At 30.8% G+C, this 66,668-nt stretch overlaps 4 protein-coding genes, 1 long non-coding RNA gene, 1 other non-coding gene and 1 pseudogene across 13 annotated transcripts; 2 read left to right on the top strand and 5 right to left on the bottom strand.

Annotated features, from left to right (window-relative positions):
• Positions 1 to 6,035: 6,035 nt before the first annotated feature.
• On the bottom strand, positions 6,036 to 6,109 carry TRNAN-GUU (transfer RNA asparagine (anticodon GUU)). Its single transcript has one exon. It is a non-coding gene; the product is annotated as a tRNA-Asn (tRNA).
• A 4,942-nt stretch (positions 6,110 to 11,051) lies between these two features.
• On the top strand, positions 11,052 to 13,098 carry LOC18587174 (sequence-specific DNA binding transcription factor). Its single transcript, XM_007010870.3, has 2 exons — positions 11,052 to 11,973; positions 12,511 to 13,098. Exons 1-2 carry the CDS (start codon positions 11,308 to 11,310, stop codon positions 12,901 to 12,903), a joined length of 1,059 nt encoding a protein of 352 aa, XP_007010932.1. The 5' UTR covers positions 11,052 to 11,307; the 3' UTR covers positions 12,904 to 13,098.
• Positions 13,099 to 17,834: 4,736 nt separating this feature from the next.
• Positions 17,835 to 18,350, bottom strand: LOC18587173 (uncharacterized). The gene has a single exon (XM_007010869.3). The coding sequence runs from the start codon at positions 18,348 to 18,350 to the stop codon at positions 17,835 to 17,837; it is 516 nt and encodes a 171-aa protein (XP_007010931.3).
• Positions 18,351 to 21,829: 3,479 nt separating this feature from the next.
• LOC18587172 (major allergen Pru ar 1-like) lies at positions 21,830 to 22,730 on the bottom strand (annotated as a pseudogene).
• A 427-nt stretch (positions 22,731 to 23,157) lies between these two features.
• LOC18587171 (Thioredoxin z) lies at positions 23,158 to 26,406 on the top strand. The gene is made up of 4 exons (XM_007010866.3): positions 23,158 to 23,430; positions 23,989 to 24,111; positions 25,861 to 25,941; positions 26,130 to 26,406. Exons 1-4 carry the CDS (start codon positions 23,230 to 23,232, stop codon positions 26,244 to 26,246), a joined length of 522 nt encoding a protein of 173 aa, XP_007010928.1. The 5' UTR covers positions 23,158 to 23,229; the 3' UTR covers positions 26,247 to 26,406.
• An 11,265-nt stretch (positions 26,407 to 37,671) lies between these two features.
• LOC18587165 (uncharacterized) lies at positions 37,672 to 38,437 on the bottom strand. The gene is made up of 2 exons (XR_016023181.1): positions 38,317 to 38,437; positions 37,672 to 38,089 (listed from the first exon to the last, which is right to left on the bottom strand). It is a non-coding gene; the product is annotated as an uncharacterized LOC18587165 (long non-coding RNA).
• Positions 38,438 to 47,602: 9,165 nt separating this feature from the next.
• LOC18587168 (cuscuta receptor 1-like) lies at positions 47,603 to 55,986 on the bottom strand. Of its 8 annotated transcripts, none has more exons than XM_088802614.1 (12): positions 55,529 to 55,981; positions 55,194 to 55,352; positions 54,704 to 54,865; positions 54,531 to 54,608; positions 54,280 to 54,435; positions 52,689 to 52,763; positions 52,429 to 52,584; positions 52,243 to 52,317; positions 50,546 to 50,707; positions 50,326 to 50,472; positions 49,626 to 50,132; positions 47,603 to 48,662 (listed from the first exon to the last, which is right to left on the bottom strand). In XM_088802614.1, the coding sequence occupies exons 1-12, from the start codon at positions 55,887 to 55,889 to the stop codon at positions 47,908 to 47,910; spliced, it is 2,793 nt and encodes a 930-aa protein (XP_088658740.1). In that variant the 5' UTR covers positions 55,890 to 55,981; the 3' UTR covers positions 47,603 to 47,907. The 8 variants fall into 8 exon arrangements, with proteins under 8 accessions (XP_088658740.1, XP_088658734.1, XP_088658735.1 ...); XM_088802613.1 differs by having other exon boundaries at positions 48,232 to 48,369; positions 48,531 to 50,132; positions 55,529 to 55,986; XM_088802608.1 differs by having other exon boundaries at positions 47,603 to 50,132; positions 55,529 to 55,983.
• Positions 55,987 to 66,668: the final 10,682 nt, after the last annotated feature.

Here is a 66,668-nt window from a genome sequence, read left to right as displayed (position 1 = left end):
GTGTGGTACATTTTATTGATGTGCAGTTGATTATTGGTTCACCAAAGGACAATTGTGGACCTAGTCTTGAAAAATTCCAATCAGTTGAATGGTATTTAGCAAACTTGAATGGCTGAGGGAAGTTCCTACCCCATTGCTTTATTGTACACATCAGTGTTGAAATCAGAAGCTGAGAACGTAATGCTTAGAGTTGCATGACATCTTCTAATAAGTCCTTGCAATTTTGCACAAAATACATCTGCAACTGTCTTTATCAAATCCCAGCATTGAACAAATCCTGAAATTGGAAATCCCTTGGCACAGTGTCTCCAACAGATGGAGGATCATTTATTAGATAGTTGCAAAGTGGGGATTTCTTTTTTGTTCTGTTTCTTTGGATATTTTGCAAGTGGTGATTCATTAATTGAGGGACGTGACACAAACCTATAATTTCATGGCATAGTCACCTGGGTTTCTATGTTGAATGCAAGTCCCTGATTAGCATTGGCAAAGATGAAAAATTCTGTTAGCAGATAACAACTCATTGGAAGCTATATAACAACTCGGTAAAAATTGGATCATTTCAATCCTGGCCATTCAATGGAATCTATAACTGGGTAAAATGTGGATCATTTCAATCCAGTCTATAGACATGGTCAAGAACCTTGAATAGAAATCCTACCAACTTTGTTGAATGAGAGCTTATGTAAAGCCAGTTGGATGTTTGCTTAAGATCCCGGACATCCTCGCTACATCAGCATTAATTTGTGAGTTGTTTTCAAAGTTTAATGACAAGAAAGTAATTGGACAACAAGAAACTGGAAATTATGGTGGGAGATGTTGTGACATGAATGCGTAGATGGGTCTCACTCAGACACTCTTGTAATAATGCCAACAATAAAGCATTCATGCTTTCTTGTGAATTGAAGAAAAGAATCCTGCTCGAAGAGAGAGAAAAGTGCAAACGAATGTCAATAACTTTCAAGCACTCAAATCGGTTCAGGTAATTCCTGCTAGGGAGTTCTGATACATCCAGGATTCGTGCCTGGACTGCTGCACTGAGGAGTTTCAACCCCTGTTAACTCCAAGCCAAAAGAAAGAAAAATAGGGTGAAAAGTAGACATGTTGACAAGCAACAACCCAACCCTGTTGATTTTGGAAAAACAGGCTTAGAAAATTATAAATCTGGACTAGCATGAGCAAATGGCAGCCACAATTTTGTAACATTGGAACATTCCAAACTGTCTGCCCATAAGTGGAGAAGGTAACATAATGAATGGGGAACAGACAGAAACACTAAAATTCTTTTGAAGCCGGCAAGAGATAGAAATGAATATTTATCTTGTATGATTACGAATTAGATGTAGGTTGAGAATGTTAGGCAGCTGGTGAAATGTCAACGATGGCTATGAGCTCCTAGTTAGGCTCGGACACTTGGCAGGAAGGCATGTAGTCCTCAACATTGATATGACATGATGGGATGTGTTAAAAGGACGGCATTTTCATTACATATGACTGCAGATGACACGAATGGTTTGCTTACACAGACAGGGAATGATTCCTTTCATAGAAAGGGGTGAACAGTTGATCAGTTTCGTCCGCTCATTTCATCGTAATTAAAAATTAAATGAATTAAATATTTTTAAAAACTTAATCAAAATCAACTAAATTTTTAAAAAATCAAATAAACCAAACATTGAATTAGTTCGATGGATGGATTCGGTTTTAGATAAAAAAAATTAAAATGTTGTCTCTTTTATCTTTTGTAAATTATAATATTAAAATTTATAAATTTTATTTATAATTATAAAATATATAAATAATCTAAATATATAAAAAAACATAACATTTATCTTTTTATTCACATAATTATATTATTTCACATAAACCATCAAATTCATATTCAAAAGTTTTATATATTTTATAAAAATTTAAAATATAATATAAATGTATATATATAAAATCTTAATTCAATTTTTTAGTCGATTTAATCTAGAAGTTTTAACATTGAGAACCAATCAAATAAATCAATTAAATCAAACTTTTTATATCAATAGACCCAATGGATCAATCGAACGAAACTGATTAACCTAAATTGTAATTAATTCGATCAAATCATTGGTCCCGTCTAATTTTGCTCACCTTTAACGCAGATGTAGATGTTTTTACAATTAATTCCATTCACTTGATGGAATTACCAAAGGGGTTTTGGCTCTAAAAAATGACAAATTTAAAATTTGTTTAAGAATGTGAAATCAATAAAGAGATCATTTCTTTATAAATTAGTATTATGGGACCATTACCTTCTCCTTAAAAATTAATAAAAAAAAATGTGTAACGTACACGTACGCGCTTATAAACTTTTCAAAATTTCACAACATATGAGATTAAAATATCCTATTTATTTCTTTATGAAATATTTGACGTGACACTAAGACCTAACCAAGGATTTTAATTTAATCACATTCCAAGCAATTAATTGAGAGAGACAAAAACATTTGGATAAGGCCTGTGGGGAGGAGAGTTAGAATCTGGACTTTTGACAAAAATTTTATGCACTTGGGCATGCAAAAGGCAAAAGAACAGAAGAAAATCCAAAAGGTATTCTTCTTTACAAAGATTGATCTTCCAGGTTAGCCTGGAATCAAATCTTACTGCAAATTGACAACTCATGTTATGGCAATGAAGTTGCTTACTTATCTGGCAAATAACTGGCTACTTGCTCATGAAATCGGAACAGCAAGACTGTATGCTTGTTCCATAGCGATTGCATACTCTCATTTAGGCCCCCATTCCCCAATCTGGTTTATTCTTTGCCGGTATCGCTTCCTCAGCTTACAGTTTGTCAACCATTTTCTTTGGTTGAAATTGGGAAAATTCCATCTCAGGAAGCAACTAGGCTCTGCCTAAAAGCAATTTAGATGCTTTCTTTCCACATCATTCAATGTCATTACATGCTTCATACATTGTTTCAGTCAATTTTTTCTCCAACCGAACAGTGCAAAGAAAAACATCCCAGAACAGGTGACTGAGCTGAACCTAACCATTAGCATCTTCAATTCCGTGGCAATACAATCTATTCTAATTTTGACTAGACACCATCCTGGTGGGGTTTGTTTGGCTGGAAAGCACAATTCAATGAAAGGGTATATGCTCACCCTGTTGTTCTTGGGGAATTTTTCTTCCCCACCGTCAATTCCTTACTTATTTTTGCATCTTTTTTTTTTCTCGACAGATTCAGAACTAGGTGAATGACTTGCCCATCTTATGAAATGGGAATGATAATAGCGATAATGAGCGTGATGGGTGATGGGTGATGGGTGATGGGTGATAACGATACATGTGAAAAAAAACCAATAATTCTCAAAACATTTGTCAGATTTTCCATCAAGAAATTGATCCTTTTAGGTAGGCAATCCACACCTGTTTTATTCCAAAGAGGTAGGTATCCCCATAAATTTATTAAAAAGGTATGGTAAACTAGAGAAGGAAAATATACAATGACCGAAGAAAATGCCTAATAGATAACAATTCTAGGAAGGTCACCTCCAATTTCCTTCTATATATCCCATTTCAACCCTTCCAAAATTACAATTTGTACAAGCTGGCAAATCCCACCATCTGTTTGCCTGGAAAATAAGCAAAAGTTATCCCCAGACAGCTTGGGTTCAGACTTCAAATTTTTCTAAGTTTTGTTCACTAAGGTCTTATCTTGTTGCCTCCAGCTTCACTTCACATGTAACAGTGAAGTCCATGATCATGAAGTGTTGACAAATTTCTTCGACTTCCAGTCTTAGCAAACAGATAATCAAGTAATTAAGATTATATCTTCTGATATAATGTTCCTGTTAAACAAGCAGAAATTGAAAGCCTGGAAGCTCTTAATTGTGCTTTGATTTTGTTACATCATGCTCCAATAAGATACTGCAAAATGATGTAATTATCATCATCATTAGTTGGTATAATTGTGAGGACCATCCTACTTTGGCTTTGGCTTATTTAAAAAACACTAATGGAGCAGCATGTTGGAAATCACCTCCCACCCTTAAGAAACAACCACTTTTCTTTTCTCAAACTGCTTTTCAACTACTTTTCAAATGCTGTATAAAATATTATTGTGACATATTAATATGTCATGATAATGATAATATTACGCTGTATAAAATAACAAGTGATATTTAATTATCGGCACTTAATCAATTATTAATTACAATGATTTATTTAATTTAAAATAAAAATATATAAATTTAATTAAACATAATAAAAAATAAATATTTATTTAAATATTTTTGAATAATTTAGAAATTTTTTTAAGTACTTTGCCATTTTCCTTTTAATGAAAATTTGTATTCTGACACTTGTAATTCATGATGAAACCAATACCCTAAATTATGATTAAATTGTTTTAAATTCTAATGTTTTTCTGCAAGAATATATTCTGTTTGGATAAGAATAATAATTCTTATATGATCTTCAACATGCTTGCTGTCGCCACAGTTTTTCAAATTTGATTCTTTACAAATACATTGCTTGAAAAGGGAAGGATTTAGAGGTGGGGGCAACAGGCGTAGATGCCTCCACTCACATCCTACCAAGCTTGTAGTATATTTATAAAGATATTCAATTTTTAAATAAAAATAATAGTTTTTCCTTGATTAAATTTGAAAAAAAAAATTTGGGTATAAATTAAAAATAATTAGATATAATTCAAGAAAATCCATAAAATACATATCTATAACCACTCAACCTAAAACTTTATAAAATCTAATTTATGTAAGCACATTAGGCTTGGCAAACTTGAGAAATTAATGATCTACTATATATTGGTTTCTCTCGGTTACTTTTTAGTACATTTGTCACCATCATTTTTTATTGATATAATATCTTTAAAAATTTTTGAATTATTTAAGATAATTTAAATAAATTTTTATTCATCTATTACGTTTAATTAAGTTCATTTACTTTTCTTTTGAATCAAATAGGCTTTTATAACTAGTAATTGACTAATTGTTATTTATTAAAATATCACTTACCATTTTATATCTATATGACATTAATATAAAAAAATGAAAAATGTCATGTAACTATGTTATTATATCATATTAACATATAACATCATTCTCCATTATAATAGATCAGCATGTCAAGTCAATGTCACATGTTATAGAATGACAAGTGATATTTTAATTAATAATACATAATCAATTATTAGTCAATAAGAACTTATTTAGTTTAAATTAAAATAAAACTATAAAAATTAAATTAAATAAAATAAAAAATAAAAACTTATTTGAATGGTCTTGAATAATTTAAGAAATTTCTTTAATATTATGCTATTGTTTATAACACGATCAAAGGATCTCTAAATTTTGTTTAGACCCATATCTTAAAACACACTCTCCATACCATAGACTAATTACTCTTTTAATAGGAGATTAATTACTTATTCAATGAATAGAGATAGCTAGGGTTTTAATTTTAGACCACTCTAACGATCAATAATTCCATGTCCAAAGCAGTTTAACTATAATATTTAAACGCCAAGTGGTGGGTTTACTTTATTATATAGGTAAAAAAGAAACAAAATAATGCTAAACTTAATTATATTAGACAAAAAACAATTATATTAAAAAAAACTTAATTATTTTACACTAAACCTAATTATATTAGAAAAAATTTAATTATTTTAGGAAGAAAAGAAAAAAAACTTATTATATTATATTAGTAACAAAATAAATTATATTAAAAAACTTAATCATTTTAGAAAAAAAAGAAAAAAACTTAATTATATTATATTAGAAAAAAACCTAATTATATTTGAAAAACTTAATTATTTTAGAAAAAAACTTAATTTTTAAGAAAAATATTAAAACCTTAATTATTTTAGAAAAAAAAAGAAAAAAACTTAATTATATTATATTAGAAAAAAACCTAATTATATTAAAAAAACTTAATTATTTTAGAAAAAAAGGAAAAGCTTAATTATATTAAAAAAACTTAATTTTTAGAAAAAAGGGAAAAACTTAATTATATTAAAAAAAACTTAATTTTTAAGACGCTAGAAGGAGGGCTTGAACCTCCGACCTTGTGGTTAACAGCCACACGCTCTAACCAACTGAGCTATTCCAGCGATCTAGCGGTTGAGGCATTTAAAAGCTAAATCAATTAGTTTTTATTTCGGTTAAAATAGATAAATATCATCATTCCTTTTATCTTTCACTGAATACAATCTTGAGAGATGATGATTCAAATTTGACTCTTCCATTAACAACTACAACTAGTCGACAATCGTCATGTTATTTGTAGCTTTTCTCTCCACCCATGCATAAGGGAAAGTAGGTGATGGCTTTTCCTTTTCCCTTACCTAGTCCTAAGCTTGGCATCGAATCAAGAATGAAAAACTTGAAATCTCAAAATTTTCTTGAAGAAGAAGATACACCAATGGGTCATTTTTTTTTTGTTTTTTGAAGATTAAAAGCATTTCCATTAAAGCAGGGTGAAATCTCCTATGTACACAAAAAGAAAGGGACTAGGAGAAACTTGGTCCAGGTGCCCTTCCTGAAGCTTGGCATACAAAAAAGCCAGCTGAAAACAAAATACTATACAACTACAAAATATTGATATTAGCAAGACTCAAAAGAAGTTACAGTCACTCTTAACAGCCAGAAAAGGCGAAGGGAGAGCAAGAATGACAAACATGGCCATTTTGGATGTTTCTCCCTCTTGCAAATCCATACACAAGCAAAACAACCCAAAAAGCTGTCGGCCTTATCATGCAAAAAGTGATCTGCACCAGCAACATAGCAATAAACACAGTCAAAAGCATGCCCAATCACTCGAGCAGTTATGGGAACACCAATGGGTCATTGCTATACCAATTAATAATGTATATGACATTACTTTACATAAATTTAGATATATTAAAACCAAAATTTTTACGAAAATGTTACAGCAAGCACTTTTATTCTCTGAATAGTAACCATCTAAATGAATAAATAACTTTGATAATTGCACCAAAAGTTTTTTGGATCAAACCCTTTTTGTCCCAGCTTTCCTCTAAAAAAGCCTAATTTACATGGTGGGGCTCTTATATTTTGTATATATGCTTAAGAGGAAAAAGAACAATGCAGGGTGATTTTGTAACCTTTTAAATTTTAAAAAAAGAAAACCCATAAGTGTGAAATGCAATTTTGGTCTAATTTTTTTTGTTAAATTTCGTTAATTTATATACTGATTGCTTGATTTGTATTTGGTTGATTCTTTTTCTTTCGGAAGTTGTAATTATTTTATATATATTGAAAATTATTTAATTGTAATTGTAATTTTTACTCGTATTTATGATTTTATAAATAATAAATATAATGCAAGATGTGATCCAGATATTTACTTATTAGCATGTTGGTGATTTTCAAAGACCAATGCTAAAGACAATTGCATTAAAGTTTGAATTTTATTTTTTTATAAAAAATAATTTAGGCATAATATCTTAAAAAATTCTTAAACTATTTAAAAAAAATTTTACTCTTTTATTATGTTCAAGTAAATCCTTATATTTTGCTTTTGAATTAAATAGGACTAACAATTAATTAATCGTTGTTAGTAGAATTATCACTTATCATTTTATATCATATAAAGTTAATATGGCATGATGATATAATTATGTGATATTTTCTCCATTCACGTAAATGTTACATTAAGCCTTGTGGGTATAAAATAATAAGTAGCGTTTTTAGTAATGATCTAAAATAAAAGTACATAAACTTACTTACACTCAAACATTTAACTTATTGGTTGATGCATGATTTCCTTCTTTAAAAAAATAGGATTCAAATCTCCTTTTCCCCAAATTTTTTTAAAAAAATACATGAACTTAGTTGAATACAATAAAAAGAATAAAGGTAAAATATCCTAGCCTCCAAAGTTTTAACTGTAATTTTATGCGGGTCTATTAGCATTTGAAATAGATAATCCTCCTCAAAAGAATATATTTCACTAGATACATAAGTCCAATCGGCTATTAGTATTTTGGTAAAATACCCTTATCTTCCTAAGTTTTAATCTAAATTTCAAGTGGGTCCATTTTTGAAATGGACACTCTGCTCCAAAAAAAATATCTTCCGCTAGACACATAGTTTCAACCGTTAGTCAACCGTTAGTGTTTCAATTAGTTTGATGACATGGCAATTTTGAAATGATAATTTTACCCTTTATTTTAAAAATTACTCTTATATAATTTTTATTAATTGTTTAAATTTTTTAAAAAAACATAATATTTTTTTAAAATTAATAAAGAAAAGAGAGCATTTTAATCTTTTCATAATCTCTGTTAACGGTGTTCACACTTTTGGGACAAAATGTCTATATCAAAAACTAATGGATCTACTTGAAATTTCGATTAAAATTTAGGGGTGTAGGGGTATTTTACTCTTAATATTTTCATTAGTTTGATAACGTGGTAATATTTCAGATAATTTTACTTTTCATTAATTTAAAAATGATCACATTATATAAACTATAATTTTTCGTGATAATATTTCTCAAACAATTTTACTCTTAATTAATTTTAAAAATTACCGCATTATATAAACTACAATTTTTCATTTTTAAAATTTTTTTCTCCTATTAAAAAAAAATCTCTTTATCTTACCTCTCGTTGAGCAACCACCTTGTGGCTGGATCTAGCCAAGGAGTGCTAAATCTGGCCAGATCACCTCCTCGAAGGGAGCGCAAGATTCATGCTCCCTAAGAGACTATGGATCTGGGGAGCATCACGCTCTCATTGGAAAGATCTAATTGGATCTGGCATTCCACGGTTAGATCTGCTCACAGGGTGGTTGGCCGATATAAGGGAGTGTTACTAGCAAGCTTGAGAGAAAGGAAAATATATAATGAAAAAAGTTGAGAAATAAGGGTATTTTAGATATTTTATGTATATTTGCCCATTAACGCTGTTTACAAGTTTAGAGTGGACTGTTCATTTCGAATACAAATAGACTTTTGTGAAATTATAACTAAAATTTAGAAAAGTCAAGATATTTTATCCAAAAAATAATTTATTTAAATTTTTTAAATAATTTAAAAAAAAATTTAAACATTATATCAGCAATTTATATTATTGTAAAGCAATTTTATCTCTTTTCTTTATCATTTATTCACAACATTAAATTCCATTTCAAATCACTTCTTTTCATTTTACTTCGATAATTTCCTTTGCTTTTTCACCTCTTCTCAATCCAAACACATTAATAACTTTCAATATTCAAAGGCCGAGCATTTTGCTTTACCTAATTTCTATGTATAAGAAACAGAGGAAACGAAAAATGAATGCAAAAAATTAAAGTTGTAACCCTAGGGATGCAGGCATTACCAACTCCCACGGCATGGATCAGACCCTTGACTGTGCTTTAGGCTCTTTTCCGAGTCATGTTATTGTCACTGGGCGTGCTTTTCCATTATAAGAGTGACCATATTTCTTCATTGTGTACTATCATGAATGGTCCCAAACATAACTGGTCAAGGACCTGGCTATCCGTCGAGTTCTTAAGTTCGGTCCGACTCGAGTCAGGTTTGGATATAAATTTTTAGTTCCGAACTTAACTTAGTTTGAATCGATTGCGTTATTTTTTAAAATAAATAATATATTTTTATTTATTTTTAATTTTAAATATATTCAAAAATATTCAATATTATATAAAATGATATTTTTTAATATTTTAATAATATAAATAATAAAACATTATTACATGAGTAGATCAAGTCGAGTTCGACGTTTAGAAATGTTCAACCCGATCCACGAATATCAAATTTATGTTCTTGTCTACCTGGGGACCATTGACTTGATTGAGTGCTTTATAAGATGTAGTCAAACCACATGAAAATAAGCAGAGTTTGTCATCGAGAATGTATGAAAAAGTTCGGCATGAAACCTTGCATAATTAAAGCTAGACTTTTGAATTCAATTTTTCTATGAGCTAGAAAAAAATGGGCAATCTAAGGGTTTTATAGACATAATTTTGGATTATATAATTATTTTTTTGGTTAACATTCAAATTCAATATCTCAAAAGATTTAAAAGTCCAAGTATTAACTGTTAGAGCGTCTCGTTTATAAATATATAAAGTTATCAAATTGAAATTTAAAATTCAAATCGTATTAAGAAAGTAAAAAAAAAATCTATTTGAGTAAATTGATCAAAATAATTACGATAAGTGTTACGAGTATATATTTTTAATTTAAAAAAATGCTTAATAGGTAAAAAAAACTTATATTTATATATTTAAGATTTATTCTATCTCTAACTAATGTGAGATCTACAACATTAAGTATGTCAAAAGGGAGAAAATAGGGATTAAAAGGGCTTTAAAGGGAGAGTTTTGTTAACAATTTGACCAAGAAGAAAGAATGCTAGGGGCAACTTGATGTGGCACACTCTAATTGGGCAACCAATAACCAGCAAGAATAAAAAATGCCCAATTGAAGAATATGTCCAGCACAAAGCAATTGCCTAACAAAAAGTCTTATATCCTACTCTAGTCTTATGGCATACTCTAATGGCAAATGAATCCACCGAAGGTAGCAAAAGGGACACACAAAAAGGCGAAAAGGCAAAAGCTCAAAAGAGGGCTGGAAAAGGGAGGGAGAGAGGGGGAAGGCCAAGTCTCTTAGTGACCCAAAGTACAATGGGTGGTGAACGGTAGAGAGAGAAATGGTAAAAAAATTTTTGGGGGGATGATGGGATATTGGGAGGGAGAGAGTGGGTGACAGACCCACGTGAGTGACCCACCACCACCACCACTACCACCACTCTAATAGGGCCAGTGGATTTCTTGGTTGGCTTCATATCAACGCTAACAGCCAAAATAACCCAACCACAGCAATAAAACCAACATACCCACAAATAAGATAACACCACCCTCTCTCTCTCTAAAACATAAAGACTAAAGTGAAAGATAGAAAGAAAGCAAATACAAAAGTTAAGAGGTTACTATCATTAACTCATTTGACAAAGCTACCACTTTTCTTGGTTGCCCACTAACCCCTATGCCCCTTCCCTTTCCTTTCCCTTCTCTAATGCTAGTGGCTCTCTTTCTCACTCTCACAATCTCACCTTCACTCTCGCCCTTTGGTTGCCCACTAGTTCTAGCCTAGCCCCTCCTTTCCCCCCCACCCCTACCTTTTTCTCTCTCTCTCTCTAATGCTAGTGGTTCTCTCATTACCCTCTCTTTCTACCCCACAAAGACTTTTGTGAGCTTAAACTTCTTTGATGGTGTGTATACATGTTAACAGCTAAACTAGAGATAAAGTTATTTGGGTTTAGCATGGGGAGAGATGGACAAAGAAACTAACCAAGAAAACCCATCTCTCCTCTCTAATAATAACGCCAATAGCATCACCAAAGAAGACTGTTCACCTAAAAAACATCCTGGAAGCACTGCGGTGATTGGTGGCGGTAGTGGTGGTGGAGGCGGCGGTAGCAACGACAGGCTTAAACGTGATGAATGGAGTGAAGGAGCCGTTTCGAGCTTACTTGAGGCTTACGAGAACAAATGGGTGCTTAGAAATAGAGCCAAGCTCAAGGGTCATGACTGGGAAGATGTTGCACGCTATGTTTCGGCTCGTGCTAATTGTACCAAGTCTCCAAAGACCCAAACTCAGTGCAAGAACAAGATCGAGTCCATGAAGAAGAGGTATCGATCAGAGTCTGCTACTGCTGATGGATCTTCTTGGCCTTTGTATCCACGGCTTGACCTTTTACTTCGTGGCAGTGCACCTCCTCCTCCACAACCACCACTACAGCTGCAGCCACCATCAGCAGTGCCTCAAGCACCTGCTCCACTTTCCACTAACCCTCCTTTAACGTTGTCAGAGCCCTCCATGGTGGTGGTGCTGCAGCATCAACAACCACCACCACTACCACCACCATCTATCCCTCCCCAGGTTCCTGGAACTGCACAAAATTCGCATGGGTCCAATGGTGTTGATAGGATACCCAAGGTCAGTAAGAATTATCTTTGCCTACTGTGTTTGTTATAGTAATATATGTTATCCCTGGATAAAATTTTTAACCCCCAAAACTCCTTGAATAAAGTTAAATTTATTTATATGGATCATTAGTATTACTTTTTGAATAACTTCATGAAGATAATCTTGTAAGAGCATGATGCATGATGAACAAAAAAATACAAAAGAAGATGATTTCAGTAGAATTTTAAGTTTTTATCTTGACTTGATATGATGTAATTACTAAGTTACAGTCCTATTTTCAGAAAAGTAAATGCTAGTCAAAAACAGAAAGGTGAATGTGTATATTAATAAAGGTGTGCAACCATTTTTGATATAGAACACCTATGCTTTTAACTACACTTTCGATGAGGGGTGGCAGCTTTAAAATGAAACAAAAATCATTGCAGACAACGTACAAATTTGTTCTTTTCAGAAAAACCATTTTAACATGTTTCCCATGGTTAACTCTTGTAGATTAAGCAATAAAACCGTTTTGGCTAAGAACATTGCTGGCCTCTTTCCTAACAGGAGGATGGAGCAGGAACGAAATTGTCAGACCATCTGTCGGACAAGGTTGCCATGGAGACAGATAGCAGCACACCAGCTCTTTACAGTGACAAGGAAAAGCTCAGGTCCAAGAAACTGAAGATGAAAATGGAGAAAAAGAAGAGGAGGAAAAAAGAGGAGTGGGAGATAGCTGAGAGCATTCGGTGGCTAGCAGAAGTAGTACTGAAGTCGGAACAAGCAAGGATGGAAACCATGAGAGAAATAGAGAAAATGAGAGTTGAAGCTGAGGCTAAGAGAGGTGAAATGGACCTCAAAAGAACTGAGATCCTTGCCAACACCCAATTGGAAATTGCTAGGCTCTTTGCAGGGTCAAGTAAAGGAGTTGATTCTTCATTGCGGATTGGAAGAAGTTGATGATGATTAGTGAAAGCTAATTATATATATGTATGTATAGAATTGTGTATTGACAATGAACAAGGGAGTGGCAGAAAGAGGGGAACTTTTGGAGTTAAGGGTTCATGAGGAAGATATTTAACTTGTAATACGCTAATTAATTAGATAAAGAAAATGGGGTAGGTAAATAGCAATTTCTACCTCAATTTCAGCTTCTCTTATAGAGAAATGTTTTAAGTATATTTATGCAAAGAAAATTGTACCTGCATCATATAGTAAATGGATGTATAGTACAAGAAGTTTTTAATTTATTAAGAAAAATCTAAGACTTGCTTTAGAAGTGAAGAATATGCAGCTTATTTAATTTTGCATATTCCACTTCAATTAAATTCGAAGCTCTATCAGTTTTCATGTTATGTATTGACTGGTTTTGTATCAATTCCATGTTTCAATGGCCTGTTAAAGACAAAGTATTTCTTGTCTTGTTTTCCACTATGTACATATGTTTGACTCAAGTGGAGGGGGATGGAGAGAAAAGAAACAATTATAATTAAAAAAAAAGAAAAAAAATTCAAACTCAATTACTTATATATATATACCAATTATTAAACCAAATATTCAAGTGTCATATTAGGTATTATCTGTTGTTTTGTTTAACAGAAAATACAAAAATAAATCAATTTAAGGATTAAAATAATTATCTATTGGAATATATTTAAGTCATAATATCTAAGAAAAAACTTATGAAATATTCAAAATATTCAAAAAGTCCTTATTTTTTTATTACATTCAATTAAGTCCTTATATTTTTATTTTAAATCAAATAAGTTCTTATAACCAATAATTGACTAACTGTTCTTAATTAAAATATCACTTGTCATTTTATACTATGTGACGTTGATGTGACATATTGACATATCATAGTGGATGATGACATGGCATGTTGATCTAACATAATAACATCGTCATATAGTATTTTCATCTTGCATGTTAATGTCACGTAAATATAAAAATAGTAAATAATATTTTAACTAATGACAACCAATCAACTGTTAATCATTATTGACTAATGCTTTGGACTTAATGCTTGCAAAATCTTGAACATTGTTGATGTCTCTAGTTATAGGCTTTTGACATCTAGTTTGCATAATATTTTGGTGGGAGATACTACACTACAAATTCCAATCAAAGTCAATTATAACCGGTAGAAACTTATTTTCGAATTGTGAAAATGTAAGATTCAATGGTTTTGTTTTTGATTTAGGACTTGATGATTAATTTGTTTTGTTAGGTTAGGCAAAGGGCCAATTTAAAAACTTGCTCCAGCAAGTTGTTGAATGAAGCGATTTCATAATTTTTTATTTCAAAAAATCGTTAATTATAAAAGTCTATTTGACACAAAGTTAAAGTATAAAGACTTTAATAAATGCAATAAAAAAATAAAAATTTATTTAAAATTTTTAAAATAATTTAAAAAACTTCCATGTATTATGCCTATATTTAATATAAATATCGTAGGGTATCTGCATATGAAAATCACTATCAGTATCTTTTCCTTTTAGCCAATTTAAACCATTATCTACATTCCCCTTTTATGGTCCAAAGAAACTTTCACAACTTTTTATTTCCTTAGTGAGCATCCTTGACTTTTGCTAGTAATTAATTCTTTACGAATAATATCTTCTTCCATGTGTGGATACTTATAAAACAATATCTAAGCATTAAGAAATAAACAAAGCAAGTAATAGTATCTTACTCTATAATTTTTAATTTATCAAATGCTTCATTTCCTTCAGATTCTGTGATCACTTATGCATTTATACATATGACAAATGATATGCATAAGCAAAAGCTGCCTCATTATTATGGGTCCTCATTTTGTCATAGCTTTTGATTTACCTTTTTATTTAATGATTTACTTTCATTTATGTATATGTATATGTGTGGGTATATAAATAAATAAATATATATATATATATTAAACATTAATTAATTTGTTTAGCTGATGATAATATCAAATTGAATCAGTAATAAAGGAAACTCATTTTGGATTTAATAAAACCTATTTAATATCTATTTAATTCATTTTTTTACCCATATATTATTTTATTGCATTATATTTATACATATATATATATATATATATATATATATTTTTGTCGTATTTGATTGATTCACAATGGAAAAATATAGAAAAAGAGAAGTGGGCTGATCACTTGTTGAGAGCATCTATATTATGCATATTCTAAATGGAAAAACGCCCTTTGTTGACGCTAATCAACTTCGATTAAAACTGCTTTTGTTTGACGCCACTTGATTTCTAGGTCACAACTCCAGTGATAATGAAATGTGAATAAAAATCAATCCCTAGATTTGAGTCACGATTGCGTTTTCTTATATAAAAAAATGCCTATATTTATTTTTAATGAAAAAATTCTTTATCAATCGATTCTTATTGAAAATGATAATTGATATAAGTAAGGTCATTCAATTATATTACAAGTGTTTGATATCGGTGTGATAAAAGTTAAAAAGGGGTATCATGTGTTAATTTGATGACAAAAAAATACATAATATGTCTAAATATAAAATAACAAATTATTTTTGATAAAATTTTTTGTTGAAAATTCATCAAAAATACCTGATAGAACACAACAGAATAATTCATACAAAATTTTGTCGAAAATGTAATTTCAATCTCAAAAAGTTGCTTTTTCAAATGTAAAAACACGTTGGGAGGTACTTTGGAAAATACCAAATTGGAAGAGTGTTGGGAATTAAAGTTAAAGCACTTTCCAAGCTCGATGCCTAACTCACCCTAAGGCCTAAATTGTGGTTAACTTTCGCCTATATGCTTTGGTTATAGCCTTATATGCCCACACTACCTTTATTAAGTACTTCACCTCTCCTATTAGATAATTAGAATTAGAATTAGACGACCTTTCCTATCACTATTTCAAATCGGTAATTGTTATGTTCGGTATAATGGTACTTGTGATACTTAATTACAAAGATCATCTACAACAAAATATCATTATCTTTTTTTTTCTTTAAGGATTAAAGTAAAATTTATCATTATATTATGATTTAATATATTGAATTTAATTTATCACTATAATTTAATTTTATTAAATTTTTTTTTTGAAAGGCAATAGCTATGATTGTAAAAGAGGACCATAGGTGAACTAGTGGCCTCAAAGAGTTCGTACAAAGCATTCAGTTGATGCTAAAAGGGAAACAAAAGTTCCTCTCCAACTGCAAGGCAAAAAGGCAGTTGGGGAATCACAAATCCTAGCCACAAAAGGAGCAGAAAAAGTGAATTACATGAGATGGAACTAGCCAATAACCACGAAGAAATCCGCTTGACGGAGGACACCAGATTTTTCCAGGTTGTCGGCCATGTCATTAGCATTCCTTGGGATGTGGGTGATACTCCAATTAATGAGATTGTGTTTAAGCGACTCGATCTGAAATAGGGTAGGCCTCATTCTCCATGGTAATGAATGAGGGGAGTTAATTCATTTAACAACGTTTGAAAAGTCACTCTCAATGATCAAAGGATGGGAAGAGGACTATTGAGAAGCCCAGAATGTAAGGAAGCCTTCCTTGGCAACAAGGAGTTCGGCTGAGTTTGAGTCTGTGACTCCAACAAATTTAGAGAAGAGCATTTTGATTGAACCATTGCTGTCTCTGAGAACCCCACCAATCCCGGCATTGCCTAGACATCCACAGGAAGCTCCATCGATGTTGTATTAAAAAGGTTAGAGGGAGGGCAGGCCCACCAAGCAGTGACCGAAGGTGGTTTCGGTTTACCAACAACAATGGCTAGGTTAGGAGAGTGGAAAATGTCAAAGTGGGAGGAGTTGAGGATGGCCATTTTGCTTTGGCCCACAAGGCAATTCTCGTACGAGCTATGTCGAAAACTTGATTATCGTCCCATTGTTTGCCATTGAAAACAATGTCATTTCAAAAAAGCCAAATAGACCAAAAAAATGGCGAAGAAACTAAGCCTCCATAATGGCATTTTGCTTGGGGGTATGAGAGAGTCATTCCAAGCTTGGAAGCAAATTGAGGGGTCTTGATGTCTAAACCAGTTGATGCACCACAAACTTGCACTACTTGGTCCCAATTAACCAAGATTCGTGGCAAGTGAAAACAAAAAGGTTGACAGCTTCGGGGATACGAATGACAGAGGATACAGCTGGTGGAGGTGGGAGAGATCATGCCTCTTTTAACAAGTTTAGCCTTCACTGCAAGTTTGCCTTTAAGAACCAGCCAGCAAAAAGCCTCCACTTTATGGGGAGCGAGGCTAGTCCAAACCTACTTCCAAATTCTAGAAAAGGAACCCTGAGAGCTAATGGTAATATTATAGGAGTTAGCAAAATAGAACCTGTTAGTGGAGCTTTCCCAGATAAGTTCGTCATCAAAGTTTTCCCCAAATGATTTGCGGTTGATGACAAAAAGGAAGTCTTGCCATTGATCAACCTCCCAACCCAAGAGAGGCTGACGGAGTTGGATATCCCATCTCCAGATATGGTTAGGCCAATTTCCAAACTCTTGAACCACTCTATTTTTTGTTATTGGAAAAGGCATAGATCTTTGGGAAAAAGTATTTGAGAGTCAGATTACTTATCCACCTATCATTCTAGAAGTCAACACGTTTACCGTTGCCAATACATATGCTAAAACCAGAGTTGGGGACAGTGTGAAAGCTATTGGAAGAATTCAGTGGGCTAACTATGTTTTTTCATAATTTAGAGCACTTGTTAGAAAACTCATTGGGAGGGAAGCCTACGGTGGTTACCGCCGGTTTTAGCATCAATGAGAGATCTCCAAAGGTAGTCCAGTTCATTTTCGCAGCGCCAGACCCATTTATTAAGTAAAGCTCGGTTTTGGAGTTGTAAATTAATAACACCGAGGCCACCGAGAGGTTTAGGGAGGCATACTGATTCTCAGTTGGTAAGGTGGATCTTTCTCGAGGGCGACGATCCGCTCCAAAGGAACCTCCGTTGCAGCCTTTCAAGCTTATCTCTAACTCTTGCAGGAATGTGAAATAGAGACGTAAAATAGATTGGCAAGCTAGAAAGGACCGAGTTAAGAATGGTGATTCGACCTCCCATGGAGAGCTTTCTAGCTTTCCAGCATGAGAGGCGAGCTTCAAGTTTATCAATCACCGGTTGCCAGGCATGAAGGGAACTCTGGCTGGCACCAAGAGGGATGCCAAGGTACGAAGAAGGTAGAGAGTCAGTTTTGCAGTTGATGATTGTTGCCCAGTCAGCGAGAGTAGATTGGCCAATGCCAACCCCGTAGAGAAAGCCCTTATGAAAGTTGATGTGAAGACCAATGATGATATGGAAGCACCAAATGACTCTTCTAGTGTTGAGTAAGATGTCCAAATCTGCTTGGAGGGTAAAGGCTGTATCATCAGCGGATTGGAGGTGGCAGATTTCCAGATCACTATTGCTCATTTTGAAGGGCTTGATCAATTCCTTTTCGGAAGCTTTGTTAATTAAAATACTCAAGGCTTCTCCAACAAAGTTGAAAAGGAAAGGAAGAGATGGGGCAGCCCTTACGTAAGACTCATTTCATCTTAAATTGGCAAGTAGGAGCAACGTTAACAAGAATCGAGATGTTAGCGGACGAGATGCAGGCTTGGATCCATGCCCTCCATTTACTATCAAAGCCCATTTCATCATGACAAGGTCAAGAAAGGACCAATCAACACAATAAAAGGACTTTTCAAAGTTGATCTTGAAAAAAATGCCACCCTTCCTATCTTTTTTCATGGAGCAATGACTTCATTAACAATTAAGGCACAGTCGAGGATTTACCATCCCTTGTTACTATAAGATTTCATTGATTTTGGAGAACAAGTAATGGAATTAGAATGTTTTATTAATGCAAGTGGCAATTTTGTTAATTTATTTATTTTTATTCAAAAATCAATAAAACTAAAAATACAACGACAAAATTCAATGCAATTAAAGTACAATGGTAAAATTTAAAATTGACCCAAAAAATAGTGATAAATTTGGTCTTAACCTTTTTTTTTTAATACAGTTGTATTTGGTATAACTATATGCTAAAACCTCAAAGATCAATAGTATAAAATATCTTAAATAACCTAATTAGAAGTTAAACTCATCAAGACTTAAATCTTCTCTCCCTAATTTAAGAGAGAAAGAGAGAGAGAAGATCTTTTTGTGAGAACTTAAAAAGAAAATACTTTGTTTATACCAAATAAATTATTTTGGTATACTCTTCTTATAATAGAGAAGAAATTTTGGAGTGATCACTCCTAATTAAAAACTAGTTGAAACAACAAAATAAGATGATATATAACCCTGCCTATTGATTTTTTTTTAAAAAAAAATTGGGAAGGTCTTAACCAATGAGATAGAACTAAAGAGGACCACCAAGCACTTGTCATTGATACAACTTCTTTTACCTTTTGAAATACATTGGATTTTAATAAATTAAGATGCACCTACTATTAAACTAAATATTCAAATTCATATAAATCTACTTTTATAAGTAATTAATTAGTTTAGTTTTGCACTTTAAATGTTTAATTGAATGTCAAATTTTCAATATTTTGCTAAAGTTTTAAATTGATTCTTCCAATTTAGTTGATTTCTCATGGGATATGCTTTCCTTTTGTCATCAAACAAGTAGGAAGTAATATATATGCATGACATGCTTAACTTTAATTTTAGTCTCTGGACTTTCCTTCAACTTTATAACCAAGTTCCACTTTATAAAAATCCAATTGTCCATATATATATGGAGCAAGAAGCCCATCAATACTGAAGAACGATGACAACTAAAAAATATAAAGTAAAATTTCAATTCAAAGGAGATTTATATATGAACTTTGTACAATATATACCACTCTAATAAAAAAATATATCTAATTATATGCTTTCTAAAATAATAACAGTCTATATAAATCCAAATTAGACATATGACTTTTTTTTTTTAATTTGTATAGGTTTGTTAATTTGTTAATACTAACTTTCACAGTCACCTCGGCGTCGGACGTATAAAATTAAAACTTAATGTATATGAATATTAATTTAATTATAAGTGAATATATTTCATGTTAAAAAATTTTAAAAAAATTAATTCACGTACAGCTACACTGTGATCTAGGGCGATGCCCTGATGAACAAACTTTAATTTATTTATGCCTGTAATGTTATATGGAAATTGATGTGTGTTTGTCTTAATTTCCTTTTGAAAGAGATTTGTATTTGTAACTTCTTTTGCCTAGTCGCCTTTGGCTGGGCTAATAAAACCCTTCCAGCTACTTACTTGAAGAGAAATTGTCTTGTTTTTCAATACAAATATATAAACAAAAAAAAAAAAGCATTCACGATCATTCAATTTATTATCTAATTTAATTAAATATGAATGAAAATAAAAGAAATAAAGATATATAATACTACTTATTAAGAGAGATTGGAATAGATAGTTAAACAAAATTCAACTTTAATTTTATTATTATTGGAATTATTATTAAATTATTGAAACATTTGACGTTTTGTTTTAACTTTTGAAATTTACATAATTTGGTAAACGCTGTCAAACATCGATCACGGAAAGATGATAAGGAAGAATTATTGTAGAAAAAAACAGTAACAACTTAAGTCTTTGGGGTCCCAACTTGGATGAAAACAAAGCACTAGGTTGGAGGTCAAAGAAATCAACTGATGGAAATGCTAAATATGAATCCCCATGAATAAATTCTTTATTCTGTCTATATTTAAAATTAATAACATATTTTCATTCCTAAACTTGGGACGAAAACTTGAAAATCATGTAAAATAGTAGAAAAATAAAATCAGAACAAAATCAAAACCAACTACATTATTTTTTATGAAAATTTTGAGTACATGTAAAAATGTAATTCAAATAAAAAAAAAAAGAGATTTCACTCCATCCCGTTAAGTTGTTCTTCTTCTTTTATTGTGATAAGATAAGAGAGTTTGTCAAGCTTGATGAACAATCTTGAAAGTATCCTCAGCTGCGATCGAATTATTATTGTCAGCATGGACTAAGAGCGTCACTTTCTTATAATGTTTTTTTTATCATAGCAACATCAACTATGAAAGAATAATCTTCGATAAAGAGAATCGAATACAAAACTTTGGTGTCGTCCATCTACATCTTTTTACAAAGGTTTAGCATCGAAGCAAACTTATGAACGAGGTAGGCAGCAATGTACTTCTGCACTATTCGTAATTCGAGATTCAAATCAAGTGCTGCAAACTCTTGTTGAATAGTCTTGTCAATATTTCCCAACTTGAAGTATTCTTTTGCAGCTACTTTGACGTTTTTATCTGTGATTTGTGTGAATTGAAATTGATAAAAATTTTGAAGACGAAAATCAGTGATGATAACCCAATTTCTTCAAAAAAAGTGAAAAATTAAGATTTAAGAATGATTAAAATTTTTGTACATTATAGAAAAGGGTATTTATATTAATGAGAACTTGGCTTCAAAAGCAAGCTAATTTTTGGGAGTTATAGGATGAATCAACCGACTCAGCCTCAAAATCAAGCTAACTTTTGTTTTGTTTGAAAAAAAGGGATAGAATCAGGATTTGAGTTTGGGAGATTTGATCGGAAAAAATGAGGGAAAGGTAATTTACCAAGTCTTTGCCAACTTGTGCGAAGTGATCATTCTGTCATAGAAAGTGGAGGATTTAGTCTCATTGCCCGTATCAAGTTATATGAAAATTTTAGAAAACTAAATCAATCTTTGTCAGACTTTTAAGTTAATGTATTGGAAAGAGGTGGGGTTTGGATTCCATCACTCCTAATTCAACTCAAAAGATTTATGAAGAAAAACAAATTTTGCAAATTGCGGATTAACGCAAACTTTCTGCAAGTAACCTTTGATTATCATTTAATATATCAAAGATAATACAATTCAAACTCTTCAATTATAATGAATGCAGATGATCACTCTTATTTAGCCAATCAAAGAAATATCAAATCACAACATTAAAAACTGATGACATGAAGAGCAGCAAGCAGGAGCTGAAAGGCAACCTAGTTGTAGGCATCAGGATTTGCCAAGAGGTAAGCTTCAACAGCCTTGTACATTCCGAAGGCCCTTTCTTTGCCAGTCTTAATTTGCTCTTCCTTGATCTCATTGTCACCAATGGTATAATACTTGCTGGTGCTCTTGCAAACTGATCCTCCATCTGGGCCTGCAACAAACCTGGTGTCGTAAACTCGTAATTGATCTTCTCAAGTGTATTCATCAAAGCATCACCTTCCATCACACTATAACTGTATGAAAAACCTCTTTGTCTATTCCTTCAACCTTGTGCTTCACACACTTGAGTTGGCTGCCAACATTTGTTGCCAAGAAAATCAATAGAGCATTTATTACTTTGAAGTAGTGGCAAGAAATGAAAACTGCAGTAGTTACGATGCAAACTAACCTTCACCAAAAGTAATCTTCTTGATACTTCCAGGCCCTCCATCTCCTTCAAGGAGCTCAGAGCTCTTGATTGCCTGTGGCACAACCTTGGGGATAAGGTTGTCAGCATCAAGAACAAAGGCCTTGAACATCTTGGCTGGGGGGAATTGAGGTAGCAACCTCCATTTCATAAGTGACAACAGCCATGATGCTAAACTAGGAGTTCGGAAAATGTTCAAATCAAGGAAGACAAACGGAGAGAGAAAAGAGGAGGATTAACCGAGAGTCTGAGGTGTGGGAAGAAGTGAGAACTAAGATAATATATATGGACTGAGCTTTGAAGCTTAACAATTCAATTTCTTGAATTTATTGTGACAAGGAAACAGCTACTGCTTTTCAAAGAATTTGCACTAGTCAAAGAAATTAAGAATCCTGCATGAGAAGAATAATTATCATAGTAAATCTCCAATTGATCATTTCAAATGTGGTACCGACCCCTTCTACATATATATTTGCTTGATACTTGTTGATCCATTGATTCTAGTTCCAGCCAGATATATCTTTACAAGTTTGCCCAAGGCTAGTTATACACAATGTTATACATACAATCTGAGTAGGATAAACAGAAGAAATTCGTTTATTTTTCTTTTGTCAAAAATTAATTTTCAGTGTAATGATTTATTCAGAATTTTATACTATATTCGTAGTATAAATAATATATAATCCACACTACATGTAACTCGATCTAGATTTCTCTATTCCATCACAGAGAAATCCTAATTCCGAAGCAATGAATATGAATATTCAAGCAGCCAAACACACCCACTATAATATCCACAAAGAATTTTCATTTCATTACTTCCCTCTCTACTAAACCTCCAACTGCAAGACCTTAAGCCTCTCCTCCTACCAGAGATGGCTCTCTTCCAAACCCACACTCTTTCTCACACAATTCCTTCACTTCCACCTCTCTCTTACTTTTCATCGAAAACCCATTTGCAAAACTCACTCTTTTTCTCTACCACAAACGTTAGACCTTTCTCACTTTCAACACAACCAAGAAAGCTGCTTTGCAAACCCACACTTGGCAAATATGTCAGAGAAGATTATCTTGTGGTAAAACGTTTCTTCATTCTTTCTCTCTCTGTTTTTTTGGCTTTCTGGGTTTGTTTTCTTTTGCCATTTGCTCTATTGGGTTGCTGCGAAATTTGGAAAAAGGAAAGAGAAATCTTGTGAATTTTTAATCTTTTTTAGATTATTCATAATTGGAAAGATTAAGGAAGTGAAATTGAAGGTTGTTGACTTGGAATTCAAGATAGTTTTAGTTTTTGTATCATTCAGTTTTCTTTTGTGTTTTTGTTCCCGTTAATTTTCTTCCTCATTCAAACAGGGGAAAATGTACATTTATATTAAATTTGTGACTATTTGGGCTTTTTAGGGTGGTTTGTTTAGCTAATTGCTCTATTTGGTTGCTGAGAAGATTGAGAAAAGAAGGGAATTTGAAGAGTTTTACTAAAGTTATACTGATTCTTTAGATTTGTTTATTAGTGGGGTAATAATGAGCTGTTTTTACTTGGAATGGGATGCTTTTCTTTCTTTTTTCTGGTTCATATGTGATGGTGCTTTCTGGATATTTGAAATTTGATGAGTTCATTTGTTATTTTGGGTGGGCAGAAGAAGATGTCTGCTCAGGAAGTAGAGGAGCTAGTAAGGGGGGAGAGAAGTGTACCCATAATTATTGATTTCTATGCAACATGGTGTGGGCCCTGCATTTTGATGGCTCAAGAACTTGAAATGGTAAGCTTATTTAGTCAGTTTCCTCTTTGATTATTTGCATTTGGTAACTGTGGATTATTATGAATATGATAGGATGGCTACTAGTTAAAACTTCTGTCCCAGTTGTTTGAGGCGAGAATCTTTTCAGTTTCAAGTTATTTTGCAGTCTGTAACAATGCAGAACAAAAAGTAAAAGTTGTATGTTTGAGTTTAAATTTGTTTTCATTTCTCCTCAAGCTTAGGATATGTAATGGAGGTAGCCTTTCATCACCAATCATGAATACACAGTTAAATCCTAGGCCTCTGGAATCATTCGAAGAGAATATTCTCACTAGGCTTGAACTTATGTTAAGTTTGCCTTTAGCTCAAATAGATAGAATCAGTGGATAAGAGTGGTTTTTTCTGTTCTGAAGAATAAAGTACCGTTGTGGTTTGTGTCTTATCTTATCTTCAATTGTACCAATGCTTATGGTTAAATAGACTGAATTCTTGATCCTGATTTTACAATGTTTGCAATAAAAAGCACGAAAAGAACCCAACTGCAATTGTGCTAATGCTTATAGTTACAAAGATTGAACTTCTTGATCTTAGTAGGAACTAGCATTGGATGTAGGATCGTAAGAATAAGAGTGAAAATAAGAGTTAAATCCGACTTCAACAAGCTAGTAGGAGATGAACCCATGATTTCAAGATTTTAGCTGAGATTGTATCAGCCAAGATCTGGTCTGGCTGCAGAACTTGCAGAAATAGATTAAATTCTTAGTCTAAGTTGTTGATAAGGAATATTTCGGACTGCTTTGTAGTTTTCAGTTTGGTGGACCTTAAAAGGACTAGAAACATGCCAATGCACTAGACTATAGCTGAAAACTAAAGAGGAAAAATGATGGGCAGTGGGAAACAACTCCATATCTAAAGAGATTTAAATATACATGTGCGCCCGTTGTAATTGGAGAAATTTTGTGATATAAGATGAGTATGGTACAGGACACCCATTTCTCTCCAGAGTTCCATTAAGGTATGGGACACTGATTTCTCTCCCAGAGAGTAGCCTTCTATAGTAGAATTAAAGGAGAAGAGAGCTTCTGACATTTTGTACTGCAGAATTTTCTGCAAAAAACATGATGTTATCGTGAGTTGTCCCCAACCATTTTCAGAATCTATCATTTCTGAACATAGTATTAACTTAGTTTTTGGGGAAAGTAGATCCTGGAAATGTCATTGATGCTGACATTTTGCATTTGATGCACAAGTAAAATGCTTGCTCAAAATTCTCAGTTTCATCTCCATCATGAAAGATAGATTCTATATATTCTAAATTTGCATTTAATGCACAAGTAAAATGTTTGCTGATAGTTCTCATGTACATTATAGTTATGAAAAATAGGTCTATATATTCTAAATACTTTGTGATGCCTCATTCCGAGAAGTGACAAAAACACTGTCCTTAAATATGTTATGATCACCATGCAAAGCAATGCAAAGCTTAAGTAGCTCTTTGATCCGTATCCTCTCAAATTAGATGCAGGCATTTGGTTGTATCAGACTGGGGTTTGCTTTTTATATTTGGTGGCTTTAGTTATAAAAAGTTTGGGGTCACCTAGATTCTGTATTGCATTAATGCATTTAATTCACTGAAATGCATACTCATTAACTAATGGTGAAATGGTTTGGACTAGTTGGTTATGGTGAACATGTAGCACCAGCTTGATTTGTTTGATCCAGTTTGGAGTTGAAGGATAACCTCTCAATGTATAACTATTTTTTTTACAGCTAGCAGTTGAGTATGAGAAAAATGCAATTATTGTCAAAGTTGATACTGATGATGAGTATGAATTTGCACATGATATGCAGGTAATTTGCAAGTAATAGTTATTTTTTAAGTTATCCTTTTCCCTTCCTTGTCTACCTATTCTGATATGGCAGCAACCATTCGCCCAACTAAAGGGGCTGATTACCATTTTAGGTCAAATTGACTGGAAATCTTCCTGTCAGTTTAGTATAGTATGAACTGACTAGAACTTGACATTCTTGTGTACCAGGTTAGAGGGCTGCCTACTCTGTTCTTCATCAGCCCTGATCCAAACAAAGAGGCAATCCGAACTGAGGGCCTCATTCCTATACAAATGATGCGGGATATCCTAGATAATGAGATGTGAAGAAGAACAAGAGTGATTATTTACTGCTAAGGTACTGGATTTTGCTTCCAAGTGTTAATACATATCTTCTCGGTGCCGATTTGATGCATAATGTAGTTCCAAAGTTGTATTATGTTGTACCAAACCTTTTGAATGGAGTAAAACCATTTTTTGGTGTATAGATGGCAGGGCAAAGACTTATTCTTTTTCCAAAGATTTCATAAGCTTTTGGACAATAGCTCTAATGGAATTGATTATACTATAGTAGTACTAGTACTAATAGTAGGTCACTCTTGTTTTGATTCTTGGAAATCTTGGCTCAATGACATATGCTTTGTCTCCTCAGATATGTGCTATCTGATCCAAAGACATTCAAATCTTTTCAAGTAGTTCCAAATTCCCAGTTGCTTACAGCCTTAAAACTCTTTTGTCACCCTGGACTGTGTCTGGTTGAAGAATATTGCTAGTGTCATAATTTACACTGTTTTTATGCTACCAAATCAATGTTACAATGGAATTTCCTGCCCCTACAGAATTTTCAAGGCAAGTTGTTCCTTATATTAAGATCAGCCATGATTTTAAAAAGAAGATGAATCCATAATTTCAAGATATCAGCAGAGATTGCATCAGCCAAGATCTGGTGTGGCAGCACAACTTGCAGAAATAGATCTAAATTGATAGCACACAAGTTGTTGGTAGGGGAATATTCGAGATTGAAGTTTTCATTTGGTTGGATCCTAAAACGATTTATGGAGTTAAAGAGACAAATGCTTAAAAACAAGCAAATCCATTGGAGTTTTCTGAAAGGTTAAAATCTTAAAAATTTGTTGACATAATATTTAAAAGAATTTTAAATTATTTAAAAATTTTAAATAAATATTTATTTTTAATTGTCCTTAATCAAACTTTTTTTTAATTTAAACAGAGTTTTAAGATTAATGATTAATTAATTATTGTTAATTCAAATATTACATATCACTTTATATCACGTAATATTGAAATAGTTGATGGTAATGTGGCATATTGGTATGACATAACATTATGGTAATATGATATTTCACTTTTCATATCAACGTCACGTGAATATAAAAAATAATAAATAATATTTTGATTAATGATAATTAATCAATCATTAGTTAATATTATTTGATCCAAAATAAAAATTTAAGAGATTGATAAACAAAATAAAAAAATAATTTATTTGAATTTTTTAAACTAGTTTAGGGGATTTTTTAAAATTATGTGAATTATTTTATATTATATATAATATATTGACCGTGGAATTTTTGAATTTTACAAGCAAGGTTAGAAGATTATCCCATATTCATTGGATCATAATTAAAGGAATTGTTAAATTAACATGATTATCTTATATTCATTAGGGTTTTTTTTTTTAATTGGAGAAAGGAGATTCAAACCGTACTTTTCAAATAAAAGATTATGTACTAACCAATGAACTAAATACTCGAATACATGTGAAGATTATAATCAAAGAATTTGTTAAATTAATATAATTATTAAATAGACATGTAAGAACCTTAAACTCGTAGAGATAACAAACTCAATTACTGACGTATAGGTTTATTCATCTTAAAAATATCATAAACAAGTAAAACTTTGATTGAATAGGTTTATTTAAAACTCAATTTTAGCACATGATTAAACTACACATCAACAAACATGTTTAATTTTTTCTACGTGACAACAATCACCAAAACGAACAATAAATTTCAATTTTCGTTACCAATTTTTTTTATCAAATCTAGTATAATTAAAAATGCATACTAAATTAATCAAAATTGAGTTCAAAGTTGTGAAAATTCCTTTTTCTCTCTTTTCTAATAATCATTCCATTAGAGATGATGTCAAATAATTCATGTTGAACCTTCCAAGTCGTCATCAGGCTGCTAAAACAACCCATTGCCACTTCAAAGTAGGTCCAAACATTATCATTCGATGAACATAGGACTGTTTATTTTTTGAGTCAAACTCATACATAAATTTCTTTTGACTTATAATTAGCTCATTTATTTTCTATGTTTTTTTTTCCTTTTTCAATTTCATTAATATTCAAAATTTTTACAATAAATATATGGATCATGACGTGAATATGAACTCAAATAATTTTTTAGTACAAAATACATGCATGTGACTCAAAACTTTCATTTGATAGTTATATTTAGATTGCGAGTTCATGCATTACATGAAGGGAAAAAATCCAGACGTAAGTTTATAATTAATTTTTTTAACTATTTAATTGAATAATATAAATATTATAGGACACAGTTAGGACAAAAAAGAATTGAATGTTATATCTTAATCCTCTATTAGCTTATCAAATAGAGACATCATTATAAATAGTGACAGTTCAATCCTAGAATAAGCCACCTGGAAGTAAAATCCAATTGAAAATCTTCCAAGTCCATGAATATGTAACCGACCCATACAATGAATTTAATGAGGGTGCTGGAGAAATAGGGTCCCATTTCGATTTTCATTCTTTTTGTGATGCAGTCATATTCCCATGAGGACAAATTGCCTTTTCAAAATTATTATGGGATAACCTTTTGAAGAAGGATGAACCATTTTGAACACCAATTACAAGCCAAACCCCTTACTTTGACTCTTTGCTTCCAAAAAATTCTATATTTGGCGGCTTTCTAGCTTTTCTTGGGTCTTTCGTTTTTTCTTTTTAAAGTATGATATCTTATTACCTAATTAAATGGGAGTTTATATTTGATGTAATATTAGTGAATAATATATATGTATGTATATATGCATAATCATCTAATTATAAAGCATCGTTTAGTAAATACTATGAAATTGAACACCTTTATCCAGTAAAGGGTAAAAAAAATCCCCTGTAATTGAAAATGCACAATATTTAGTCAAAAATACTATAGCAATAAAGGTCAGTTCGTTAATAAATCTTTGATGGAGTATTTTGTCAATAGATTCAATCGGTTAATCATCTAATCTATCGATATTTTGATTGGTTGGTATGGGGTGAGGTCTGTTGGTAAGTTTTACAGACATTTTATTTACGGAATCATAGGGGATTCAGTACCTTTAAAGGCTTAAAGCATTTAAATGTTTAAATGAAGTTTTTTTTATTGAAATTAAAAAAATTACTGTTAATTGGAGATCATTAAAAATATATTACGTTCATTGAAAATAGAAAAAATAATTCAAAATTATTAGTATTATGAGAATTAAGAAATGATAAAAAATAAAAATTTATTAGACACATAATTGAAAAAGTGAGAGAATATGTAATTTTATTAATTATTTTAATTTTTACATAAGTGAAGAAGTGAGATAAATAGTTAAAAATTAATAAGAAGTAAAAAAATAAATCTTTAATAGATACTAAATTTAAAAAATATTTTATTAATTATTTTAATTTTTATATATATTTAATATCATTAATCATATTATATAAAATTATAGGCCTACAAAATTGTGAAGCCCAAAACAGGGGCTTTGGTGGCTTTATGCTAAAGCCGGCCCTACGGAATTGTCAATGGAAATGAGTATTTCGACTGTAAGTTGGTTTTGCCGATGATGAGGTTGATTTTGTCAATAATTTGAACTCAAATTTCGTCAATAAACGGATAATTTCGTCGATAATTAGGTGAGATACCAAAATATAAAATTTTAAAAATACCTCAAAATATATTTTTAAATTATGAATATTTACTTTGAGGGATCTTTTAACTTTTAAATTTATTTATTAACAAAGTGATAACATTTGACTCACTAATAGTATATAGAATTAATAAACTAATTTTGTTTTAATACAAACCCTGAGCCATAACTAATAATGTTATTAGTTTATATTTGATACACTATTGATAAATTAAATATTACCCTTCTGTTAATAAATAAATTTAAAATTTAAAAATTTTAAAAAAAATGTTTATTTTAACAATAAAGGAGCAAGCAAAAATGAAAAGAGGAATAATTCACAATTAATTTGTACTTTGCTGTTCATAATTTCTATATTTCTCTTTCTCAAACAAATAATTAAAAAAAAGGGTGTATATGTTATACAAATATATATATATATATGGTCATCAAAAATCAACATCTAAGACTCAGCACAGCCGTCAGCCGCCGCACCCAACTGCCGACCATGTTCCTACGAAACCACATTTTTTACATTTTCCTCACACAGCATGAAGTACGACGTTCCCAATCGCCTCCGACGGGGAAAACGCCAAGAACATGAGAGCCGCCATGATCCCGACCGGAAAGAACAGTAGCATCAGCGGCGGAGGAGGTAGCGGCGGCAACATCAACGGAAGAAACACCATAGACGCCGCCAACGCCGCCAGCAGTAGCAATCCCCCTACCCCGAAAGCCCCGAAACACTTCACCATCGCACGACCGCTCTTCTCCTCCAACCTTGCTACCCTCAAAACTCTTATCATTTCCCGCCAAAAGGCGTTCTGAGAACCAAATATTCAAGCCCAAAAGAGAATAAGATCGAAACCGAAATGGGGTTTCGGAAGAATATCAATGGAAGGATGAAAGGGTTAGAGAGCTTGAGAGAAATCTCCGGAAGTTAAAATGGTGAGAGGTTTTAGGGGTAAAGAAAGGAGGGAGGTAATATATATATAAAGGTCAGATGGGTGAACTAATCTCAGCCGTTGATTCTCGGAGCCGGAAATCTGGAATCGGGTCGTGCTCCGTATCAGACAGAATCAAGGAGACAGATCCCAATATATATTCAGCTGATCTCTTTTTGGCTCACATTTTTTTTAATTTATAAAATTAATTTTTTTATATAAATTAACTGTTCTCAGCAGTTTTAATGGGTTTTATTAAAATTAAAAAAAAGAAAAATTTGCAAGTTGGTTTGTGCCTTCGTCTTTGTTTTTTTGTCCTCTTTGGTTGTTATTTGTGTGGGGGATGAAAAAGAAATTTGGAAAAGGTTTTAAATAATATAATAGGAAATGTTTATTTTATTATTATTATATAATAATAATATAAGATTTTATGATGAGTGCAATTTAATTTATTCTTTTTGTCTTAAAGTGAGATGATTGGCTGTAAAGTCTTTGGTTATCTGTTTTCATGAACCCGTTGGAGTTTTTTTTTTAAAAACGAGAAAATATTCAAAAGTATAAATAAAAAATTAAGACACAAACAAATAAATAAATAGCATAATGTTTTAACAAGTTTCTAAACTACTTAAAAAAACTCGATTGGCTTCAATCAAGTCTCTTTATCTTTTATTTTGAATTAAATAAACTCTCATAACTAATAATTGATTAACTGTCATTTATTAAAATGTTACTTATAATTTTATATACACGTAGGGTTGAGGTGAAAAATGAAATGTTGTGATCATGTCAACATGTTATATCAGCATATCAAGTTATAATCTATTATGACATATTAGCATATCATGTCAATTCAAATAACATAAAATAATGTGTAATATTTTTACTAATAATTGTTAATTAACCATTAATAATAAGAGTTTATTTTACTTAAAATAAAATATAAGAGTTTAATTGAATACAATATATATTTATAAATATTAAATTCGACCCCTCACCGTAATAAAGGGAACAAGATCGACACAATTCTTTTAATAAATTTTAAGAAAATATTAGAAAATTAATAAAATAACAAAAACATTCATTTCAATTTTTTAACTATACATGAAAACCATTGATTTGAAATGAAAACTTTCTTTTCAAAAACAGTTCCTATATTGATAAAATCTTCAATCTGAATTCAAATCAAGGTTGGAAAGTATATTCCCACATAGGCTTTTTCTTTAGGCACATGATGCCTGGTAGTAAAATTGGAGAAAAATTTTACTTGATATAGGAAAAACTGAGTGGGAGTAGGAAGTAGAGGTGATTCCACAAATACACACAATTTTCATTTCCCACGTTTATGACAATTAGAAATTGGTGTTCCGTCCATTGTTTACTTTGCAAAGGCAAGGACGAAAGTTCTTGACAATTGATTTCCGTCCATTATTTTACTTTTGCAAAGCCAAGGACGAAACTTCATGAGAATTGCCAACGAGGCAAATAACACAATGAAGATGTGGAAATTCCCATTTTTCTTCAAAACATTGCATATGGGGCAAAATTGGGATTGGCCAACTTGATTCAATTCACTTTTAAATAGGTAAAATCAATATTCAAAGAATTTAATCCAACAATTTGGATTTGTTGAGTTGTTTGCCAATTCCAAGTAATAGCTGCCATGCATATATCCTAGTCAATAAAACAGTCTAACACGACTTTAACCCTACAGCCACCATAATCATGTGTAAAAAATGTTTCAAATATTTCATTAATTCCATACTTTAGTCTCTCTCTTTATCTTTTCCCCCTCCCCCCTCACTTTAGGAAATGAATTTGAAAACTCATTTGCCACACAATTGATTAAAACCTATTTAAAATAAGTAATCACCCCATTTTTTAGAAAGAGAAGGAGACAGAGAGAGAATCGTCATATTCTCAAAACAATTTGTTTGGTTTATTATTATTTTAGAAAGAAATAACCCATGTATGTTAAAATAATGTATGAGAATAAAATTATCATAATATCGTTTAATAAAATTGAAAAACTATCTTTAAGAGGATTTGTGAAAAATGATGTACCAATAAGATATTAAAAAGTCATACTCAAAAGAAATTTATCAAATGATTGGATTTGTTATACACTTGTAAGATACTAACTTGACATACTTTAAAAGATCTTTTAAAATTGTCAAAGTCAAATCTGAACGGGGGATAATTCACCATAAACCATAGTTGATTATAAAGATTGCAAATTAGATTTAAACAGCTAACAACACATCAATATATTCGTTGCATCATTCTTGAATGTTACGTGATCAAATTCAATATCACATCAATATAATCAAATATCATATCAATATAAATAACGAAAAAATTTTAACAACGTTAATGATTTGATAAATATTGTTAATTTTAAATATATATAGATTTATTTTTTTTAAAATTATTATATATGAATTAAATCCATTACTTTGACAAAGAATATGAAGTAATTACACATTAAACTTAATAAAATAAAAAAACACTATGACTTATATTTTGAATAATTAATTCAATCCCAAAAGCCACAAGCAGCAATATTTTACTTGCTCAAACAAAACCATCTTATCTATCCAAAAAAATAATAAAACCATCTCATTCTCACCCACATGCACCCAAGAAAAGAAGGAGATACGATAAGATATTAAAAAAAAAGAATTAAAATAAAAAAAATAAAGAAAGAATATGAAAGATGCTCCCAAAATCCAAGAATGCTGGGGGAAGGGGGCAAAGGCTTGTCTTGGAGACGACAGCATAGTCGTATGAAAGCGTCTTAGTTCAATGGATGGCGTGTGAAGCCTTTCAATGCAGGCGCGTCTGACAGACGTAGACAATGATAGGTGACTTCCACTTGACATCATTTCATTTCATTTGATTTCGTTGATACGTATTTTTACAAGTTGGGTGCCATGCCAATGACTACTTGCTTCGTATCCTTGAAGATGCATCGAATGTGAACCAATCTCGTTATATACTTCATTCATCTTAGTACTATTTCCGTCCAAATTTTTAATGATATTCGGTGCGTATCTAAAATTTATAATAAACACCCACCATTGGACTCGAACTCACGACCACAAGATTAAGAGCCTTGCGTTTTACTGACTGAGTTAAACGGGCTACACGTCTTATATTTTATTAAAACACTCACAATAAAAATAAAAAATAAATAAATTATTTTATCGACTAATAAGATGTATGGGTTTTTTTTTTTTCAATAAAATTTGAGATTAATAGATTACTTGAACTTTTAAATCAAGGTGAGATGTGTTTTATCTTATCTGGATATTATATAAAGTTATGTTTTGTATACTAAATATGATGTTGAGAATTCAATAATTATTAATTTTTTATTTTAAATAATGGATTCTTTTCAATATATATCACAAAATAAATGATTGTTTAATGTTTGATGGAAATGGATTATGAAAACAAATAAATACTAAAAAAAATCATTGTGAACTTTTTTTTAAGGCTTATACATTAAATGCCAACAATAAATATTCAATGTAATGTATTGTGAACCTTATAAAAAAATATAATTTTGAACTATTGATAATGAATTTTGAAATGTGGTTGTTAAGTCTTTGTCAGTAGCTCATTAATTTCTTTTTGTATTCATAAAAAAAAAGTTATAAAATGTTATTCTATTGATTTCTTCAATATTTTTTATATTCCATTGGTTAATGATCTTGAATATTCTTTACTCAAATTGTTTTAATTGATTTGCTTTGGTTTAGAGGTTCGAAGAGGATACCCTTCCACATGAAACTCCTCACAATCAAAGATTTTATTGGTTTGGTCATTTGGGTCCAACTTCCCATGTGTTTTATATCAAACATTGGAACATGGACTTTTATTTGACTAAAGTTGGAACTTGGGAGAGTCCAAGACATTGGTGAGATTTGCTTGTCTAGTCTTATTTGGTTTGTGTAAGATACATGTGTATCCATGTTTCAAGTCTATTGCATGTTGAATGTGACACTTGAAACCAAACCTACTCCTTGAAATTGGTAGTAGCTCATGCATATTGGTTTTAGAATTCATACTTAATACATTGTTAAGTCATAATTTGTCATCTCTTAAAAATGTTTTTTTTAAGTCATTATTATTTATAAGATGTCAAATTACAATTTATTATAAAAGCTATACGTTGAAATTGTATTAAATATAATTTTTTATTTTTAAAAATGATTTTATTAATGCTTTGTGAGCATGGCTCTATTGGGCAGTCCTGAGTTGGGATCGTGGACCACTCATGTTTTATAAGACCAATCTTAGGATCAACTGTATAGTTTAGTATGATCTTGACTCAACTTTATATTTTTGATACTTTTTTAAGAAATAATAATTAAAACACTACTATTCCATTATCATAAATGTAAATTATAATAGAAAAATGTACAAATTCATGAAAACTATAAGAAAATTCGAACATCTATGTTACAATTCTCATTATAATTCATTTATTGTTATGTTCTATTATTTTTAAAGTCTTAATGTTTTATTTAACATTATTGGTAGCTTGTTTTCTTTAATTTTATGTTGTTATGAGTATTTGATTTAAACATTTTAATTAACTCTTTAACTCAAAGGTTTAAAAATACATTCTTTTTTATGAGTTGAAGTCTTACAATTTACAAATATTTATTTTATTTCGTATATATTTGTAAATTGATCGTTATTCTAAAATCAATTCAAAACTTAATCCTACAATCCAATCCATCATTCCGAGATAAGTGAATGCTTAACGTCTAGAACCATAGACCATCATAAGATCCTAAAGAATTTGGACTATGGACCACCGGTCAAGTTTCAAAAGCACCATAAAATAGACCCAAGCCCATTGGTCTAGAGTGGTTCATAGCTGACCTAATTAGACCCTTGCTCATCCCTAATGAATGCACATATATTTTTAGACATTAACAGAGGATAATTAAATTATATAATTAAGAAAAGAAATTGATTAGTTGTCTTTAAATTACTAACAAAATTGGGAAATTAAAAAAAATAAAATGGAGAAATCTTACAAGCAAGAAAAAGTATAATTGTAATTTTAGGTCACTTTGACATAAATCCTATACCAAACTCCTCAACCTTTGGTCTTAGAAAAAGAATGACAACAGGAAAAGATTAATTCGGAAAACAAAATTAAAACCAAAAGCAGAGTCCAGCCCAAAGACATGCCCATGCAGCTACTAACAATAAGCCCATATCTATCTATTCTTTCCAGGGCTTCGCTGACCTCAAGACCTCTTGCAATTGGTGTAAGAAGTCATGGTTTCCATGAATTGTCTCTGTTTGGGCTTTCACACAATCTTTAACAGTAGTTTTCCAACTTGAATTTCTGCATTGCAAACGTCTCTTAGGCTTTATAAGTCCAGTAATTCTCCTTGCTTCAATAGCAAATTCATATTATTCTTCACCTTCGACAGTAATTTTGTTGAAATGATGGAACCTACGTTTCGTTTTGAAAAATTAATGTAAACTATTTAATAATAATACCAATAGGTTTAACGTGGTCAAAAGGTGTTGTGATTTGAATAGAGATCTTAGATTGGAGTCTTTCTCTAATTTGTAATTTGTACTTTAAAAAGTTTTAATAGTGTAAAATCTTTGCAGCACTTACAAAGCTCTAAAACAAGAGTCAGCTTATTGACATGATAGTGCCATATATATAATTTAAAACATATTTTACACATGATTATGGTGGCTAGATTATGGGTTAAAAGACGTGTTAAGCTGATTAATTGACTGAGATAGATGCAATTGTCTTCAAACAACCCAACAAAAAGTCAAAATTGTTGGATTAAATACTTTAATAATGATTATAGTTAAAGTGAAGGAATCAAGTTGGCCAATCCAATTTATCAATCTTTATGTAGAAAAATAAGTAGTTAATAAAAAGTTTCACACCAATCTTCAAATTCATTTGAATTTTGATATTAAATATTAATGATATTATTCAAGACTGAAAAATGAGTGGATTGTTATATTTCTCCTTTATGTATAGCATAAGCTCTCTTTGTAATGAAAATGGTGCTTTGACAGTCTGTAATTTGGTACAACTACGGGGCCTCATGTTGGCATGTTAAGGATGAATACGTTGTCAAGGAGAGTTACAGGGAAGGTGATTTTACTGTAATCGAATCTTACCAGCAATAAAATTCAACTGGCAAGTACTTGGGATAAATGAAAAGCTAGCTCACAGACTGTTGCATAATTATTGACACCAGTCTAGAGTTTGCTTAATAACACATTGATACAATAGTGAAAAGCAAAAGAAACCCTCATATGGTTTCTGGGTAATCTGAAAAGAAGAGTGAAATAAGTATTACGAGAAGGAACTTTACTTTGGTTCAAGTCATTTGGGTTAACGATGTCATATGGTTCCTGGTCTGTTTTCGTGGATATATTACTTTTTTTTTTCTCTTCAAAACGATGTCATTTGGGTTCAAATCATTGAACTTTAAAATCAAATCAAATTAGATGTTTGAAGAATTATTCATATCAAACAAAATTTTATTGATCTTAATTAAATTATTTTAACCCAAATTTTTGTCAACTTGTAGCATACCTCCAAACTTGACATATAAATCAAATGAAAAATTTTAGAAAAATCAATGAAAAAGACATGAGTAAAAAATATTATTCATCCGACACTATTTTTTTAACAAAAAAAAAATTATGCATTGATATCTCCGAAATTAAGAAAAAGGACGCATATAACAGTTAATTCTCATAACAGTTTTCAAGTCAAATTTTCTACACATTCTGACTTTGTTAACTGTTTTGCTTTTGTTCAACATATTATCGAAGGTGAGGGAATTAGTATAATTGGTCTAACTAAGGAATTTGATATGACATCAACTATTTTTTATTATGATGGAATATTAGAAATAGCCATAGACATGGAACATTATTGGATCACACGATACGAAACACAAAGTAAGCAGACATTGGACACCAGCTAGTAGCAAATCCTAGTCTGCGCGCTGTCAAATTTATTTTAGTAGTAGTAGTGCAGACCACACAATATTGCCACTAGTGTTTATTTTTGACAGCCTCACTACCACAAGCAAAGCCTGCAGCTTAAGCAGCTGGCCTGAATGTTGCCTTGAGTGATGGAGCAGGGTTGTTTTTATCAATTACAGCCTCTGACGAGTATCCTAATTTACCCAGGTCGCTGCTTTGGTGCGAAGATTGGTCAAGATTGTCTTTGATCTGCTGCCAATCAACTTCGTCGCTGCCTTTAAGGATCTGAGTATAGACCTGCAATTAATAGATCGATTTCAATATTCCAAAGTTGTACATGGTCCGAGTTGGTTTTATTGTATGTCATGAAAACAAAGAAAATTGTAGCATCAGTCATTCATGTCTACGTAATGTTTCATTTTCAATTGAATTTGGAACATATTCAAAAGTTGAAACTTTTTAATTAAGATAAACATTAAAAACGAAATATTATGAAAATATCAATATATAAATTAATAGAATACCTGGTTAGGTTGTTGTTCTTTGTTGCTCCATGCAACAACCTACTTAATCTCATTACTGAGAACATATGCAACACCTCCAATTGATCCTGTGGAATCTGCATTGTGCTTAAATTCACCGGACTCTTGATCCTGAATCGTTTTCGGGGGACTGCCGCTCCCATGCCAATCGTTCCCGCTATCCAGCGTTACATATTGTTTTTTTCCAGCATGATTCTGAAGCTGCACTGTGTGTAAACTGGAACACCGGATTTAAACTGACTAGAAGCCATGATGGTTTTGTGTCTTTTGGATACCAAATCTCTAAACCTTAGCTATTGGTTTGCTTTTGCTTGTGCTCGAAGATTTGCACAGACACATACTTATATACTAGTTTGCAGCGTGCACCAGCCATAACAAAGACAAGAAGCTGGTTGGTACAGAATTCTTATTAATTCTTTTTTTGTCATCTGCATTTATAATTAATGAGAGGTCCATTTGCATTTATTAGAATACTTGTAAATATTTTGACTAAAATGAATAGAGTAAGATAATATGTTCCCTTTACAAAATTACACAACAAACAACCTATAGTAATATAATATGTGGTTAAATACATTGGAAAATATTATTATTGATTTTTTATTTTCATTTTCATTCTTAATTTTAATGTGAAAATCAAATGGCACTATTGTTTTGTAATCTACTCTTATTTATCATTTTAACACCCAAATAACTCCACCAATGATGATGGAAAATACTTTTCACAAGATGATCCAAACAATAGAAAATTGTTTTTGACAATTTATTCCAACAAAAGAAAATATTAATTTTTCCTGTAAAATATTTTACATAGAAAAATTTTTCTCATAGCAAGTTATTTTCCGATTATCAAACGAGCCCTAAACTTCAATTCAAACACAATTTAAAGGCAATAATTAATCTTAGCTATCATTTTCTAGTGTAAGTATCAAGTTTAGTCTAAAGGAGCATGAGAAGTGAATTATTGATTTGTCACTGTTTTTCTCTTAAAATTTAATAGGGAAGTTCAAAAGTTGAAGGGTTGGAAGGAAGGCTCTACCACACCTACCACAGATGAGTTGGGTTACTACCACTACAAATAATCATTGTATTTCCAACGAGTTTGCAACGGATTTGCAACGGAATTTAATTAAAATTTTTAAATGCTTGTTCCGACGGATTTTCAACGAATTTTTACTGAAAATTTTTCAACGAAATTTTCTGTTGAAAATTTGACTTGTAAAACACACACATATTACTGTTTAATATTTCCAACGAAAAATTCCGTTGGAAATCCATTGGAACATTAAACTTTTAAAAAAAAATGTATGTAATCTTTACAGTTTTCAACGAAATTTTCTGTTGAAAATCCGTTGAAAATTTCATCTTCAGAACACACGTGTTACTGTGTATTATTTCCAACGGATTTTCAACAGAAATTTCTGTTGAAACCCTAAACTTTTCCTATGTTATCTTTATCTTTTCCAACGGAAAATTCCGTTGGAAATCCGTTGGAACATTAAACTTTAAAAAAAACGTGTGTAATCTTTACAGTTTCCAACGAAATTTTGCATTGGAAAGTAACATTTTAGTGCATCAAAGTGTTTATGACTTTTTAAACTTTCCAACGGAATTTTCCGTTGGAAATAATCATAATTTTTCCAATTATAAAATTTAAAATTTTTAAAAATTTTATTAATTATTTTTAAAGAATTAGATATTATTAAAAGCAAATACATAGTTATTGAAGTAAAATTTTGGGCTCTGTTTAAATATGTTTTCCTTTGAGTAATTTTGTATAATTTTTTTAACTTTAATGAATCATACAATATTAATTAATAATACCGAATTAGGGTAATGTTATATTATTCCAAAATTGAAAAAAATAACTATATAAAATTTTATATTTTATAAAAAACCATGATAAGATATAAAAATCATATTAAAAAATATATATTACTTTATTTACGTTTTAATTGTAATTAGCTAATATATGTAAATTAAGATTGAAGTTTTATAATAAACTTATTAATATTTATGCTTAAAAAATATCATTTTATTATATCTATGTATTCATGCAAATCTGACCGAGAGCTATAGAAAACATATATTAATTTATATATATATATATATATATATATATATAGATAAACTAGTATGATTTAAGAAAAAAATCGATTAATAATTGTATTAAAATTAAAGTACAAGTTATATTTTTTAATTGAAATATCTTTATAACTGAATATATATATAAATATATATATGAGATATATTAAATAAGGGTCTACATATATATTAATATATAATTTATGTAAGATTATAGTAAATTTCATTTAGATGATTATAATTATTAATGTAATAGGATCCAAATCATACATATATATATATATATATATATATATATATACACACACACACACACACTCTTTATAGTTACTATAACTTGTAATGTCTTTTAACACATACACTTTCTATTATATATTATGTTTATTTATAAAGAATATAATTACTATTATATAAATGAATTACTAAATAATATATATACCTTTGTTTATATAAATTTACAATATATGAAGTTAATTATCTAAAAAAAAGTTGTGAGATTAGAATAGTTTTGAAACTGAACTATTTTTTTTAAATTTCATGTAACTAAGGGCAAATTCATATAATTAATAAAATTATAATTATTAATTAAATTGTAATATCTTTTAATATCTATACTTTATATACATTGGGTTAATTTAAAAAGAATATAATTACAACTTCCGTATATACACTATAATACTTTTAATATATATACTTTATAATATAAAACTTGTAATGTCTTTTAACACATACACTTTATATTATATATTATGTTTATTTATAAAAAATATAATTACTATTGTATTATAAAGTAATTACTAAATAATATATATACTTTTGTTTATATAAATTTATAATATATAAACTTAATAATTTAAAAAGAAGTTGTGAGATTAGAATAGTTTTTTTACTTAGCAATTTTTTTAAATTTCATGTAAATAAGGACAAATTCATATAATCAATAAATTTATGATTATTAATTAAATGTAAGGTCTTTTGATAACTATGTTTTATAAAAATTTGATTTATTTAAAAAAATATAATTACTATTTTGTATATACACTATAATACTTTTAATATATATTTATTTTTTATTTTATATTAATATTATGAAAATGATAATTTTAATACTTATAAAATTTATAAAACAAAATGTGTTTTTTGCACATTAATCCAAATGTTAAATGTTTATGTAATAGTAATTGATGTTAAAAAAATTAAAAAATGAATACAAAATAAAAACCCTACCCACCCCCCAACCCTTCTTTTTCCTTTCTTTCTTATCTTCTAATCGGTAGCCGCTCCTTGCCTCCTTTAGTCGAGTCCTTCATCTGGTGTTCTTCCCCGACCCCAGCTGCCAGCCTACCACACCAAGCTCGAGTCCTTCATCAGTTCATCTACCTTTTCTCTCCAACCGGGCAACCACAGCGACGCCTTGCCGGCTGCGTGGGTGTCTCCCCAAGCCCGACGCAGTTGTTCTTCCCTAACTGCCGGCCAATCACGCCACGCTCGTCAGCTGCCGACCTACCACGACAAGCTCGAGTCCTTCATCAGTTCATCTTTCTTTTCTCTCCAAAAGCCCAGCCACAGCCACAGTATGCCGGCTGCGTGGGTGTCACCCCAAGCTCCACGCCCTTGTTCTTCCCTACCTGCCGGCCTACCACGCCACGCTCGGCTCCTTCATCGGTTCATCTTTCTTTTCTCCCCAGCCGCCTAGCCACAGCCACTCTTTGCCGGCTGCCTCTGTGTCGCCCCAAGCCCCATGCCATTGTTATTCCCCAACTGAAATTTTGGTATAGGATTTTGTTAAACTAGGTTCATTCTTAATAATTGTTATGCAAACAAGATTTGATGCTTTAATTAGTGTTGTCTGTTACTGAAAATGATACTAGTTTATTGACTGCTTTAGACAGTTTTTTGGAGTTGATGTGTTGCTATGGTTGTCTGTTAGTATCTTAATGATATTAGTATTGTCTGTTACTAAAAAATGATACCCTAAGAATTAATGGAACATGCCAATGTCGATGTTGTCATTAGTTTACTCGAGAGTTTTCCATTACCCCAGATTGCAGTTAGTACTTTCAGACTTGATTTTTGGTGATAATGCTGTTGTCTGGTTCCCCAGATATTTGTTTTTAGTTATTTAATTTCATGTTTAAGATTTTTGTTTTTGATTATTTAAATTTAAATTTTAATATTTTTGTGGAAGAAAATTTAATTAGTAGTTAATTTTATGAAATACGTAGAGAAATATTATTGTATATGTATACGAATTCGGGTATACATTGAGAAATTGTATGAAGAAGATTTTAATAATTTTTTAATATAATCGAATTTTTAAACTGGTTAGGGTAATTATAGGGTAGAAAAAATGTAATAGGGTTAGGGTTAGGGTAGTAATTTTAAAATTATACGGGTAGTTAATAGGGTTAGGGTAGTTGATTTTTTATAGGGTTAAGGATAATTTCTAATTAGATGTTAGGACTTGAATCTCAATTTTATAATGTGTTTTTCTTTTATATATTTTACAGTTGAATGCGGAATTAAATTTAGTATCGGAAACAAAAATGATAATTTTTTTTGAAAATTTATTATTAAAATAATAGATCAAAATATTTTCAACGGAAAATTCCGTTAGTAATATTTTTTCAACGGAAATTTCCGTTGGAAATGCCAAATGTTTTTCTGTTGGAAATAGAATTTGCAACGAAAATTTCTGTTGAAAATAATTTTTCGTTGGAAATTTTCAACGGAATTATTTTCCAACGGATTTCTAAAAAAAAAGGCAAAATTTCAAATTTCCAACGGATTTCCAACGGAATTTCAATTGAAAATTTCCAACGGATTTTCAACGAATATCTAATGGAATTTTTCGTTAGAAATTTTTAACGGATTTCCAACGGAAAGTATTACTCACAAGGCTTGTACCGATGGAATTTCTAACGAACTTTTCTGTTGGAAATCGGTTGGAAATAAACATTTTCAACGGAAAAAGGCCTATTTCCAACGGAAATTTCTGTTGGAAATAGCCAATTTTTTTGTAGTGTACTCCATTAGTCGCATAGTCAAGCAAGTTACTGATCTGAAACAAAATAAGAGAAAATAGCATATGAGTCAAAGACTCCATGAGTGGATATAGGAAGGGGACAAGTTAAAGGAGAAGAGTTAAATCATAATTTGCAAAACAACATGATAATCATATAAATTCTTTCAATAGCCATAAATGCATTTGAAAACTCTAAATGCATAACATATAGTAACTATATTCAAACTCAACTTACAAAACATTTTCAAGGATATACGGAAGCTAATCCTCAAACCTTCAAACTCAACATCAAATATTCAAAACAAGAATGTATCATTCATTCAACAAATCGTCTCATCATTTCTAGATAGATACAATAATCATCAATCACCAATCATAGGCATCATAATATCCAATGTACCAATAATACGTCACTGCATGCCATTAGCAGATTAAGGGAAGAAGGGGTGCTTTCACCCAACTTGTTTTTGTGGTATTCTTTCCCCCACAACGGGATTCACGTAGAAGGAAAAAGTGATAAGATGCCCAACTTAATCCTGCGGTATTCTTACCCCTATGCCTGGATTAGAGTCAACATACAAAAAGAAGAAAAGGTGGCACATTGACTAAGCTTAACCCTGTGGTATTCTTATTTCCACACTAGAACTAAAACCAATATACATAAAAAGGGAATAGATGGCACCTTGGCCAAACTTAACCTTGTGGCATTCTTACCCCTATACCGAGACTAGAGTCAATCACAACAAAATCAAAATTTCCATACAAGATCATTCCAAGATCAAGCATCAATTACAAATCATGTCAATCACATAAATCATAGAAAAGTGGAGACCTCTTCGATCCACATTCACAATACACACATTCAAGAGTATTCTTAAACATCCACAATCATTTTCTTAACTAATTATCTTGTATCCACACTAGATTGGAGGCTAGAGTTATCGAAGGAATTATTCAAAATATTGAAAGGGCTTGTCCCTCTTTATTGAAAACTACTATAGAGTAGGATATTTACTTATACATAATAGTTTTGAAAGCCATTTCTAAAACATTGTCTCATCCACAAACACATTTTCCTTAATCAAGTATTTATGGAAACCATACTCATCAATAATCCATCAAATCATTCAAACTATACTTTCAACTTTACACACTCAAATAATTTAGAAAGTGGTGTACCCACTTACCTCGAAAAGTCGACCTCTGTAATTAAGCACAAATATACTTCAACAATTCCTTAAAAGTTTTGATTGTTTCTAAACATTCAACAACTCTTATCATCAATAATCAGTTTAGGAATCAAGTAGTAAGCATTCTAAGCTCTTTCGAATCTATTTAGATTTTTCTAAAACTAATTTCCAAGCCTATGTTTGCCGTTCTACAAATACCCATGTGCAACAAATTCATAAATTCATTATCTTTACCTTAGGTGAGCTCTAAACAAGAAGGAAATCCATTCAAATCCTTTAGTTTCTAGAATTAGTAAATCTCAAACAATACATAATATTTTTAGAGTTAAAAACACAAGATTTCAAGATTTCAAGGGTGAAAAATGTCACCTTTGCTTTTAAAACTCAAAACCAAGCTCAAATCTTTCAAAAATAGTGATTTGAGTGAGAAATGAGTTGAAAGAGCATGGGGAGCTGAGAAAATACCTATGAAAATTCACTGAGAGTTGCCAACCCTCATTTAAAGTGGTACATTTATAAGATAGGGTGAGAAAATATATTTTTACCCCTTTTATTTTTCTAAAAACAACACCATCTATCGATAGATGAGCTCCTGAATGCTTTTAAAAGATTTTGGTTACTATCTATCAATAGATAAGCCCGATCTATTGATAGATAATGAACATCAATCAATAGATGTTCTTTCATTCCTTAAAAATCTTTCTAGGTTTCTATCTATCGATAGATGTTCTTGTCTATTTATCGATAGATTTTTTTTTCTATCTATCGATAAATGAAGAATATCTATCAATAGATAGATTCTAGTATGCAAAAATAGACTTAAACACTTATCCATTTGGATTTCGTTTTTCACTAAACTTTACAAATCATCTTAGTGTCTCAAAACACAAACTTTTCTAAGTTTAAAACTCAGTTTAAAAACTCACAACATGAAACATACATGTTTACCTAAAGATTTCTTAACTTAACATCTTACATTAGGATGGGATTTCACAATAATGCTTTGTGTTTAATTAAGTACTAGATCGTTTATACATTATAAAAAATCAAAGCTTTATCGACTGAATTATTTTCATCGGTAATTGCTGACGGAAAGTCGATGAAAAGTGACAAAGTTATGTGCTAGGTATTATTGAAGGAGCATCGACAAAAAATGTTGACGAAATAGATTTTGTTGATATCCCATCGGCAATAAAATGGCACACAGTATTGTAAAATGGCACAAATTGTAAGAAAATTTATACATATATGTTATAATTCTCATTATAATTCATCTATTGTTATGTTTTATTATTTTTAAAGTCTTAATGTTTTATTTAATAGTATTGGTAGCTTGTTTTCTTTAATTTTATATTATTATGTGTATTTGATATAAACTTTTTGATTAATTAACTCTTTAGCTCAAAGGCTTAAAAATGCATTCTTTTTATGAGTTGAAGTCTTACAATTTACAAATATTCATTTTATATCCTATATATTAGAAAATCGATCCAAAACTTGATTTTACAGTCCAATCCATCATCCCAATATAGGTCAATGCTTAACATTTAGGACCATAGACCATCATAAGATCTTAAAGATTTGGACTATGAACCACCCATTAAGATGCAAAACCACCATAAAATCGAGCCAAGCCCATTGGTCTAGAGTGGTTCATAGATGACCTAATTAGACCCTTGCTCATCCCTCATCAATGCACATATATTTTTAGGCATTAGTAGAGAATAATTAAATTATATAATTAAGAAAATAAACTGATTAGTTATCTTTAAATTACTAACAAAATTGGGAAATAAAAAATAAATAAAATGGAGAAATCTTACAAGCAAGGAAAAGTATAATTATATTTGTTAACATTCATATCTGACTAAAATATCAAGGGTGATTCTATTGAAATTATATGCGATATAAATTTTGATAAAAAAATATTGGAGTTGCTTTAGGTTTTTTTTTTTATTATATCATGAAAAAAAATTGATAATCTAAGCTCAATTTTGAGTTTTTAACATATGGTCACTTCGATATGAATCTTATACCAAACTCCTTAACCTTTTGTGTTGGAAAAAGAATGACAAAAGGAAAGATTAATTGGGAAAACAAAATTAAAACCAAAAGCATAGTTCAGCCCAAAGACATGCCCATACAGCAACTAACAATGAGCCCATATCTATCTAATCTTTCTACGGCTTCAGTGACCTCAAGACCTCTTGCAAATGCTGTTAAGAACTAATGGTTCCTGGAATTGTCTGTATTTGGGCTCCCACACAATCTTTAACATTAGTTTTCCAACTTCAATTTCTACAATGCAAACATCTTCTAGGCTTTATAAGTCTAGTAATTCTCCTTCATGCTTCTATAGCAAATTCATATTATTCTTCACCTCCGACAGTAATTTTGTTGTATGGATGGAACTCACGTTTTGTTTTGAAAAATTAATGCCAACTATTTAATAATAATACCAATTGGTTTAATTTGAATGACAAAGACGTGTTGTGATTTGAATAGAGATCTTAGATTGGAGTCTTTCTCTAATTTTGTAATTTGTACTTAAAAAAATTTTAATAGTGTAAAATCTTGACAGCTCTTAAAAAGCTCTAAAACAAGAGTCAGCTTATCGACATGATAGTGCCATATATATATAATTTAAAACATATTTTACACATGATTATGGTGACTAGATTATGTGTTAAAAGCTGATTAATTGACTGAGATAGCTGCAATTGTCTTCAAACAACCCAACAAAAGCCAAAATTGTTGGATTAAATACTTTGAAAATGATTCTAGTTAAAGTGAATGAATCAAGTTGGCCAATCGAATTTATCAATCTTTATGTAGAAGATACGGGAAGGGAAACATAAGTGACTAGATGGCCATCTTCTTGGAAGATAGGGCGAGGGAAAACCTTTCTTTTGTTTAATCAACTAACGGTGGCAAATAAACAATCATAAATATTAAAAAAATGAGTAAATTAAGAAGAAGAGTTAAATAAATAAGAGAATATTCTCTATACCTAGTGATTTTTCTTGACATGCCATTGCAAGCAGTTGTTGCTTTTTCTGTTAGAATGTCAAAACTTAAAAGTAAATAAGAGAATAGACATAACTGATTTGAATAACAACTTGGAAAAGATCATCCAAACTTAGTGGACAAAAGCAGAGAATTGTAAACAAACACAAAACCATCAAAAACACAAGGCTAAAAGAAATCCACAACTGTTTTAGCAAAGAAATTCCCACTCATGCGAAAGGAAAATTTTAAGATCTGCCATGACAACTAAGCAATTCTTCTGAAGATTTGTAACTCAAGAAAATTGCCCACAGTTGAGAAGCGACAGTAAGTGATGCAATCCTCGATGAAAACAAACCATGCTTTTCTCCAACAAGAATTTATGTAAAGGACAGCAAAAATTCCCAATAGCACAACAACATATGAAACCAAAAAGCTTACACAAAAAACATATGTGTCCAGCAAACTACCTTCTTCATCATCTGATGCAGTTGATACCGTTGACGGTGAATCAGTTTCTGAGCAATTGTTATGCAATGGAGGTCCACAAAGAAAAGGGTTGCCCTCATAACTGCTTTCATCAAAGGTCCCAAATTGAGCTTTTCTTTCTAGAGTACTACCTGACAAATTGTTGTGTGCCACGCTAAAAACCTCCAAAGAGTTCAACTCAATCAGTTGCATAGGGATTCTACCACTCAAGCTGTTGTAAGAAAGGTCCAAGCTCTCAATCTGTTTAAGATTTGAAAATGACTGGGGTATAACTCCAATCAAATTATTGTGTGATAAGTTTAACGATCGGATTTCACTCAAGTTTCCCAATTCGAATGGGATTTGGCCAGTCAAGTTGTTGCAAGATAAATCAATCCCAAACATATAGTCAAGAATGCCACCTGTGTATTTGTGAGACGCACTCTTTGTCGTAAACTCTACCCATTCTTCCATATAGCTATCAGGATAGCGATATAATACAGGAAAAAAGCTAAATTCCACTTCCATCCTGATGTACTTTAATACTTCGAGCTCTGAAAATGTAAAGTGAGCAATGTCTAGAAAAGACTTGCGATACATTAATCCAAGAGTGAAATTACCCAAACAAGAAGGTATAGGACCAGAAAGCATATTTTGAGAAAGATCTATGATGCTTAAGAAGTACGATTTGCATAACTGAACCGGGATTTTGCCATCTAGTTGATTAGCTTTCAAAAGAAGGACATTCAAAGCCGAAAGAGTGCCAATCCATTCTGGAATGTTGCCAGTCAATTTGTTTGCTCTGAGATCTAAAGTCACTAGCGAAGAGCTGCTATTTAAAGCACGTGTTAGTGGACCACTTAATCTGTTTTTGCTTAGGTGGACATGTTTTATTGATGGTGGATTGAAGCAAGACGGTATACAGCCAGATAAATTGTTTTGAGAGAGGTCCAAAAATTCAAGATTATCCAGGTTGCACAATTCCATTGGAATAGAACCCTCAAAATGATTGTTGGACAAATCCAAACTCTCCAAACTTGACAAATTCCATATCCATCTTGGAAGCTCGCCAGACAAACTGTTATTACTTAAATCAATGCCACGTAAGAAATAGGGAAAGCCAACAGTCAAGATATCAATATCAAGTCTTTGTCCAGCAAAGTTATTCCCGTCCAAATATAATTCTAACAAGAACTTTGACTTAAGGATTATAGGAACAACATTTCCGCTTAGATTGTTATTTGACAGCCTAAGAACCCGCAATGAGCTACTCATGCTTAACTCTTTCGGTACTCCTCCAGACAATTGATTATTCGAAAGGTCTAAAATAGTTAACTGGCTCATACCACCTAAACAAGGAGGGATATTATCTTCGAAAGTATTGGCAGATAAAATTAACTTTTCTAAATGCGGAAAAGCTGAACATATATCTACCGAAATTTGAGCTTGTATTTTGTTATTAGATATGTCAATTGAAGATGCTTCAAGATGAGGAATTGGTGGGAACAAGAGAGGACCTGTAAAAAAGTTGTCCGCCAAGATGAGTTCTTGTAATTTTGTATTGTTCTCTAACAACCAAAATGGAAGCATTCCGCTTAACTTGTTATATGAAAGATCAACATATCTCAAGTCATATTGGTAATAAAGGAACTTAGGCAGTTCTTTAATGAGTTCTTGATCTGTTGAACACTTCGACAAAGTCATCATGTTCAGTTGGAACTTTGGCACTGATGTTTGAAAGACAGGGTCCATCACCAACTTGTTTCCATCACTTAACAGGATCTTGAGGTCAGTAAGGTTTGCAAGTGATATGAATGACGCTGGTACTTGAAAGTGATTTGTTGAAAGAGAGAGGACTCTAAGTGATGTGAAATTTGTTAAATGAGACAAATTTCCATTGAATTGATTATCGGAGATATCTAACACGCGAAGAGATGTCAAATTACCCAAACATGAAGGAAGATTCCCCTGTAGTGCATTTCTACTGATATCCAATTCTTCAAGATTTTTTAAATCACACCAACCTGGAAAATTTATAAAATCATGGAAGACATCTAATTATATTCTAATTTTTAAAATATAATATGAATTATTCGATTAAAGAAAGATAATAAAAGATCATTGAAGAGATGTATTCCAGAAGTTGTATTAGAGAAATATCTCTATATATGATCAATAATAATAAATTGTGCAGTATTAATTTGAGTCAGAATTTACCTCGATCAGGTAAGGTACCAATCAGTCCACAGTCAGACAAAGACAAAGTTTTAAGAGAATTCAATACTCCAATGCTTTGCACAATGTTGCTATTGAGATAAGAATAATCCAGAAATATTTCCTCCACATTGCTCGACATATGCAACTCTACGTAAAAGAAGAAGTAATTAATGATAGGACGTATGAGATGTCTTTTTGGAATAAAATAATAATGACTTACCTGATGAGAATGCCATGCTCTTGTTGAAGTAATTCTCTCGTAAATAGAAGGTCTCAACTGATGAGAATGCCTCTACTAATTCTAGCAGTGTTGTCATGCTTCCATTGGTCATGAAAACGTTATCCAAATAAAGAATTTTTAACTTTCTCAAACTTCTATTTCCTGTGAGTGAAAAAGAAACAAATATAAGCTTTCAATTTTCAAGTTAATATATTCGTAAATTAAAAATTTGTAAATGTAACTAAAAATTTCATATTAAAAATTTCCAAAACTTGAATGATTATGTTACGGTATTTATTTGGTAAAAGATATGATTTATCTTATCTCTTATGATAATAATTTAAATTTATTTTAGTTCTTATAAAATATAATAGTAGCCAATAAATCTCAAATAGCTCAATAATTGATTTTTCTGTACATTTTTAAAATAAGTTAACAAAATAAATAAACATACTGTTTAAAAAGTCATATAATGAATAAGAATTATGTAATTGACACATTATGTCTATTAATTAATAATTAATTAATTTTTAAAAGGTAATAATAAATTTTAAAATTAAAACACAATAAGGTGATAGGCAATCAACATTTCACTAAAAGAATAAATAGTGATCTAATGATTAATGGTAAAAAGTTTACTACATGCTTTTAATTTTTCTTACTAATCAATGATAATTATTTCATATATATCTATCTTATGGAGTTAAATTGTAATTTAATGAATATAAATAAAAAATTTACTAAGATTAATGGTTAATATTTCTTAAATATAATGGTTAGAAAATTAGGTTTCAAACTTATTAGTATATTGTTTTCTATAAAGGAAATTTAATTTTAGGCATAAAATTTATTTAATTTTCATTGCACTAATCATCAACGATTTTTGTGCAGTATATTATTTTCATTTTCAATGTTTAAACTTATATTTTAAAAATATTTCAAATTCTTTCATTTTGTCAACAATGGTTCACTATTTATTGAAATTGTTTCAAATTCATTCATTTTGTCAACGTTTGTTAAAAATTAACGGAACTATGCTACTTTAACCCAATGTGAATGAGCTATGCTATTCATTTTGGCATAAATCTCAATCCGAAAAAGTCAAATAAGTCACAAGAACATCAGATTCATTTTCATATGCTACAGGGATATGGGCGTCCACATAATACCGAAGTGGTGGATTCCATCATATTTTATTGATGACTGACAGAATATATGAATTTAGAACCATTTTAACATGGGACAAATTCAAAAATTATTTTAAAATTGATAAATGAAAATAAAAATATTACAAAAAAGTCATAAATGTAAGACCCAATTTACTTTATTTTTTTACTTGCATAAATATCATGTCCTTGTACTTTATATATTCACTAATCTAAAAATTTATTGTTTTTATTATTTTAATAATGAGGACATTTGCGTACGACTCACAAGCAAATAAAAATTAACACAAACAAGCATTAGTTAAAGTATATATATGCAGTTGCAGACTAGTTAAAGAAAGTCATCACCAAACCCAAATTGAGCACTTTCTCACGCATCAAACTACAATTTTTCACTTTAAAAAAATTAAAAATTATTTTAATATAAAATGATGCAAAACCAACCATATCTAAATTTGTTGATCATTTAAGTATTTACTTCATTGTAACATCTAGTTGAGAATAAAAATTTAACCTCACAAATAATGATACCTTTGTGGGCCACAAATTTGTTCAGCTCGTTATAGCTCATATCTAGCTCCCCTAAGTTGGTAAAAGCACTTAAATCTGAGGAAAGAAAAGTAACAAATAAGCTCCATTAAATCATTTAGAAATGAAATTATATATATTTTTGAAGTATTTGTAACGAGTCAAAATTTGATAGAAAAGTAATTCTACCTTCCATATCTATTGATCCCTTCAACTGATTAGAACTTATATATAACGACTTCAAATTTGAAAGCCCTCTAAGGGATGCAAATATGCTGTTATTAAAAAGATTATCACTCAAATCAAGCTCTTCCAAATGAGTCAACTCCAACTGTCTCCCACTACCTTCATAAGATTTTAAGATATATAATTTTATCAATAAAAGAAGCTTTACGTAATATTTAGTTATATGTAAAAATTTAATTAATTGAGCAAATATAAATGCATACCTTGGAAGGAACGAAGACTTTCGATTTTATTCCAGTGTAAATCCAACTTCTTCAAGTTTATCAAATTATTCAATTCTAGCCAAGATCAATTCAAATAATCTTTATGTTAGTCAAGTTAGAAATCTGTAATTACCATATGCAATATGAAATTTTGTTTACTGAATATTTGACTTTAATGAAACAAAACTAAAAGGGATTTACATATTTGGATCATTTTAAAAGTTCTAAAATCTCCATTAAATCATTTAGAAAAGGAATCATATATATTTTTGAAGTATTTGTAACGGGTCAAAATTTGACAAAAAAGTAATTCTACCTTTCATATCTATTGATCCTTTCAACTTGTTAGAAGTTATTTGCAACCACTTCAGATTTTATTTTTATTATTATATCTATTTATATATTATTATATTTTATATTTTACATAAATTTTTCCATTTCACTAATCTCCTCTCGCATACCTCTAATATTCATGCTACAATACAAATATATTTTATTATATATATTTTTTATATGTACATTATTTTCATAAAATTATATTAAAAATTATCTAAAAGAAAATCAATCAACACAAATATCCAAAACACAACCCAATCAACCGAAGGTCTGAAGCTTACCCAAAGTCTAAGACCAATTAGCCCAAAGAAAACCGGACCAGTAGAGAGCCCCAAGCCTGCTTAAGAGGCCAATGCCCTCCTGCTAAACGCACCGTTAGGTGCCCAAGGAAGAGAACTAGCTCCTGCTAAAACGGCGCCGTTTTAGCACCCTTCCTTCCACAAAGAAACCCAGACAAATCTATGCAGTTTTGACAAACCTCCTAAAACTTATATAGAAGGCTTATTTCTTCTCCACTCCATCTTTTATTCTCCCCTTTTCTCTCTGTACCCGACGGCACCCTCTCCCTTCTCTCTAGGCGAAGACCTCACCTCCCTTCGTCTTCTCTCCCTTTAGCCAGATCTTTACCGCCGGCCTAGAAAAGGAAAAAAACTCTCCTATTTCTACTTCCCGAAGCCTCTCTTTTCTTTGCTTCAATCGAGTGAAAGAAAATCCCCACAACTCCCAAATCTCTAAATCTCCCCTAGAACCGAAAAGAAACCCCTTTTTTCATCATTTTGGTTTTTGGCTTTGTAAGGCTTTTGGGTTTTGCTTTTTGATTGTGGTATGGTATGATGTTGGTAGAAAGCTAGGAATTTTTTTGTTCTAGGTTTTTTCGAAATAGGGATTTCTAGGGTTTTGGTTTTTAGGAATTTGGTTGCTAGGTTTATTTTTTATTGGAGGCTAGGGTTCCTCTCTTTTTTGAAATTCCGTGCCCTTTTTCAGTTTTATAATGCAATAAAATTGAAATTTGGGTTTGATATCAACCCATAAACAAAAAAAATGCAAATAGAAATAAAAAAAATAAACTTGAAAAAAACAGCAAGGAAAAAAAATTAAGACTATGGTAACAATGATCGGATTCAAATAAATAAATAACAAAATTAAAATAAAAAATTAAAAGAAAAAAAGTTTCTATTTGACTTTGATGAAATAAAACTAAAAGGAATTTACATATTTGGATAATTTTAAAAGAAATAGAAAACGATAACTTTACCTTCAATATCTATTGAGCCTTGCAATTGGTTGCCACTCATATCCAAGGATTTTAGACTTGAAAGCCCACGAAGGAATGCAAATGTGTTGTTCCTGAAGAGATTGCTTCTCAAGTCAAGTACTTCCAAACTTGTCAACCTCAGTTTTGTTTCATTTCCTGTGCAAAATTTCTATAATGTTATCACTAATGAAAATCTGAATTGATTACACATTGATCACTTACAAAATTTAATTCAGTAACTATCATTATACCTTGGTACAGTGGTAGAAGGCTTTCAATTCTGTTCTCACTTAAATCCAAGTTCTTCAAGTTTGTCAAATTATTCAATTCTATTCAAGCCCAATTAGTATAAAAGCAAATGATCAAAAACTTTCCTAAAACAACAATGGAAATTAATGGACAAAAAAAGTTAAAGCAAACCTACCGTGAATACGAACCGTTCCTCCTAAGTTATTTCCTCCCAAATATAAAGCCTTTAAAGATGAAATATTACCCATATGTAACAGGATGCTATTCTTCAAAGAGTTCCAACTTAAATCAAGAGTCTCCAAATTACTGAGTCTTGAAAACGATTCAAAACCTGACCCTAGTAATGAGAAAACTTTAATATTTTAATCATTATATATCATAAATATTCAATATTTTTTTAAATGGCATATTTATGAAAGAAGAGTCAGAGCAGACTCCTCGAAAGAGCAAAAGTGCACAATTCATCACAAAAGTAGAAAACAACTCCCAAACAGAGGAGCAGTATGCCAAACACAAGAAACAGAGACATAACAGCAAAGGATCTCCAAAAGAGAGGAGTGGTTGAGAACAACTCAAGAAGCGACTCACAGAACAAAAGGGAGGAGTGGCTGAGAATACTCAAAAGTTGAGCAACACGGTCAATATTTTGTGAAATAGTTGCTTACCGTTTACATGACTTGTTCCTGTGAACACGTTGTATGCTAGATTTAAATACTTGAGAGACGAAAGCTCACTCAAAGATAATAAAATGCTATCATTGAGGTAATTCCAACTTAGGTCAAGGATCTCCAAATTACCCAATCTAGATGATAGCTTTGCAAAACCTGCAAAAGACTTCTTTTAATTTATAAGAGTTAGTGGCTCTTCATCAATAAAAGTAAAGAAATATAAAATTATTAAAATTAAAAAGTGATGAAATGAATTTTCATAATGCAAATAGGAATTTGTGTTAAAAACTTGCAGTTGATGAGTAATTAAAGATGAAAGGCAAAGGATCGACCTTCATTTTCAATGCAACCAGCTATGTGATTTCCTGGCAAATAAAGACTCTTCAATTCCTTGAAGGGGAGAAACAAAGAGGCATTAAGATACCAATGATCCTCTTTCCAGGATGAACTCGTATAATTAAGAGAGAGTCCTATCACTCGTCTGGTGCTGCTGTTGCACTCAACCATTTCCCATTGACAACAATCTGAACCCTTGGCCTCCAGCCAGCTGTTCAGATGATCATAACGATTGAAGAAAGGTTTGAGTTGCAAGAGAGCAATTCTCTCATGCTCCCAGCACGCATCAGAACACAACCATCCTTCTAACAACAACACAATCAAGAGCATCCACAACCATTTTGGCTCCATCATCATCTGTGTATTTTAAAATCGCTAATTTGCTACAATTCTAATGATATAACAAGCCTTGAAGCTTTAATATATAGACGAAGGAGGCATCCGTATTAGCAAGTTGCTTTGACTTGTAGCTTTCACTAGGAAAGAGTTTAACCAAAAAATGGAACACATAAATTTTGCATAGTTAATTTTAAGTTTTAAGTAAATGTGTTCATTTATATAATGTTTTATTAATTACTCTTCTCTTCTTTTTTTTTAAATAAAACTTAAAGAACTGTTTCGTTAAATAATTCCACTCTTCATATTTGATTGTAACTCTTTGTGTACTAATGATCGATCTTGAATTCATATCACTCGTTTTCAAAACCATTCTTCAATGGTTATAGTAGGAAAGCTGGTTAATTATTAGTCATAAAAATAATTTCATACATCTTTTGTGAAAAAAACTTTGATTTTATCATTCAATAATTCATACTTCACTCAAATGAGTGAATTGTCATGAAAGTGTGGAGTTTCGGTTCAAAATGTGCTTTCCATCCCATTATAGTCAAAATTCCATTGTTAGCACCACAATTGCACCAACCAAATGTGCTCCTGCAAAGGTTTTATTAATGTTGTCGATGTAATATCTTAAAAGAAATTGTAATATTAGAGTAATATCTTAAAAGAAATTGTAATATTAGAGTAATATCTTTATAGATCTTGGTTAGCTGTTTTCCAACCTTAATTCAAAGTTTTTGTAAAATTTCAACTTGCTTGACCAATTGGATAATTTCATTTTTATTACTTTGCTGTCAACAAACATGATAATCAATTTGATATAACATCTTACAAGAAATTTTGATTCTTTAAAAGAAATTGCAACATTACAGTAATATATTAATGACGTTGGCAAGTTTTGGCCCAACCTTGACACAAAATTCTTATTATATGTGAACTTGTTTGATCCAAGTACTTCATTTTCATTATTTTATAGTCAACAAATATGATAGCCATTTTGATGTAATATCTTAGAAGAAATTTCGATCTTTTAAAAGAAATTGCAATGTTAGAGTAATATTTTAAATGATGTTGGCCAACTTTGGCCCAGTCTTAATCCAAAATTCTTGTAAAATTTAAACTTGTTTGACTCGTAAGGATACTTCATTTTCATTACATTATAGTCAACAAGCATAGTGGTCATTTTGATGTAATATCTTAGAAGAAATTTTGATTTTTTAAAAGAAATTGCAATGTTAAAATAATATCTTAAATAATGTTGGCCGTCTTAAATTCAACTTTTTTTTTTGAAAAGCACCAGAATGAATTTATTTCTCAAAAGAAAAATGATGCTGCAGCAAGTTTCTTCCAAGTGAAAAAGAAACTAAAACAACAGCTTACAACTCTCAATAACAACAAAAAATCAACAAGAAATGGTCAAGGCAGCACCATTGACCTAACCAATTTGACTTAACCAATTGGGAGCACCACAAATAGCACTACAAAAAATCACAGCTCAATTGCCACCAAGCTTTGGCCTAATCTTGATACAAAGTTTTTGTGAAATTTCAACTTGCTTGACTCGTAAGGTTATTTTAGTTTCATTACTTTATAGTCAACAAACATAATAGTCATTTTTATGTAATATCTTATAAAAAATTTTTATCCCTGAAAAAAAGTTATATTGTTAGAACAAAACCTTTAATGATGTTGGCCAGCTTTTTTGCAATTTTGATATGAAATTCGTTTGAAATTTCAACTTGTTTGACCCATTAAGTTACTTCATTTTCAGTACTTTATAGTTAACAAACATGATAGTCTTTTTTATATAATATCTTAGAAGAAATTTTGAACCCTTAAAAGAAGTTGGAATGTTAGAGTAATATCTTTAATGATGTTAGTCAACTTTTTCCCAACCTTGATATGAAGTTCTTGTGAAATTTTAACTTGCCTGACGCGTTAGGTTACATCATTTTCATTATTGTATAATCAACAAAAATGAGAGTCTTTTTCATGTAATATCTTAGAAGAAATTTTGATTCCTTAAAAGAAATTGGAATGTTAGAGTAATATCTTTAATGATATTGGTCAACTTTTTTGCAATCTTGATATGAAGTTTTTGTGAAATTTCAACTTGCTTGACCCGTTAGGTAATTTCATGTTCATTACTTTATTATTAACAAACATGATAGTTATTTTGATGTAATATCTTAGAAGAAATTTTTATCACTTAAAAAAAGTTGCAATATTAGAGTAATATCTTTAAAAATATTGGCAAGCCTTTTTCCAATCTTAATATGAAGTTCTTATGAAATTTCCAACTTGTTTGACCTGTTAGGTTACTTCGTTTTCATTAATTTATAGTCAACAAACATGACAGTCATTTTGATGTAATATCTTAAAAGAAATTTTGATCTCTTAAAAAAATTGCAATGTTAGAGAAATATCTTTAATGATGTTGGCAAGCTTTTTTCCCAACTTGATACAAAGTTCTCATGAAATTTCCAACTTACTTGACCTTTTAGGTTACTTCATTTTCATTAATTTATAGTTAACAAACATGATAGTCCATTTTGATGTAATATCTTAGAAGAAAATTTAATCCCTTAAAAGAAGTTGCAATATTAAAGTAATATGTTCAACGATGTTGGCTAACTTTTTTCCAACCTTAATATAAAGTTTTTGTGAAATTTCAACTTGCTTGACCCGTTAGGTAATTTCATTTTTATTATTTTATTGTCAACAAACATGATAATCGTTTTGATGTAATATCTTAGAAGAAAATTAATCCCTTAAAAAAAATTGCAATATTAGAGCAATATCTTAAATGATGTTTACCAGCTTGTTGGCCTAACCCTGATACAAAACTCTTATAGAATTTCAATTTACTTGACCCGTAAGGGTTGTTTCTAGACTAATAAAGCCTAAGGAATGTTCAAAATGCAAAACTAATGGGAATAACTCATGCAAGAAGTGGAAAACTTGTGTAAAGATTGTGTGAAAGCCCAAATAAAGACACTTCAAGGAAACCGTGACTTGTTACACCAATTGTAAAAGCTCTTGAGGACAGTGAAGATGAGGAAAATGCTAATTCTTTTGATGGTCTCTTGGTTTCTAAACAGCCCAAGTGAGGTTGAATTGTGGAAAGGTCAGCCAAAGGATCAAATCTTAGTTTCAAAATTCAAATTGTCATACACCCAAGCAATATAAACCATGTCAAGACTATACAATCACCAGTATTGTCCTACAGCCAAGCAATAAACATATTGCTTCTATACACCTTATTTTGCTTGTTGTAATGTGCAGGTTCTAGAACCCGATCACTAGACAAGGAAAAAACTAGGTTTAGGAGTTGCCATCAATCTTTTTTTTTACTAGGTGCGATTGGCCACTTATTGACTCAGTTCTAATTGATAAAGTCTTAAATTAATTTTAGGTCCGTCAAAAGAATGATAAACTAGTCTACAATTTTTTAGAGTTGGGTTCAAGAATGCGGTTATGCACGGGGAAGGATTGGCACTCCCGTGACACCCGTTCCACAAACAGTACCACTTAATTATAGGTTATCCTATTGGAGCCTTAATTCTTTAATTTATTCTGTTATGTTTCCTTAATTATAATTTATTTTATCTTTTATTTTATTAACAAATTAAGATATTTTATTTGGTTTTACAGGTGTGACATACACATGATGCAATTGTGAAATGCATGGCAAAAAAATCCAATTGATGTTGAACGAAAACCTTTTATTGAGAATATTTCCTGAATCCGCCTATCATACTGGTGGGATTCGAAGATATTCTCTCACTTAAGGAATTATATGGGAAACTTACATTCGCAAGTTTAACGAATAAATCCTATCATCGAGGTAGTCGTTTGCGTTTGAAAATAATATTTTTCGTGAATACAGAACCTAATACGAACAGAAGTCTTTTTATTAAAGATATTCTCCGAACCCTCTCATCGTACTAGTGGGACCCAGGAGTATCTTTTCACCTAGGAAATTTTTTGAAGAAAACTCACCTTCGCAAGATTCTTCAGAAAGTCCTATCATCGGGACTTATACTCGTGTATAAAATACATCTATATGCTATGACATTTAATAATGCAATAGTGATATGGGATGTGCCTACCTATATCTTCTTTGTTATTTCTTTAAGATTTCTTTTTATTTTTTTTCTTTGTAGGCATGTATATTATGAATTATATTTTTTTATTTTATTTGGGTATCTATCTACTTTACTGTATAGAGTCTCTTTTACCCAAATTCTATATCTTTAAGTAAGATATCTTATTTCATAGTTATTATTGTTTACGTATATATTTTTTAATTCTTCTTCTTCCTTTTTTTTATTATCTATCCTATTCTTTTTTTAATGACCCTTATAAATCTATTTTTTTGTAACTAAATATTTACCTTTTATATTTTAAATGTATTTATTATTATGAATTTACCATTATTGAATATTTTATTACTCTTTCTTTATTTGTTATCGTGAGTATTATTACTTTCCACAATTCTATATTTATCTTTTAGCACCTTAAGTAAATATTAGTCATTTGTTCTCTTAAATTTATTATTATATTTTTTTATATCTTGACCAATTGAATATATATAATTTTTATTTATTTAGAATCAAAAACATCAGAAATCAAAATTAAGATCTTCCCATCATACTGGTGGGGTCTTAATCATAATGCTTAACTTAAAAAAATTCATTTAAAATTGTGATTTCTCGCATTTCAAATGAACATCCCATCATTGGTATAATCTAAATAATTTATTTCAAGTATAGTATACTTTATAATTTCTTAGAGTAATAAATATTTTATGCTTTATTTTGCTTCTTCTTTATTTTATTTTTGGATACAATATCTTATGTTTCTATTATTAGTTAACGATTTCCTATATATATATATATATATATATATTTACCAATTTAAGGTATTATTTGGATTAGAATATTAAGATTTAAAACTAAAACCCTTTCGTCATACTGGTGGAGTTTTAATTTAATCTCTCGCTTAAGAAGATTAACTCGGGTCTGTGACTTCTCGCATCCCGAGCTAATATTCTATTCCTGTATAACACACACACACACACATATATTATCATCACTTTTTTTTTTTTGCATTAACTCATTATTCATTTGCTTTATTAAGTAACATAACTAATTTTTTTTCTCATGTAATTATAGTTTTTACCCATATACTATCTCCCGTAACTAAATAGTTCATCTTGCTTTGTTTATATATATCTATTAAAATACAATCACGTTATACATTAATTGAAATTAGCAACAAAGCAAACAATGCAAATCCACGTGTAAACTAAAAGTTAAACAAATCAACCACAAAGCTTAATAATCAAAGGAGTCCAGGTCATATCAAAGGCTAGGCTAGGACTTGACCAAGGTCACGGATCTGCCCACTTTCTCTTCAACCAAACTTGAGGCATAAGGCTTGCTGCAAGGAGTATCATGGGCTTAGCCTATTTTGCATCTTCAAAGCACACCATTTGATGCAACAAAAGAGGCTTTCCTTGAGCAAGGACTGACGTCGTTTCTTTGTTTATATCATTCCTCAATTGAAACCCTATATTCTGTTTACAGAATTTTTTACTCTCCTAGCCGCCTTTTCTCCTTTCTTCTTCAACTCCCGTTTGACCTTGTCCTTTCTCCTCTCTCACTTTTTTTTAGCCTCCCTTCTTCTCTCCAAACCGCAACCTCTACCACCAAACGAAACCATCACTACCACGAAGATCCTTGTCAGTTGATTTGGATCTCTTCTCCATTATACCTCAGCTAGAAACCGAAAGATGAGCCCCTAGCATGAGCCTAAACCACCTAAACTTGCGAAACTATCCTAGATCCAGAGGCTTCTCCCTCAAAATCCCAAGAACCAAACGATTTATCATCTTTTTCAAGCTTCCGTCCTCTTTTATTTTTTGGTATTTTTTTTGCTATATTTTTTCTGTGGCTAACGGCTGTTAGGTCAAGGGTTTTTCCTTTTTCTCTTAAGGTTTCTTTGAAATCCAGCTCTGAGGGTTTTTCTTTGAAAATTGGCTCCCCCTGCTTTTGGAAATTATTTTTCTTGATATAAAAGTTGCAAATACTATCCTAGGCAATGGTCCAGAAAACTGGAAAAGTCCGAACAATAAAAAAAATAGGAAATAAAATAATATATAAGATCTAATTAGACCAAATAAAAATGAAAGACAAGGTAATCAATGTACTTCAGAAATAATGTCTACATTGCTAGTTGATCCGCACACTAGTTTCCTTCCCTGAAGACATGATGGAAAGTCACTCCCCTTATTGCTTCACATAACAAGTCAATATACTGAAATATTTTCTAGCATTTCTATCGTCTCTTCAGTGGAATTTACACCTAAGAGATTGCAGTCTTGGAATCAAACCATACAATCAAGTGTCTCTACCCATGATTTATAAAACAATTTCAAAGCACTTTTTATAGAACATACCTCAGCTGTATGTAGATGGAATATAAAGTAGTTACTTGAATATGAAATGAATGAAATACCTTAGTTTTTATGGTAAAGAGACATACCTTTCTGTAAGTGATGCAATGAATGAAATAGATGAACAAGTAACTACTTGATATTTACTTGAATATGAAAGATAAACCAGGAGTAATGAATACCATGCTAATAGCACAATTATGATAAAATCAGCATTGCATTATAATCATTTATTCAATTTTAATATCAATCATGACTTTACTTTTCCATCATTTGCTGTAGCTCTTTGCAACCTTTTAATAGGTTCAATGCAAATAACAAAAAGCAAAGACCAACAACCGACAACCTTTTATCAGTCTTTATGGAATTTGGAATTTGCTAATGTCTTAATTTAAATATTAATGGGTTATCTTTTAAAGGAACATTCAAGAGTTAGTCAGTTTTTTTAATCCAATTTGGATGCAAATTATTATTTTATTGTAAAGTCAATCTACTGAATTATAAATTTAAGAAATATTAATCAAATTTATCGTCTTAACTTGATTTTTGATGTAATCTTGCAATTAAACATTAAATAGAGATTAAACATATATTTGAAGGTTAGGATGATTATATAACATATGCTCAAAATAAAAAGAAAAAAAATAATGAATTACAAGGATTTACTTCAATTTTACAAATTAAAAATCATAATGGATCATCAGAAAATTCAATATCTTAATTACCTTTTGTATTATCTCAATATCAACTTCAATGAGGTTAAAGAGAGATCACCTTCAATAATTGCATTACTCAACAAGATACTAAGGTAGATACACAAAGCATAAACGCAGTGTGCTATAGTGATCTACAAATTGTAGCCACCCTCAAATGCAACAACAAATTTTTCCCAACATGCGTTATCAACTAAATCAGAATATATATATATATATAGCAAAAAGAAATATAACATCACAAATCATTTTATTGGTAAAAATATTAATAAGAAATTTCAAAGATTAAAAACAAAATTTGATTTTAAACATATGAGAAAATTTACCGCATATAACTGCATTAATTAACGATATGGTGACATATGATCATTTCTAATTTGATCAACATTTGTTGTAATAAAATAAAATAGAAATAGGAAATGATGTCCTAATTATCTCTTAGTTATGAGTTTAGTATATGGACATAAAACAAACAATAGAAAATTGGTTTAAAAAATCTTACAAACAAAAAAAAAAGAAAGAAAAATCACTTAGAATGGTTAGAAAAAGTTAGAACAGGATATTAAATTTGAAAGTTAAACTCTAATTTTTAAAAAACATAGTTAATATATATTTTTTGTAATTGAAGATAAGAGATTCGAACTTTTTAAATAAAGGGATCATACACCAATCAATAAGCTAAATGCTTAGGTGCAAGAGAGTTAATATAATTTCAACACTTTTAATTATTATAATTAAATTATGTTCCTCTTCTTTTCCCTTTCCCTCAATCAAATAAAACCAATTTAAAAAGAACAAAATGTTAACATTTCTTATATGTAGTCTCAATAGATGATCAAGATATGTACATATGGCCATTATATATATAAGTGATTGGAACAACTATATTCGAGTTACTTGATCCTATTATTAAAAGAAATTTTAGTTGACTTGCAATATACATATTTTTTTATCCTTAAATTTAACTCTGTCAAGAAACTAAGAATAGATATTAAGTATAAACATAAAGAATTTTGATGAGTTTCATTTTTTAATAAAGAATGAAATCAATAAATATTACAAATAGAAGAAGAGGCAGTGTCATGCCTCCCACTTTACCCTAACATTCAACCGTTGTATTTCAACGGCTACGTTCACAACCAATAACAAAAATCCTTCCTCTCCAACCTCTTTCTAAACTCAACCAATAACACAAATCCTTCCTCTCCAACCTCTTTGTAAACTCCCATCTAGCTAACCTCCTTGTAGACTCCCATCTAGCTAACCTCTTTGTAAACTCCGATTTGACTAAATCAGGATTACAACTTCTCTTCTGTATTACGCATCCTGCAGCAACAGTATCACACCAACAATATCACAAATTCAAAGATATTCTAAGAGATGGTCCAAGTTCCGACAAACAGTAATGATATGTTGAAAATGCAAAGTTTCTTGGTCGATTGGTTGATTCAACTCAAGCTATGATGGGTTAACTTGTTACATATGCAACACCTGAGGCCATGTAATAGTTTGATCTTACTTATTATTGTTCTCTCAATTCATATATAACATGTTCTTGTTACTATTGTTATAAGAATTCAATATGCATTAATTCATGTCCTATATCATGTATAATAAAACCAAGTTTTTTGTGCCATACATACAATAACAAGGGACATTTTTTCATTGTGATAGCACAAAAGGTTCGTAAACCTAGCTCTTAGTCGCTATAATTTAGCATTAAATTGTCAAGCCCAGCTCTATAATATACTTGCCATGTCATTTATGTACTTGATAGCATGTCTGCATACTTGGATGCCTCAAAAAATTGTTAAAAGTCGGTATTGTACTTAGTGGTACAATTAAGTCGATTAAAGCCTTAAACTAGTCCAAATAGAGATTTTGAGATGTATTTGAGAGTTATTGAACCTTAGAATGTCTTAAAATGGTGATTTGGAGTTCGAGGATTAATTTGGAATCCAATCGGGAATTTTCATTATGTAGGGGCAAAATGGTCATTTTGTCACCCGAGGCTAAAAATTGAAATGTTGGACGAGATTTTTTTATCAAGTTTGACTAGTTGGAACATAATTTGAATTTGAGAAGTGAAAAATTTCAATTCTGACATTTTTCAAACATAAGGGCAAAACGATCATTTTACGTGTCCACGAGGACGTAATTGGAATTTTTAAAATTTTACATCATCATGACACTTGTCAAGCCCATGAATTTCACCTATTATCATTTTTATACCTTGGATAATTAATGTATTATATGCGGTGGTAAGAAAATGCTTAATAGTTAAGTTTTAACCATGAACCAATCACACGTCGACACGTGTCAAGCTTGAATTCTTTTATAATTTTCTTTATGAACCAGCATAAACCTTTCCCAATTCACTCTTTCATGCCGTGTAAGCCAAAGAAAAAGGGAAAAAGAATAGAAACAAACCTTGAGGAAGAAAATTCAAGAGAAATTCATCGATTTTCGAAAAATGAAGCGATCTGAGGTAAGATTTCATGATTTAGCTTAAGATCTACCTTACCCATGCTTTTCTTTTTCATTTTCTATGGTTGAAACTCAAGTTTTCATGATAGAAGCATGGTGGTCGAATCAAGGGGGGAAGGTTTTGATGATGGTTTTTGATAGATTTCAGGCTATCTAAGTGTTTTTAGTGTTTTGTGATATTCGGTATGAAAACAAGCAAGAAAACATGTTCTTCATCAAACCCTAATTGGCCGAATTGTATAGGAAATATTTTGAAGATGAATTTTGTCATATTTCATATTATTTAGCTCGTATTTAATGATTTATGATGTCGGATATCGACAATGGTTATCGAAAAGTATAGTGCCTTTAGTAAACGACTTGAACGACAACGAGAAAATCATGGTAAATGGACTTGAATTTGATTTCTAATGATATATACGGATTTATTGGACTGTGTTGACACTGATTAGCACGTTAGTTCGAAATCGAAATGAGTTTTGGATGTGATCATTTAAGTCACAATCAAGTTCATTAAGGTACTTTGGGTGTATTTAGAGTACCAAAAGCGCAATGAATTTATTTGGAGTTGAATTGGATGTTTTGGTTAATTAAACAGTGTATAGTGCGAGTTAGGTCGAATACTATTTCAATCCAACAACAATTGAACCTACGTAGAACACCATCTTTAAGTGATTATGCGAGCATTTCTCATTCAATTTCATACATTCATAAAGAGCCTGAAATAGTTTTATAACAGTTTGACACAAATATATTGAATTACTTGTTATGCATTATGTATAGGTGGTGAGCCCTTTAGTAAGGGTAAGGATATCGTACCCGAGGACCAGGAGTAGGAGTACTCCCATTATTGTGAGTAAACATAGGATCATCTTAACTATCTAAAGTTGTTTCTATTCGTTTTTATGTTTTAAAGAATAATGAGTTTAAATGATAAATTATTATGTTTTAAAATTGAAGTGTTGGTTAAACGAAATGAGATTTATAACTTGTTTTGAAAGTGAATACTGGTTTTGGAAATTGAGTAAGTGGAGATATATACTCATGTTTGATATATGGTTTGAATTGATAGCTTATGACAATGTGATGGTATGAATGGCTGGATTTGTGTTTGTGTAGAATATATGAACTGTTTTG

This window comes from Theobroma cacao, chromosome 10, assembly GCF_053813885.1.
Source record: "Theobroma cacao isolate CCN51 chromosome 10, ASM5381388v1, whole genome shotgun sequence".
Lineage (NCBI taxonomy): Eukaryota > Viridiplantae > Streptophyta > Magnoliopsida > Malvales > Malvaceae > Theobroma > Theobroma cacao.
This window is presented reverse-complemented; position numbering and strand designations above follow the sequence as displayed.

Excerpts from the sequence above, each read along its gene's own strand:
- LOC18587174 (XM_007010870.3), top strand. The coding sequence starts at position 11,308 with ATGGACAAAGAAACTAACCAAGAAAACCCATCTCTCCTCTCTAATAAT. Across the intron at positions 11,974-12,510 it reads GTGTTGATAGGATACCCAAG|GAGGATGGAGCAGGAACGAA; the intron begins GTCAGTAAGAAT and ends CTTTCCTAACAG.
- LOC18587173 (XM_007010869.3), bottom strand. The coding sequence starts at position 18,350 with ATGAGCAATAGTGATCTGGAAATCTGCCACCTCCAATCCGCTGATGAT.
- LOC18587171 (XM_007010866.3), top strand. The coding sequence starts at position 23,230 with ATGGCTCTCTTCCAAACCCACACTCTTTCTCACACAATTCCTTCACTT. Across the intron at positions 24,112-25,860 it reads TGGCTCAAGAACTTGAAATG|CTAGCAGTTGAGTATGAGAA; the intron begins GTAAGCTTATTT and ends TTTTTTTTACAG. Across the intron at positions 25,942-26,129 it reads AATTTGCACATGATATGCAG|GTTAGAGGGCTGCCTACTCT; the intron begins GTAATTTGCAAG and ends CTTGTGTACCAG.
- LOC18587168 (XM_088802608.1), bottom strand. The coding sequence starts at position 55,889 with ATGATGATGGAGCCAAAATGGTTGTGGATGCTCTTGATTGTGTTGTTG. Across the intron at positions 54,436-54,530 it reads CCTTCTACCACTGTACCAAG|GAAATGAAACAAAACTGAGG; the intron begins GTATAATGATAG and ends AATTTTGCACAG. Across the intron at positions 50,708-52,242 it reads CAAATTTGTGGCCCACAAAG|GAAATAGAAGTTTGAGAAAG; the intron begins GTATCATTATTT and ends TTTCACTCACAG.